This window comes from Hypanus sabinus, chromosome 7 (assembly GCF_030144855.1).
Source record: "Hypanus sabinus isolate sHypSab1 chromosome 7, sHypSab1.hap1, whole genome shotgun sequence".
NCBI classification, from domain to species: domain Eukaryota; kingdom Metazoa; phylum Chordata; class Chondrichthyes; order Myliobatiformes; family Dasyatidae; genus Hypanus; species Hypanus sabinus.
The window spans coordinates 128,166-200,254 of NC_082712.1; the positions used below are offsets into that span (position 1 = coordinate 128,166).

A 72,089-nucleotide genomic window follows, 5' to 3' on the forward strand; every position below is an offset into this window, starting at 1 on the left:
TACCTATAGGAAAGATGTAAATAAGTTTGAAAGAATACAGAGAAATTTTACAAAGGCGTTGCTGAAACTGGAGGGCCAGAGTTATAAGAAAAAATGGAATAGGTTAGAACTATATTTACTTGAACTTAGAACTAAAACTTAGAAGAATGTGGGTAGAGTTGAGGGAGGTATACAACTAGGGGTATAATTGGGTAAATGCAAACAGGTTTCTCTTTCCACTGAGGTTGCGTTAGGCTACTAGACCTCATCGGTTAAATGTGAGAGGTGAACTGTTTAAAGGAAACTGTTATATTTTATAACTTCAAAACATTAAACAAATTAAAATCATGAGATGCTGAAAATCAGGTCTAAATTTGAATTTACACAAAACATGATGGGTTGAGCTGTGTCTATTTTAATACAAGGAGTATTATGAACAAAGTGGATGAGCTTAGAGCGTGGATCAATACTTACAGCTATGATGTTGTGGCCAATAGAGAGATGGATGGCTCAGGGGAAGGAATGGTTACATAGAGTGTCAGGCTTTAGATGTTTCAGAAAGGACAGGGAGGGAGGTAAAAAAGTTGATCAGAGTTAGTGTTGCAGCTGCAGAAAAGGAGGAAGTCATGGAGGGATAGTCTACAGAGTCTCTGTGGGTGGAAGTTAGGAACAGAAAGGTGTCACACAAACGATATCACCTGCAAATATACTGGGTATATTTTATAGGCCACCCAATAGTAACAGGGGCTTCGAGGGGCAGATGGGGAGACAGATTCTAGAAAGGTGGAACAATAACAGGGTTGTCGTGCTGGGAGATTTTAATTTCCCAAATATTGATTGGCATATCCATAAAGCAAGAGGATTCAATGATGTTAGGTGTGTTCAGAAAAGTTTCTTGACACAATATGTAAATAAAAATACATGAGGAGAGTCTGTACTTGATCAGGTACTGGGAAATGAACCTGGTCAGGTGTCAACATAAGAGATAGGAGCAGGAGTAGGCCAATTGGCCCCTCAAGCCTGTCAGATCTCTCAGTGAGAGAGATTTTTGGAGGTAGTGATCACAATTCTATCTCCTATCTCATTGGAGAGGGACAGGAACAGATAAGTTAGGAAAGTGTTTAATTGGAGTAAGGGGAAATATGAAGCTATTAGGCAGGAACTTCAAAGCATAAATTGGGAACAGATGCTCTCAGGGAAATGCATAACAGAAAATTAAAAGGTGCAAAAGGTGCAGCTCCTGACAAACCATGTTAGGGAATGGGAGCTGGAGCTGGATGAACTTCGGATCATTTGGGAGGCAGAGGCAGAAATAGACAGGAGTTACAGGGAGATAGTCACCCCTAAGAGTCAGGAGACAGGTAGCTGGGTGACTGTCAGGAGAGGGAAGGGGAATAGACAGAATGAGCAGACCACCTCTGTGCCCGTTCCCATCAATAACAAGTATATCATTTTGGATACTGTTGATGGGGACGACCTACCAGTGACAAGTTGCAGTGGTTGCATCTCTGGCACTGAGTCTGGAACCTCAGCTCAGAAGGGAAGGAGGGAAAAGAGGGAGCAGTAGTGATAGGGGATTCGATAGTGAAGGGGATAGATAGGAAGTTCTGTGGAAGAGATGGAGAATCCCGGATGGTCTGTTGCCTCCCTGGTGCCAGGGTCCGCGATATCTTGGATCGAGTTCTCAGTATTCTCAAGAGGGAGGGTGAGCAGCCGGATGTCGTGGTCCATGTAGGGACCAATGACGTGAGTAGGAAGAGTGAGGAGGTCCTGAAAGGTGAGTTTAGGGAGTTCGGTGCCAAGTTAAAGTACAGGACCTCCAGGATAGCAATCTCAGGATTACTACCAGTACCACGCGCAGCCGGGTTTAGAAATAGTAAGATAGAGCAGATCACCATGTGCCTGAAGACATGGTGCAGGAGGGAGGACTTCAGATTAATAGCTAATTGGGCAGTTTTCCAGGGAAGGTAGGACCTGTTCTGGCAGGACAGTGTACATCTGAACTGGAGGGGGACAAATATTCTTGCAGGTAGGTTTGCTAGAGAGGCTCCAGTGGATTTAAACTAGATACAAGGGGGAGGGGAACCAAAGTGTAGGAACAGATGTATGGGAGAAGGAAAAAAATAAGATAGTAAAGTTGTTTGCACTGTTAGAGATAAACAGAGAGGAAGAGGTGGTGAATTTCTTAAATGCATTTATTTTAATGTGAAGAGCGTTGTAAGAAAGGTGGATGAGCTTAGAGCATGGATTGATACTGGAAATATGATGTTGTAGCTATTAGTGAAACATGGTTGCAAGACAGGTGTGATTGGCTAGTAACACTTATAGGGGTGTATTATAGACCAACTAATGGGGAGCAAGAATTACAGGAGCAAATTTGTAAGGAAATAGCAGATAATTGTAGTAACCACAGGGTTATGATTGTGGGAGATTTTAATTTTCCACACATAGACTGGGAAGCCCATATTGTAAAAGGGCTGGATGGCTTGGAGTTTGTAAAATGTGTGCAGGATAGTTTTTTGCAGAAAATGCATAGAGGTACCAACTAGAGAAGGGGCAGTATTGGATCTCCTGTTAGGGAATGAGATAGGTCAGGTGACAGAGGTATGTGTTGGTGAGCACCTTGGGTCCAGCAATCACAATGCCATTAGTTTCAATATAATTATGGAGAAGGATAGGACTGGACCCAGCGTTTTGATTGGAGAAGGCTAACTTTGAGGAGATGCGAAAGGATTTAGAAGGAGTGGATTGGGACAATTTGTTTTATGGGAAGGATGTAATAGAGAAAAGGAGGTAATTTAAAGGAGAAATTTTGAGTGTACAAAATCTTTAGGTTCCTGTTAGGTTGAAAGGAAAGGTTAAAAGTTTGAGAGAGCCACGGTTTTCAAGGGATATTGGAAACTTAGTTAGGAAAAAGAGAGTTATCTACAATAAATATAGGAGTAAATGAGGTGCTCGAGAAATATAAAGAATGTAAAAAGAATCCTAAGAAAGAAATTAGAAAAACTAAAAGAAGATACAAGATTGCTTTAGCAAGTAAGGTGAAAATAAATCTGAAGGGTTTCTACAGCTATATTAATAGCAAAAGGATAATGATGGATAAAATTGGTCCCTTAGAGAATCAGAGTGGACAGCTATGTGTGGAGCCAAAAGAGATGGGGAAGATTTTGAACAATTTCTTTTCTTCGGTATTCACTAAGGAATAGGATATTGATTTGTGTAAGGTAAGGGAAACAAGTAGGGAAGTTATGCAAACTATGATGATTAAAGAAGATGAAGTACTGGCGCTTTTAAGGAATATAAAAGTGGATAAATCTCTGGGTCCTGACAGGATTATCCCTAGGACCTTGAGGGAAGTTAGTGTTGTTACGTACCCGTGACAGTGGTGTACTTGTCACATGACAGGTGTTGAAGCTATACTGGACTTGAGGTAATGGTCTTGTGATGGTGGAGTGACGTCATTTTCCCGCCAATAGAGGTTAAGTGACAGGTTTTTTTTTACAGGGTATAAAAGGAGGACCCCTCCCTGTGAGGAGGGGCAGTTCGTGGCTGGATTTGTCATGTTGACTTCATGCCACTGCGTGAGTTAATGTTATGACACAGTTTAGTTGAAAGATGGAGTTTTATTTAATGCCTAAAGTTTAAAAGGTTATTGCCAGCAGTTTCTTTATAACACTGCTAGTTAAAAATCAGTGGAGAGTGAAGATCGGAGTTCAGGAGTTAAAAGATCGAGGAAAGTCGATTTTGATGGTGAAACAGGTTTGATCTTGTTTGATCCTCATTCGGAAGGAATTCGTTGACTGTCCCCGTGTTAATCCCTGTGAATAGCAGAAAGGATTGGGGTACAGTTTTGTAAAGGAAAGGTCAGTGCCTTTAAGCCGGTCATTTTTTATCTTCGTAAATTCTTCATGGGAAAAGTAGTTCGACAGGGAATCGCAGCAACACGACGTGAAAGAGAATTTAAATCATCTTAAAAAGTCTCTCCCTTAAACGGACTGTAAACATTTTGAACTTCTGCAATACTACTTTGAAGAACTGTTTTTGCAACATCGCTTTAAAAACTATTTAAGCTTCATTGCTTTAAGAACTGTTTAAGCTGCCGCACAGCAGCTGATTTCTGGTTATGTGAGTGGTTTGCTTACTTCTGTTATTTGTTATAAAAACCCCTGCCTCACTCATATATTTATTGTTGCTGAATCCATAACAGTGTCGAAATAGCAGGGGCTCTGACAGAAATATTTCAAATGTCATTAGAAATGGGATGGTGCCGGAGGACTGGCATATTGCTCATGTGGTTCCATTGTTTAAAAAGGATTCTACAAGTAAACCTAGCAATTATAGGCCTGTCAGTTTGATGTCAGTGGTGAGTAAATTAATGGAAAGTATTCTCAGAGATGGTATATATAATTATCTGGATAAACAGGGTCTGATTAGGAACAGTCAACATGGTTTTATACGTGGAAGGTCATGTTTTTGTCAAATCTTATTGAATTTTTTGAAGAGGTTACTAGGAAAGTTGACAAGGGTGAAGCAGTGGATGCTATCTATATGGACTTCAGTAAGGTCTTTGACAAGGTTCCACATGGAAGGTTAGTTAGGAAGGTTCAATCATTAGGTATTAATATTGAAGAAGTAAAATGGATTCAACAGTGGCTGGATGGGAGATGCCAGAGAGTAGTGGTGGATAACTGTTTGTCAGGTTGGAGGCCGGTTACTAGTGGTGTGCCTCTACTGTACTGTACTGGGTCCAATGTTGTTTATCATATACATTAATGATCTGGATGATGGGGTGGTAAATTGGATTAGTAAGTATGCAGATGATACTAAGGTAGGTGGCGTTGTGGATAATGATTTAAGTTTTCAAAGCTTATATAACTATATAACAATTTCAGCACGGAAACAGGCCATCTCGGCCCTTTTAGTCTGTGCTGAACGCTTACTCTCACCTAGTCCCACTGACCCGCACTCAGTCCATAACCCTCCATTCTTTTCCTGTCCATATACCTATCCAATTTTACTTTAAATGACAATACCGGACCTGCCTCTACCACTTCTACTGGAAGCTCGTTCCACACAGCTACCACTCTCTGAGTAAAGAAATTCCCCCTCGTGTTACCCTTAAACTTTTGCCCCCTAACTCTCAACACATGTCCTCTTGTTTGAATCTCCCCTAATCTCAATGGAAAAAGCCTATCCACATCAACTCTATCTATCCCCCTCATAATTTTAAATACCTCTATCAAGTCCCCCTCAACAATCTAGCTCCAAAGAATAAAGGCCTAACTTGTTCAACCTTTCTCTGTAACTTAGGTGCTGAAACCCAGGTAACATTCTAGTAAATCTCCTCTGTACTCTCTCTATTTTGTTGACACCTTTCCTATAATTTGGTGACCAGACTGTACACAATACTCTAAATTTGGCCTTACCAATGCCTTGTACAATTTTAACATTACATCCTAACTCCTATACTCAATGCTCTGATTTATAAAGACCAGCATACCAAAAGCTTTCTTCACCACCCTATCCACATGAGATTCCACCTTCAGGGAACTATGCACCATTATTCCTAGATCACTCTGTTCTACTGCATTCTTCAATGCCCTACCATTTACCATGTATGTCCTATTTGGATTATTCCTACCAAAATGTAGCACCTCACACTTATCAGCATTAAACTCCATCTGCCATCATTCAGCCCACTCTTCTAACTGGCCTAAATCTCTCTGCAAGCTTTGAAAACCTACTTCATTACTTTGAAAACCTACTTCATCAGGTCCCTGGGACCTGATGGTCTGCATCCCAGGGTACTTGAAGAGGTGGCTCGAGAAATCATGGACGCATTGGTAATCATTTTCCAATGTTCTATTGATTCAGGAACAGTTCCTGCTGACTGGAGGGTGGCTAATGTTGTCCCACTTTTCAAGAAAGGAGGGAGAGAAAAAACAGGGAATTATAGACCGGTTAGCCTGACGTCAGTGGTGGGAAAGATGCTGGAGTCAATTATAAAAGAGGAAATTATGACACATTTGGATAGCAGTAGAAGGATCAGTCCAAGTCAGCATGGATTTATGAAGGGAAAATCATGCTTGACTAATCTTCTGGAGTTTTTTGAGGATATTACTATGAAAATGGACAAGGGAGTGCCAGTGGATGTAGTGTACCTGGACTTTCAGAAAGCTTTTGATAAAATCCCACATTGAAGATTAGTGGGCAAAATTAGGGCACATGGTATTGGGGGCAGAGTACTGACATGGATTGAAAATTGGCTGGCTGACAGGAAACAAAGAGTTGTGATTAACAGGTCCCTTTCGGCATGGCAGGCTGTGACCAGTGGGGTACCGCAAGGTTCGGTGCTGGGACCGCAGCTGTTTACAATATACATTAATGATTTAGATGAAGGGATTAAAAGTAACATTAGCAAATTTGATGATGGCACAAAGCTGGGTGGCAGTGTGAAATGTCAGGAGGATGTTATGAGAACGCAGGGTGACTTGGACAGGTTGGGTGAGTGGGCAAATGTATGGCAGGTGCAGTTTAATGTGGATAAATGTGAGGTTATCTACTTTGGTGGCAAGAACAGGAAAGCAGATTACTATCTAAATTGAGTCAAGTTAGGAAAAGGGGAAGTACAACGAGATCTAGGTGTTCTTGTACATCAGTCAATGAAAGCAAGCATGTAGGTACAGCAGGCAGTGAAGTAATCTAATGGCATGCTGGCTTTTATAACAAGAGGAATTGAGTACAGGAGTAAAGAGGTCCTTCTGCAGCTGTACAGGGCCCTGGTGAGACCACACCTGGAGTATTATGTGCAGTTTTGGTCTCCAAATTTGAAGAAGGACATTCTTGTTATTGAGCGAGTGCAGCGTAGGTTCACAAGGTTAATTCCCAGAATGGCAGGACTGTCATATGTTGAACGATTGCAGCGACTAGGCTTGTATACACTGGAATTTAGGATGAGAGGGGATCTGATTGAAACATATAAGATTATTAAGGGATTGGACACACTGGAGGCAGGAAGCATGTTCCCGCTGATGGGTGAGTCCAGAACTAGAGGCAGTTTAAGAATAAGGGGTAGGACATTTAGAACAGAGATGCGGAAAAACCTTTTCACCCAGACAGTGGTGGATATGTGGAATGCTCTGCCCCAGAAGTTAGTGGAGGCCAAGTCTCTGGATGCATTCAAGAGAGAGTTAGATAGAGCTCTTATAGATAGCGGGGTCAAGGGATATGGGGAGAGGGCAGGAATGGGGTACTGATTGTGTATGATCAGCCATGATCACAGTGAATGGCGGTGCTGGATAGAAGGGCCGAATGGCCTACTCCTGCACCTACTGTCTATTGTCTATTGTCTATTATCCACAACACCACCTACTTTAGTATCATCTGCATACTTACTAATCCAATTTACCACCCCATCATCCAGATCATTAATGTAAATGACAAACAACATTGGACCCAGTACAGATCCCTGATGCACACCACTAGTCACCGGCCTCCAACCTGACAAACAGTTATCCACCACTGCTCTCTGGCATCTCCCATCCAGCCACTGTTGAATCCATTTTCTACTTCAATATTAATACCTAATGATTGAACCTTCCTAACTAACCTTCCATGTGGAACCTTGTCAAAGGCCTTACTGAAGTCCATACAGACAACATCCACTGCTTTACCCTCGTCAACTTTCCTCGTAACCGCTTCAAAAAATTCAATAAGATTTGTCAAACATGACCTTCCACACACAAATCCCTGTTGACTGTTCCTAATCAGACCCTGTCTATCCGGATAATTATATATACCATCGCTAAGAATACGTTCCATTAATTTACCCACCACTGACGTCAAACTGACCTCCCTATAATTGCTAGGTTTACCCTTTTTAAACAATGGAACCACGTGAGCAATACACCAATCCTGCAGCAATATGTGATAAAAACTCCAGATCGTAGAAAACCAACACAAATTAGCCACATAAATATGATAAAAACATATGATGAGAAACAGTCTGCAACTGTGACTGTTGTGGTCAATAATAATGGGTCTGATCTCACTAGGAACATAATGCATGATTCATCTGAATCTTATTCTAAACCCAACATTGTTTCTGTCAGATTACCAAACTCAACCATTCTGGAAAATATTGATAGCACCTTTACAGCCAGAGCAGTAACATCAAATGAAGCAATTAATTTTTAAGTATAAGGATGTATTTCCATACGTTCCTAGAATAACCACAGTAGCTTCACATGATGTAGATGTTGGAGATGCCAAACCCATAAAGCAACATCCATAGAGGATGAACATGGAAAAATGTGAACTTGCTGAGAAAGAAGATAAGTATATGTTAGAGATTAATATTATTCAACCTTCTAACACGAATTGGAGTTCACCTTGTCTTATGTTGCCCAAGTCAGACGGTGGTATTCGGTTTTGTACAGACTACAGGAAGGCGAATGCTGTGACGAAAACAGATGCATATCCAATTCCTAGTGTAGATGATTGTGTAGATAGAGTTGGAAAAGCAAAGTTCCTTACAAAGAGTGATTTATTGAAAGGGTATTGGTCTGTTCCATCAAAAGATAGAGGTAGAGAGATTTCTGCATTTGTAATTTCATCTGGTTTATATGAATATAATGCTCTTCCATTTGGAATGAAGAATGCCCCAGGTACTTTCCAGTGGATGATTAATTCTGTGATTCAGGGATTGAAAGGTACAAATGCTTATATTGAGGATTTAGTTACAGGAAATGATACTGGGGAAGCACACATTACTGCAGTGGAGAAATTATTTGAAAGGCTTTCAAAAGCTAACTTAACTATTAACTTAGCTAAAAGTGAATTTGGACATGCCACTGTGACTTACCTTCATTATGTTGTGGGTCAAGGTAAGGTAGCCCCTGTTCAGGCAAAAGTTCGGGCAATTTTAGAGATCCCCACTGCCACTGGGAAAAAACTCTCAGAAAACTCCTGGGAATGATAGGATATTACCGAACATTTTGTAAGAATTTTGCTAATATTGCTCTTCCATTAACTAACCTCTTGAAGAAGATTGAAAAGTTTGTGTGGACAGTGCTTTGTCAGGAAGCATTTGAAAAATTGAAAATTATGATATGTCATCAACCTGTGCTCAAGGTACCTGACTTTAAAAACCCTTTTTCATTAGCTGTAGATGCTAGTGATGAGGCTGCAAGAGCAGTATTACCGTAAAAGAATGAGAGTGATTAGGTTGATCATCCGGTAGCTTACTTTTCTAAGAAATTTAATAAGCATCAGAGAAACTATTCGACAATAGAAAAGGAATTGTTATCTCTTGTTTTGGCCTTAGAACATTTTGATGTGTATATTGGTGCAACTCAAAAGCCACTCATAGTCTACACTGATCATAATCCGTTAGTGTTTCTGAGTAAGATGAAAAACAAAAATAAAAAGTTATTAGGTTGGAGTTTAATGTTACAGGAGTATAATATTTTGATAACTTATATTAAAGGGAAAGATAATGTATTTGCTGATTGTTTATCTCAATGTTAATTGTACAATGCAATTTTTTTATTCTGTGGAGTGATATTTTAACATTTGTAACACTCCTGTGTAGTAAGTTGTAAGATGCTGTATGATAATACTATGTATACTGTATGTGTTGTAAATTTTATACATTTGTATTTTTTTCTTTTGTAAATAATTGTTAAAATTTTGTTCATGACAGATCAATTTTTTTTGGAGGGAGGTGTTATATACCTGTCGGTATCTTGTGCCTGTCACATGACCATGATGTAATTGAGGCTCTGCTGGGCATGATGTAATGGTCTTGTGTTGGTAGAGTGACGTAATTTTCCTGCCAGTGAGAGGTCATGTGATAGTTTTTTTTCAACAGGGTATAAAAGGAGAACCCCTCCCCTTGACGCAGGTCAGTTTCGTGGCTTAAGTCGTCAGTGACTCCGTTCTGTTGAGTATTTGATTTTATGATGCAGTTTTGTTTCAAAAGTGGAGTTTTAATTTCTACTGTGAGAATCGTTGTGCCAGCAGTTCTGAAAATCACTGCAAGTTAAAGTCTAGTCAGAGAGTGAAGAATTATTAAAGTTTGGGAAGCTGAAGGATCGAGGAAAGTTGATGTTGTCGGCAGTAAAACAGGTTCAACCTTATTTAACCTTCATATAAGGAGTTAGTAACCTGTGTCCAAGATAACTACTGCTTTGCTAAAAGAACAGAAAGAGTTGGATGCAGTGTTTCACCAAAGAAAGTTCAGTGCCTTTAAACTGTTTTATTTCCTACATCATAAATCCTTTGGGACAATAGATACTTTGTCTGGGATCAGTACTAACGTCACGAAAGAGGATTTATTACTTCAAGGGAAGTATCTCCTAACTGACTGTGTAAATCATTTTGGACTTTTTGCAATACTACTTTAAAGAACTGAGTTCGCATTTCTTGCTTTAAGAACTGTTCGAGCTGCCATATAGCAGTCCACTTCTGATTAAGTTAGTCGTTTGTTTATTTTTGGGGTTTTTTAGCAGTGTTTAATAAATGTTTTATTTGTTATAAAAAACCCTGTCTCAATTATATATTCATTGTTGCTGGAGCATTACAGGAGGAAAAGAGGGATCTTGGGGTCCGAGTCCATGGGACTCTCAAAGCTGCTGTGCAGGTTGACTCTGTGGTTAGGAAGGCGTATGGCCTTCATCAACCATGAGATTGAATTTAAGAGCAGGGAGGTATTATACAGCTATATAGGACCCTGATCAGACCCCACTTGGAGTACTGTGCTCAGTTCTAGTCACCTCACTACAGGAAGGATGTGGAGGCCATAGGAGAGGAGATTTACAAGAATGTTGCCTGTTAACAAGAATGTTAATCCCAAAGCTAAAGTAGTGACAAATGGTCAAATTTCAACATCATTTCAGTTAACAAGATCAACTCGGCAAGGTTGCCCACTATCACCTGCTTTGTTTGTGTTGGCAATAGAACCACTAGCTGAATTAATCAGAATGGACCCAGATATTAAGGGTTTCAGAGTTAATCAGGAAGAATACAAGATTAACTTATTTGCTGATGATGTTCTAATTTATTTAACAGATCCATTACATTCACTACGCAAATTATCTTATAGACTAGAAGAATATGGGAAAATATCGGGTTATAAAATAAATTGGGATAAAAGTGAAATTTTACCTCTTACTAAAGGAGATTATAATCAATGTCGATTAATAACTCAATTTAGATGGCCAGCAAATGGTATAAAATATTTAGGTATAAGAGTTGATAATGATATAAAAAACTTATACAAATTAAATTACTTACCACTTTTGAAAAAAATTCAGGAAGATCTTGAAAAATGGATGGCATTATCAATAACATTAGTAGGTAGAGTAAATACTATAAAAATGAATATATTCCCTAGATTACAATATTTATTTCAATCATTACCAATACAATTACCCCAGAAGTTTTTTCAAGAGTTAAACAAATATGTGAGGAAATTCCTCTGGAAAGGTAAGATGTCAAGAATATCGTTGGAAAAATTGACATGGAAATTTGATCTAGGAGGATTACAACTTCCAAATTTTAAGAATTATTATAAAGCAAATCAACTTAGATTTATTGCATCTTTTTTCGAGAAAGATAAACCGGCATGGATTAGAATAGAATTAGATAAAATAGGAGAAAATGTACCAGAAGATTTTATATACAAATGGGAATCTAAATGGATACGGGAAAAGAAAGAATCTCCTATATTAAAACATTTGATTGATTTATGGAATAAGATAAATGTTGATGATGAGATAAAAAAATCTTTATTAGCAAAGAGATCTTTAATTCAAAATAGACTTATTCCTTTCACAATGGACAACCAACTTTTATATAATTGGATTCAAAATGGGATTAGATATATAGGGAATTGTTTTGAAGGAGGTATATTAATGTCATTTGAACAATTAAAGAATAAATATAAAATATCAAACAACACTTTATTTTGTTACTTTCAATTAAGGGCTTATTTAAGAGAAAAATTAGGTCAAACAATGTTATTGCCGAAATCTAATGAAATAGAAATTTTAATTCAAAAAGGAAATATCAAAAAATTTATATCTTGCATGTATAATTTGATTCAAAGACAGGTAATTAAGCAAGGAGTCCATAAGTCAAGACAAAAATGGGAAAGTGATTTGAATATCAAAATTGAAGAAACAAATTGGTCAAGACTATGTCTTGACAGTATGACAAATACAATAAATGTTCGGTTAAGATTAGTGCAGTATAATTTTCTACATCAATTATATATTACACCACAAAAAATAAAAAAATTTAATCCAAATTTATCGGATCAGTGTTTCCGATGTAACCAGGAAACTGGTACTTTTTTACATTCGACATGGTCTTGCTCTAAAATTCAACCTTTTTGGACAAATTTAAGACTTTTACTGGAACAAATTACAGGAACACAATTTCCTCATAATCCAATATTATTTTTACTAGGTGATATTGAAGGGATAAAACCGAAACTCAAACTAAATAAGTATCAGAAAGAATTTATAAAAATTGCACTGGCAGTAGCCAAAAAAGCTATTGCAGTTACTTGGAAATCGGATACACATTTAAGTATAGATTCTTGGAAGAAAGAAATCTATGGTTGTATTCCATTAGAAAAAATTACTTATAATTTAAGAGATAAATATGAAACATTTTTGAAAATTTGGAGCCCTTATTTACAAAAGACAGGATTAAATATATAGATGCTTTGAAGATGAAACAATTGGTTATTAGGGGAAAGAAATAAATATACATATTAAAATTATTACGAATTCCATGGAGCATGTGGAGATCTTCCAACCACCAGGCACTCTTTCTTTCTTTCTTTCTTTCTTTTTTTTTCTATAGGGCAGTTAGGGGGGAGGGGTTAAGGGGAGGGGGTATGGGTTATATACATTGTTTTTTCATACTTTGTAATCATTTAAAAATGCAATAAAAAATTATTTAAAAAAAAAAAGAATGTTGCCTGGATTGGGGAGCATCCCTTATGAGAATAGGTTGAGTGAACTCGGCCTTTTCCCCTTGGAGTGATGGAGCATGAGTGCTGACCTGATAGAGTTGTATAAGATGGAAGGCTACTCAAATGGTACTTGTTAATATGATAAAGTCTCATTATAACTCAGAGACAGCACCTGTGAATACTGTTATGAAAATAAGTGGAGTCGTGGAGACTGGTAACGAGGTACCAGATAATTTTAATAAGCTAAGTACAGTCTCAACAAGGCTCAAGGATTCCGTTATTTTGGAAAACATTAACAATAAAGTTTATCATTTGGAGCCTGACCAGCAAAATCAATTGAAGGGATTAATTAGCAAGTATGAGGATTTATTCCCTGACATTCTCAAACAAAGTGCAGCTACCATGCATGAAGTAATTGTAGATCAAGTTGACCCAATTAAGCAACATCCTTGTGGAATGAATTTAGAAAAAAGTAAAATGGCTGAACAAGAAATTGGATACATGCTGGCAAATGGTATCATTAGGCCACCTACCTCAGACTGAGTGTCACCCTGCGTTTTTGTGCCTAAGCCAGAGATTCTGTACTGATTACAGGAAAGTTAATGCAATAACCAAGACAGAGGCTTATCCTATCCTGACAATAGAGGACTGTATTGATAAGGCGGGAAAGGCTAAATACCTTACAAAGATTGATCTGTTAAAAGGATACTGGTGTGTTCCCTTGACAGAAAGGGCTAGAGAAATATCTGCAGTTGTAACACCATCTGGACTGTATGAGTATAATGTTTTACCCTTCAGAATGAAAATGCTCCAGGGACATTCCAAAGAATGATTAATTCTGTGATTTGAGGTTTAGAAAATATAGGAGCTTATATTGATGATTTGGTTGTACAGAATGACAGGTGGCAAGAGCATATCTGTGCAGGCCAAGGTTTAGGCTATTGCTGAGGTTCATGTTCCGATGGGCAAGAAAGCTTTAAAAAGGTTTTTAGGAATGGTTGGGTATTACCGTAAGTTTATGGCTCTCCCCATAATGAAACTACTAGTGAAGAGTGAAAGATTTGTATGGAGTGAGCTGTGCCAGGAGGTATTTGAATGCCTGAAAACTATTCTGTGTTATCAACCTGTGCTCAAAGCACCTGATTTTACCAAACCATTTTCTATAGTGGTAGATGCTAGTGATGAAGTTGCTAGGGCAGTATTGTTACAAAAGGGTGGTGATGACATTGAACATCCTGTAGCTTATTTCTCAAAGAAATTTAAAGAACATCAGAAAAATTATTCCACCATTGAAAAGAAGTTGCTATCACTCATTTTAGCCTTGCAACATTTTGATGTTTATGTATGTCCAGCGCAGAAACCACTTGTGGTTTACAATGACCATAATCCATTAGTGTTTTCGAGTAAAATGAAGGATAAGAATAGAAGGTTACTAAACTGGAGTTTGATTTTGTAAGAATATGACATGGAAATAAGACATGTCGAAGGTACAACATTATATCAGATTGTTTGTCCAGGTGTTAAGTTAAAATAAGTAAGTAAATAAATAAAATTATCCTTAAGTCAGAGGGATCTTGGGGTTTGAGTCCATAGGATGCTCAAAACAGCTGCACAGGTTGACTCTGTGGCTAAGAAGGCGTATGGTATATTGGCCTTCATCAATCGTGGAATTGAATTTAGGAGTCGAGAGGTAATGTTGCAGCTATATAGGACCCTGGTCAGACCCCACTTGGAGTACTCTGCTCAGTTCTGGTTGCCTCACTACAAGAAGGATTTGGAAACCATAGAAAAGGTGCAGAGGAGATTCACAAGGATGTTGCCTGGATTGGGGAGCATGCCTTATGTGAATATGTTGAGTGAACTCGGAGCAACGGAGGATGAGAGGTGACCTGATAGAGGTGTACAAGATGATGAGAGGCATTGATCGTGTGGATAGTCAGAGGCTTTTTCCCAGGGCTGAAATGGTTGCAACAAGAGGACACAGGTTTAAGATGCTGGGAATATGTACAGAGGAGAAGTCAGGGGTAAGTTTTTTACTCAGAGAGTGGTGAGTGCGTGGAATGGGCTGCCGGCAATGATGGTGGAGGCGGATAAGATAGGGTCTTTTAAGAGGCTTTTAGATAGGTACATAGAGCTTATTAAAATAGAGGGCTATGGGTAAGCTTATTAATTTCTAAGGTAGGGACGTGTTCGACACAAATTTGTGGGCCAAAGGGCCTGTATTGTGCTGTAGGTTTCCTATGTTTCTGTGTTTCTAAAATTTGTATATGTTTTTGTTATGTTACCTGATAATTACACATTCTATAGTGAGACAAAAATTTTACTCCTTGATCAAAATTTTTCCCAAAAGGAGGGAGGTGTGATGAGATCCTAATGTTTATTCATTATGGACTGTGCCTTTAAAAAGGAGAGAGAGTGTGCACCACTGATTCAGGGAGAAAGGCACTGAGCAGCTCGTGAGTCACTATGGTGATGGAACGGCAAAGTTATAGAACATAGAAAAGTACAGCACAGTACAGGCCCTTCAGCCCACAATGTTGTGCCAACCCTTAAATTCTGCCTCCCATACAACTCCCCACCTTAATTTCCTCCATATACCTGTCTAGTAGTCTCTTAAATTTCTGCCCCCACCACTGACTCAGACAGTGAATTCCACGTACCAACCACTCTCTGAGTAAAAAACCTTCCTGTAATATCCCCCTTGAACTTTCTACTGCTTACCTTGAAGCTATGTCCTCTTGTATTGAGCAGTGGTTCCCTGGGGAAGAGGCACTGGCTGTCCACTCTATCTATTCATCTTAATATCGTGTATACCTCAATCATGTCTCTGCCTCCTTCTCATCTAGATAGGTCCGCATAACTTCAGGGACACAACCTTTGAACTGCTCAATCAGCATTAGCTGTAGCAGTTTGTCATAATCTCCAATGACCCCTTTCAAGGTGCACCAATGCTCACAATACATTTGCATTTCACAGGCAAACTCTAAATAAGTGCGGTCCCACAGCTTTCTCAAATTCCAGAACTTCTGCCGGTATGCCTCTGGAACCAACTCGTAACTCCTCAGTATAGCCCTTTTTACTTCATCATAATCTTTAGCCTCCTCCATAGACAATGCCGAATAGGCTTGCTGAGCCTTCCCCCTAAACACACTCCGTAACAGAACAGCCCACTTCTCCTTAGGCCAGTCCTGATTCATAGCAACTTTCTCGAAATGGAGGAAGTACCTATCGACATCCATCTCCTTGAATGTGGGTATCAACTTAATCTCCTGACCAATCTTGAACCCCTTGTTTGGGTCCGCTTCCTGGCACTCTCCCTTCGATGCCCTTACCCTTTCTTTTTCCAGCTCAAACTGCCTCTCTCTCTCCCTTTCCTCTCTCTGCTTTTCAGCTTCTTCCCACTCCAGCTTCCTTATCCTGAGCTCATGCTCCCTTTTCTTATCCTCCTCAGCCAACCTTAATTTTTCTAACCGTAGCTGAAGCTCACTGTCAGTTGGTTTACTCTCAGGGAACAGCTCTAATACCTCCGACGGGAACACCTCCCGGGATACATAATACATAGCTATTGCTCTCTGTGTCTCCAACTTTCTTACCACCGGTTTCACTGCAGAGAGATTCAACTGTCTCGCAATACTCAACAATTCACCTTTCTGGCATCCTCTAATGCCCCTGAAGTTGGTTCCTTTAAAAATCTGTCAGTCTCCATCTCTGCTGGTTTCCCTTCTGGTTTTCCACGCACCCAGATCAGATAACGGAATTCTATCCTGATTCACTGGCCCCCCAATTTGGTAATCAAATCCCGGAGACGAGGTCCCAATTTGTTACGTACCCCGTAACTGGGTTAACAGACCAGCAGAAATGGAAGGATACGTTGGAGTCTGGTGGTACTATAACTAAAGGTATTTATTAGTAAACTAAGCAATATAGTATCAAAAATGCAAATATACATATAGAACAGGTTAGCAGTAATAAACAAAGAAGTGTAGGAATAATAATCAACAATAATAAACAAGCTCTATCAATGTCTAGGGGTAAATGAATTGTCATAAGAGAATATAGAGTTCAGTTCAGTTCATGCTGAGGTAGTTGGTTGTTGTGTTGCAATATTGGAGAGAGAGAGAGAGAGAGAGAGAGAGATGTAACAGCTGCAGCAGGCAAAGCTTCCGTTGTCTTCTTATTCCGTTGTACCATTGTGATCATTCGGTTATGACCCCTCCGTTCTTGGCTAGACCGTTCTTCCGTGGTGGGCTCATCACTCTGGCATGAGTGGACACACACACAAGCCCCCAACGGTCCTGCCATCACACTGTGAGCTTTGTGACCGATCTCCTGGTTCGGTCTCCAAAGCCCCCACCTTCCTGTGGGTGCACAACACTCTTTCAGTGTCCACTGGTGTGTCTGAGGGTGTCTCCCCAGACCTGTCTTTTATCCCCATTGATGGAGTATCAGCCATCCCTCAACTCAATATGTCCATGTCCATCAAACTATGCCACTCCTACTGTCTCCTCAGTAATGTTAACGAGCAAAGAAACGTCCTTGTAGCGAAAGGTAAATAATCAGTGAAGAGCCATAACACATAAATCAACCATCTCCCTCTCTCTTACCTGTAGCAGATGTCTCTACCTCTGTTCTTCATCTCTCTCTCTCATTAGCAGCATAGTTCCTAAGGAGGGGATTAACTCTGGACGCCATTTCTATCAGGTCTGTTCAGCACTCATAACAGTTGTTTCAGTTAGGCTTAATCACAGACACATAATTTTCATATTGGGGCTGGAATATAAGTGGCCCTGGGTTTGAGTGTGGTTGCGAGTTCGTCTTGTTGGTATCCTGTCCTTGCCTCTGTGGACCTGGCCTGAAGCCCTGCTGGCATCCTTGCCTGTATCGCTGTCAAGTTCAGCCACCGGAGTGAGACTGGAGCCTTGCCGTGCCAACAGAAGGAACTATCTATTGTTGAGCTTGGAACTGTCTCTTTGTGTCCCTGTTTTTAGTGTCTGTGTATGAGTCCTGGCCTAAGTCCTGTCCCCAAGGAGGGGTCCCAACTCTGTGTAAAGCCCCAGCCCTATGTCCTGTTCCCAAGGAGGGGTCCAGACTCTGTGTTCCATGTATGAGTCCCAGCCCTATATCATGTCCCCAAGGAGAGGTCCTGACCCTGAGTAAAGCTCTGGCCCTACATCCTGTTCCCAGGCTCTGTGTCCTGTATTCCTGTGCTCATGTCCAAGGCTCCGAGGAGGTTCCAGTCTGTGTCCAAGGCTCTGAGGAGGTTCCAGTCCGTGTCCAAGGCTCTGAGGAGGTTCCAATCCATGTCCAAGGCTCCGAGGAGGTTCCGGTCCGTGTCCAAGGCTCCGAGGAGGTTCCGGTCCGTGTCCAAGGCTCTGAGGAAGTTCCAGTCTGTGTCCAAGGCTCTGAGGAAGTTCCAGTCTGTGTCCAAGGCTCCGAGGAGGTTCCAGTCAGTGTCCAAGGCTCCGAGGAGGTTGCAGTCAGTGTCCAAGGCTCCGAGGAGGTTCCGGTCTGTGTCCAAGGCTCTGAGGAGGTTCCAGTCTGTGTCCAAGGCTCTGAGGAGGTTCTAGTCTGTGTCCAAGGCTCCAAGGAGGTTCCATTCCATGTCCAACGCTCCGAGGAGGTTGCAGTCAGTGTCCAAGGCTCCGAGGAGATTCCAGTCCGTGTCCAAGGCTGTGAGGAGGTTCCGGTCTGTGTCCAAGGCTCTGAGGAGGTTCCAGTCTGTGTCCAAGGCTCCGAGGAGGTTCCGGTCTGTGTCCAAGGCTCTGAGGAGGTTCCAGTCCGTGTCCAAGGCTCCGAGGAGGTTCCATTCCATGTCCAAGGCTCTGAGGAGGTTCCAGTCCGTGTCCAAGGCTCTGAGGAGGTTCCGGTCCGTGTCCAAGGCTCCGAGGAGGTTCCAGTCCGTGTCCAAGGCTCTGAGGAGGTTCCGGTCCGTGTCCAAGGCTCCGAGGAGGTTCCAGTCTGTGTCCAAGGCTCCGAGGAGGTTCCAGTCTGTGTCCAAGGCTCCGAGGAGGTTCCAGTCCGTGTCCAAGTTATCATAATATCAATAATTTTCTGAAAGAAACCAGTATCACTTCCCAGGGGTGCGTATATATTCAATAGAGTAACTGAATTTCCATCTATATTCCCCCTTACCAGAATATATCTGCCCTCTTTATCTCCCATTTCGAATACTTTTTCAAAATTTAGCTTACTTGAGATAAGAATAGCAACTCCTGTCCTATGTCCTGATTTATATGAGGAGAAAAATAGATTAGTGAAGCCCATTCTCTTTAGTTTTTTATGCTCATTATCACTTAAATGAGTTTCCTGTAAATATACTACATGGGCTCGTTCTTTTCTCATTTTGGATAAAATTCTCTTACATTTGATTCGATTTAATAGCCCATTGACATTAAAAGAAATTAATTTTACCTTGTCCTTAGCCATCTGTATTTATCCGTCAATGTATCATTGAAATTAGAATAAAACTTAATTGATCTACTCCCTGAACAAATAAGAACCAAGAAACGCAAATAATAACAAAAATGGCAACGAATGTGTGATTCCAAGGCTGAGGTCTCTAGTAGGTGATCCTGCGTTGAGCTAAAGGAAATGTCTAGCTGTAGGGGATAACTCCTCCTACTTGTGAGTTAAGGGCCCCCATTGCAGTATTCATAAAAATCAGTGAACAAATCCATTACACAGAAAAGATTTCCCTGCATACTCCTCCTATATATATATATATGTGTGTGTGTGTGTGTAGCGGCGTGCTACACACAGCGCTGGAATAACGACACACAGACGGTGTGTTGCAGTTGAGTAAAAGATCTATTCAAACTTCTCAGCCTCGCTTTTAAACCTTCCCGTTTCCGCCCTCCCTGGGCGGGAATGTTATAGGGGGCGCATATTCACAGTTCCTTCCCACACGCGGGCTTTTCCCCTTGTTGGTGAAGAAGGCCTGGCACCCTTTTTGGGGCTGGCCTCTTTGCCGGCACGCGCCATTTTGTGAGCTGGTTCGAGTGCGCTGGAAAGTGGGTCACCACATATCCCCTCTCAGAACCGGCGATACACCCTCCCAATGTCCACAGTCTGAGTCGGCCTCTGTTTGGGAGATCTGCCTCTGCGCCGTGATGCCTGAGCTCTGACCGGCTGTGCCAAGTCCACATGGGCCCGTTTGAGTCGGTCCACTGTGAAAACCTTCTCTTTCCCCCCAACATCCAGCACAAACGTGGACCCGTTGTTTCTGATCACCTTAAATGGCTCCTCGTAGGGCCGCTGTAGCGGTGCCCGATGTCCGCCCCGTCGTACAAAAACAAACTTACAGTGCTGCAGGTCTTTGGGTATGCAGGTCAGGCTCTGTCCATGCTGTGAAGTGGGTATGGGGGCCAGGTTACCGAGCCTCTCACGTAGTCTGCCCAGGACTGCTGCCCCCTTGGGGCTGGTATGATCTCTCCTGGGATGACCAGGGGTGCGCCGTACACCAACTCGGCTGATGAGGTGTGCAGATCTTCTTTGGGCACCGTGCGGATTCCGAGCAGGACCCAGGGAAGCTCGTCCACCCAGTTAGGTCCTCTCAGGCGGGCCATGAGAGCCGACTTCAGGTGACGGTGGAAACGCTCCACTAGTCCGTTCGACTGTGGGTGGTAGGCAGTTGTGTGGTGCAGCTGTGTCCCCAAAAGGTTGGCCATAGCTGACCACAGGCTGGAGGTGAACTGGGCGCCTCTGTCGGAGGTAATGTGGGCCGGTACACTAAAGCGAGATACCCAGGTTGCAATCAGTGCTCGGGCGCAAGATTCGGAGGTGGTGTCGGTGAGCGGGACTGCCTCTGGCCATCTTGTGAACCGGTCTACGATAGTCAGGAGGTGCCGCGCTCCTCGTGACACTGGCAGGGGGCCCATGATATCCACATGAATGTGGTCAGAACGCCGGTGGGTGGGGTGGAACTGCTGCGGCAGGGCTTTGGTGTGCCGCTGCACCATGGCTGTTTGGCACTGCATGCACATTTTGCCTATTCACTGACCTGCTTGCGGAGTCCGTGCCAAACGAACCTGTTGGAGACCATCCGGACGGTTGTCCTGATGGAGGGGTGCGCTGTTGTGAATGGAGTCGAAAACTCACCGCCGCCAGGCTGCCGGAACAATGGGGTGAGGTTGGCTGGTAGCTACATCACACAGTAGGGTCCTCTCACCTGGGCCTATGGGGAAGTCTTGGAGCTGCAAACCGGAGACTGCAGTCTGTAACTAAGGAGCTCATTATCTGCCTGCTGTGCCTCCGCCAGTGCTGCATAGTCCACCCCTTGGGACAGGGCCTGGATGGAAGGTCTGGATAGTACTTCCACCATGACATTGTCCTTTCCCGAGACATGTTGGATGTCCGTCATGTATTCAGAGATGTAGGACAGATGTCGCTGCTGATGAGACGACCAGGGATCGGACGCCTTCGTGAACGCAAAGGTAAGCGGTTTGTGGTCTGTGAACGCGGTGAAGGGCCTACCTTCCAAGAAGTACCTGAAATGCTGGATTACCAGGTCAAGTGCCAACAGCTCCCGGTCAAAAGCACTGTATTTGAGTTCGGGTGGCCGCAGGTGTTTGCTAAAGAACGCCAGGGTTGCCAGCGACCATTGATTAGTTGTTCCAGTACTCCACCCACTGCTGTGTTGGATGCATCCACTGTGAGGGCGGTAGGGATGTCTGTTCTGGGGTGCACTAGCATCGCGGCATTTGCCAAGGCCTCTCTGGTTTTAACAAAAGCGGCTGCGGCCTCTTCGTCCCAGGTAATGTCCTTGCCCTTACCCGACATCAGGGTGAACAGGGGGTGCATGATTCGGGCTGCTGAGGGGAGGAAGCGGTGCGAGAAATTCACCATACCCACGAATTCCTGCAGGCCTTTGAGTGTGTTTGGTCGGGGGAAGTGGCGGACCGCGTCTACCTTGGCGGGCAGAGGGGTTGCCCCATCTTTAGTAATCCTGTGGCCCAGGAAGTCGATGGTGTCGAGTCCAAACTGGCATTTGGCCGTGTTGATTGTTAGGCTGTATTCACTCAGTCGGGCGTAGAGTTGACGGAGGTGGGACAGATGGACGACTACTGCTGGCTATGAGGATGTCATCCAAATAGATGAATGCAAAGTCCAGGTCACATTCCTCCGTGTACATGAGCCGCTGGAACGTCTGAGCGGCTTTCTTTAGGTTGAATGGCATATGGAGGAATTCAAAAAGGCCAAACGGAGTGATGAGTGCTGTTTTGGGGATGTCGTCCAGATGCATTGGGATTTGATGGTATCCCCGGATGAGGTCTATCTCGGAAAAGATCCTTGTGCTGTGCAGGTTTGCTGCAAAGTCCTGAATGTGCGGCACAGGGTAGCAGTCCGGTGTTGTAGCCTCATTCAGTCTGCGGTAGTCGCCACATGGTCTCCAGCCCCCTGTTGCTTTGGGCACCATGTGCAGGGGGGGAGGCCCATGGGCTGTCGGACCGCCGTCTGATCCCCAATTCCTCCATCTTCTTGAACTCCTCCTTCACCAGTCAGAGCTTGTCCGGGGGAAGCCTTCGAGCACAGGTGTGGAGGGGTGGTCTCTGGGTCGGGATGTGGTGCTGCACTCCACGTCTGGGCATGGCTGCTGTGAACTGCGGTGCCAGAACTGATGGGAAGTCCGCCAGGACTCTGGTGAATTTGTTGTCGGACAGTGTGATGGAGTCCAGGTGTGGGGCTGGCAACTTGGCTTCACCCAGCGGAACGTTTGAAAAGTCTTGGCATGGACTAGTCTCTTTCCTTACAGGTCGACCAGCAGGCTGTGAGCTTTCAAAAAATCCGCCCCCAGGAGTGGTTGGGCCACGGCCGCCAGTGTGAAGTCCAATGTGAACTGGCTGGAGCCAAACTGTAGCCACACCGTACGGGTGCCATAGGTCCATATTGTGCTGCTATTTGCGGCCCTCAGGGTGGGTCCCAGTTCTCTGTTGTGGGTGTCGTAACTCGTCAGAGGTAAGACGCTGGTCTCTGCTCCAGTGTCGACCAAAAAGCAGCATCCCGACTGTTTGTCCCAGACATACAGGAGGCTATCCTGATGGCCAGCCACTGTAGCCATCAGCGGCGGCTGGCCATGGTGTTTCCTGGGAAGTTGCAGGGCGGGTTACAGTGGCGGGCTTCTGTGCCCCACTGCTGGTGGTAGAAGCACCATTGTTCATTGGCTTCCACACTCCTGCCTCTGGGATTTGTGAGCTCTGCTGCCGGGCCTGGTCTGGTCTGCTGTTGGGCATGCAGCTTGGCGATCTGTGCGACGGACGCCCCACTCTCCTTCTTGGCTTTCCACAGCACATCTGCCTGGGCCACCACCTTCCGGGGGTCGCTGAAATCCGCATCAGACAGCAGCAGGCGTATGTCCTCGGGCAGCTGCTCTAAGAACGCCTGCTCAAACATGAGGCAGGGCTTATGTCCTTCAGCCAGGGCCAGCATCTCGTTCATTAATACTGACGGCGGCCTGTCTCCCAAACCATCCAGGTGCAGTAAGCGGGCAGCTTACTCACGCCGTGAGAGTCCAAAAGTCCTTATGAGCAGGGCTTTGAATGCTGTGTATTTGCCATCTGTGGTAAAATATGTGTATACCTGTCTGGACACACCCTTCTGCTGACTGCTCCTGTGGCTCCTCCCACAGACCCCTGTATAAAGGTGATTGGAGGCACTGCTCCTCCCTCAGTCTCCAAGATGTTGTGGTCACTTTTGCTGCTAATAAAAGCCTATCATTCGCCTCCCGTCTCCGAGAATTATTGATGGTGTATCAATTTTATTAGCAGCAGTTTTAAAACATGGAGAGCATTTTACAACCAGACAGGTTGGATATTGACCCTCAATCTCTGGAAGCCAGCATCACTTTTGAACTCTGGCTTGCATGCTTCCAATCGTACCTGGAGGAGATTCGTGTGACCGAGCTTGCAACGATGCACAAAATTCTCCTCTCCAGGGTCAGTCCGCGGGTCTACCCCCTGATCAGGGACCTGCCGACCTACCAAGGGGCACTGGACGCCCTCAAAAGACAATACCTGCGACTGGTGAACAGTGTCTACTCAAGACATCGCTTAATGACACGGAGCAGTCACGGCCGGAGAGTCGAGCGTTGAGTTTGTCCGGGCCCTACAGACACTCGTGCAGGCCTATGACTGCAGGGGACTGACGCCTTCGTTATGGGGATCAGGTCAGTGTACGTGCGCCAGCAACTGCTGGAACACACCGATCTTACCTTACATTCGGTGATCGAGCTGTCCGACATGCTGGAGGTCACTCTGCACGATGCTGATGCACTCCAGGCGCGCGATCTCCCGCCGGCCCCGTGGACACTGCAGACCCCGCAACTCGCCGGCAAATCGACCTTGGCTGCTGCCAGTCACAAGTCTGCGCAGTGTTACTTCTGCAGACTCAAAATGCACCCCCGAAAATGCTGCCCGGCCTGAGAAGCTACCTGCTCCAGCTGCGGAAAGAAGGGCCACTTCACCAAGGCCCTGCAAGTCCAAACCACCAGCAGGGTCAAGCAGCGCCGCGTGCGAGGCATGGGAGCCGCCATCTTGCCCTGCCTCCAACCCTTGGGTGCTTACCGGGCACCAAGACGGCAAAGCAACTCTGGCCTCCGTGACCCTTGACCAAAGCGCTCCACACAAGCTCGCAAGGTCAATAATAGACATCCTGGTGGAGGGGCACAGGACTAGCTGCCTGTTTGACACGGGCAGCACTGAGAGTTTTATTCACCCAGACACAGTGCAACGCTGCGGACTTGTGACACAGCCGGTAAGGCAGAAGGTCACCATGGCTTCTGGATCGCATTCCACAGACATCCGGGCGGGTTGTGTAGCGACACTGGCGGTGCAGGGCACAGAATATTGGGACTTTGTGTTACTGGTCATGCCTCAACTGTGTGCCCCTGTGCTATTGGGGCTCGACTTCCAGAACCACCTGAAAAGTGTGACAATGGAGTATGAAGGACCCCTCCCACCAATCACTGTCAGAAATCCTCAGTTTTGTGGGACTTCATCATATACCCCGCTACTGACCACACACACACACACACACACACCGACCCGCACATCCCACCCAACACCATGCCAACAGCCACGCTACTGACACCACTTGCAGCCTCTCCACCCTCAAGATCCCTCCCCCACCGCTATTCGCCAACCTGACACCCGACGTTAAACCTGTGGCAACTAAAAGCAGGAGGTACAGCGCGGGGGACCGGGCCTTCATTCAGTCAGAGGTGCAGCGGCTGCTCAGGGAGGGGATCATTGAGCCAAGCACAAGCCCTTGGAGGGCCCAGGTGGTCGTTGTTCGGACCAGGCAGAAAAATAGGATGGTCGTGGACTACAGCCAGACCATCAATAGGTTCACTCAGCTTGACGCGTACCCCCTACCCCACGTCACGGATATGGTCAATCAGATAGCTCAGTACAAGGTGTACTCGACCATAGACCTGAAATCCGCTTACCATCAGCTCCCCGACCGCCCGGAGGACCGCCCCTACACCGCCTTCGAGGCGGGCGGCAGGCTCTATCGCTTTCTGCACGTCCCCTTCGGTGTCATGAATGGTGTCTCTGTCTTCCAGAGGGAAATGGACCGGATGGTGGACCAGTGCCAACTGAAGGCCACTTTCCCATATTTGGATAACATCACCATCTGCGGTCACGACTGGCAGGGTCACGACACCAACATCCAACAATTTTTCCAAGTGGCCAAAGCTCTTAACCTCACCTATAACAGGGACAAGTGTGTGTTCGGAACCACCCGACTTGCTATCCTTGGGTATGTCGTGGAGAACGGGGTCATTGGCCCTGACCCCAACCGTATGCGCCCCCTGTTGGAACCCCCTCTTCCCACCACCCTCAGAGCCCTCAAACGGTGCCTGGGCTTCTTTTCCTGTTACGCCCAATGGGTCCCTCACTATGCAGACAAGGCCCGCCCCCTGGTCAAGTCCACTGCATTTCCCCTCTCAGCCAAGGCCTGCGCGGCCTTCAACCACATTAAAAGGGACATTGCCAAAGCAACGATGCATGCGGTGGTAGAGACCATTCCCTTCCAAGTAGAGAGTGACGCCTCCGACTTCACGCTGGCTGCTACCCTCAATCAGGCAGGAAGGCCGGTAGCATTCTTCTCTCGTACCCTTCGGGGCCCTGAAATTCAGCACTCCGCAGTGGAGAAAGAAGCCCAGGCCATACTGGAAGCTATTAGGCACTGGAGGCACTATCTCACCGGCAAAAGGTTCACCTTGCTGACCGACCAGCGCTCAGTTACGTTCATGTTCAGCAACCAACAGCGGGGCAAAATCAAAAATGATAAAATTTTGAGGTGGAGAATCAGACTCTCAACCTACAACTATGACATCCTGTACCAGCCTGGAAGGCTCAATGAGTCCCCTGATGCCCTATCATGGGGAGCGTGTGCCAGCGCACAGCTCGACCGGCTATACGCCCTCCATGCAGATCTTTGCCACCCAGGGGTCACCCGACTTTACCATTTTGTGAAAGCCCGGAACCTGCCTTACTCCCTTGAGGAAATCAGGACGATGACCAGGGACTGTCAAATCTGCGCTGAGTGTAAACCACATCTCTACCATCTTGAACAGGTACAACTTATCAAGGCAACTGAGTGTCGACTTTAAGGGCCCCCTTCCCTCCACCGACCATAATGTGTACTTTCTCAACATAATCGACGAGTACTCACGGTTCCCCTTTGCCATCCCCTGCCCCGACACCACTGCCACATCCATCATAAAAGCCCTGCGCCAGCTCTTCACTCTGTTCGGATATCCCTGCTATATCCACAGTGATAGAGGGTCCTTGTTTATGAGTGATGGGCTGCGCCAGTACCTGCTGGCTAGGGGCATTGCTACTAGTAGGACCACGAGCTATAATCCCCGGGAAATGGACAGGTGCAGTGGGAGAATGCCACTGTGTGGAAGGCCACACTCTTAGCGCTTAGGTCAAAGGGATTGCTGGTCTCTCGCTGGCAGGAGGTCCTCCCCGAGGCACACCACTCCATCCGCTCCCTGTTATGCACGTCCACCAATGCCACCCCTCATGAACGACTCTTTTCTTTTCCCAGGAAGTCTGCCACTGGGACCACCCTACTGGCTTGGCTGACGTCCCCAGGGCCAGTGCTGCTCCGGAAACATGCGAGGAGCAATAAATACTCCCCGATGGTCGTGAGGGTTCACCTACTTCATGCGAACCCCCAGTATGCCTACGTGGTCTTACCTGATGGGCGTGAGGACACAGTCTCTGTCCGTGACCTGGCGACCGTAGGAGCACCAGACCCCTACCCTGAACACTCCACGGTGACTATGAACCCCGTACCCACTGATGTGGGTATACCCACGAGACCCCGCGCACACCAAGCCCTACACAGACTCCTCACGACACTCCCATACCGAGCGCCATGCACACGCCTCAGGGATTACTTACGCCTAACGGGCTGGCAACTCCAGTCAGGCCAGAGCCAGCACAACCACCGTCACCGGTGCTACGTAGATCACAGCGACAGACTCAACCACCTGATAGACTTAACCTGTAAATATACTTGTGAGAAACTTTGCCCCGTGGGGACTCTCTTTTAAAACAAAGGGGGGTGAATGTGGTAAACTATGTGTATACCTGTCTGGACATGCCCCTCTGCTGACTGCTCCTGTGGCTCCTCCCACAGACCCCTGTATAAAGGCGATTGGAGGCACTGCTCCTCCCTCAGTCTCCAAGAAGTTGTGGTCACTTTTGCTGTGAATAAAAGCCTATCGTTCGCCTCCCATCTCCGAGAGTTATTGATGGTGTATCACCGTCCTCTGGGGTCAACTGCATGAACTCCTCAACCTGGGCAGCTGTCTCCTGGTTGAGGGAGCTCACCACGTAGTAGTAACGTGTGGAATCTGAGGTTATCTGCCGAATGTGGAATTGGGCTTCTGTTTGTTGGAACCATAGGTGAGGTCGCAGCGTCCAGAAGCTTGGCAGTTTTAATGAAACTGCATGAACAGATGCGGCGTCGTTCATCTTCAGTCCAAATATCGTTTGGGCCGTCGGGGTTACCAATTGTAGCGCTGTGCTGGAATAACGACACGCAGATAGTGAGTTGCAGTTGCGTAAAAGATTTATTCAAACTTCGCGGCCTCGCTTTTAAGCCTTCCCGTTTCCGCCCTCCCCAGGCGGGATTGCTGTAGGGGGCGCATATTCACAGTCCCTTCCCACGTGCGGGCTTTTCCCTTGCTGGTGAAGAAGGCCTGGCCCGCTTATGCTGGCGCGCGCCATTTTGAGAGCCGGTTCAAGTGCGTTGTAAAGTGGGTCACCACACGCACACGCACACACACACACACACATATATTACATACATACACATATATACTCATTTTGGTGGGGAAAAAGGAGTAAGTGAGCGAATAAAGAATAACAACTAAGTAATATAAAATCCACATTATAAGTATTTCTCGAGATAGGTATATCACCGTGTACTTTTGCTTCCATTTAGCTTCTCAACATTTTTAAAGTTAGCCAAACCTTATGGCTCTTCTGAAGGGGGTGAGGACTGTCTTTGGGAAACTCCCGGTCTCTTCCTGATATATTTCTCTCGGCCTCCTCCCGTCTCCTGCAATTCTCGATTCTCGCACTATTTCCCAAGCGGAGCAGAATAGTTCCTCAGCCAGGTTTTCCTGCGTTTTGGTCACGCTGACGAGCGACCCTCTGGCCTTCATGTCTGTAGTCGCCTCTTCCACTGTCTGGTACAACCGCGTCTTATTGTCATAAAACACTCGGTTTAGCAGGGTACGGAGTTTGAAATCTAATCTTTTTTTGCTTTAGTACTCCCTTTACTTCAGAGTATTCTTTGAGTTTCTGCAGGACCGCGGGGGGGGGGGTAATCTTGGTTGAAATATATTAATTCATCATCGAAAAACATTCTCTTCTTACCCCAGGTCCTTCGTTGAATCTCCGCCTTGGTGCCGTAAGGAAGGAATTTAATTATTGAGTGTGGCTTTCTATCCTGGGTAGGTTTCGGGTCGAGCGTGCGGTGGGTTCTTTCAACTTCCAGCTCCATATCCGAGGGAAGATCCAGCGCGTCCCGCGGTAACTTTCTGACAAACTCCGTCATAAATGAGCCCTCCGCTCCTTCGAAACGTTGTAGATTCTGATATTTTTCCGCCGTGATCTTCCCTCCAGGTCAAGCAGTTTACCTTCTTCATGTAATATTTTTATTGTCTTACTCAGTATCTGTTCCACGTTTTGAACACGATCTTCCACCTTCTCAATTCAAGTCTCTGCCACCACTATTTTTTGTTTGACGCTGGCGAGCTCTGACTTAATATCATGAAGCTGCTGTTTTATATCTTTCTGGACCTCCATTATTTCTTTCAGGATTTTGAACATATTCGCCGCTTCACCTGAACGAGGCCCAATGTCTGCCTCGCTAGCACGCGGTCGGGTACGAGAGACGCTCGCTGCACTCCTCTCGGACTCAGGCTCCGCAGTGTCGCTTTTTTTTAATTTCCATTCCTTTTCCCCATTCTTGCCCCTCTTTTCAGTTCAAATATTTTTCAAAAATATTATATTTGATGGGTTAACGGGGCGTTTTTCCGGAGGAGCTGGTGACTTAAGCTGCCATTCTCGATGATGACATCATCGGAAACCTGTGCTGTAGTTTTCTAAGACTCTATGACATGTTTGAAGTACATCCAAAAGCCATGGTTTCTGTAATGCATTTAATAATCTACAGCACTTTGTAGAAATGTCAGGAAATAAAATTTCTCTGTAAGCATGGTCATTGAACATTGAACAGTAGAACATTGCAGCATAGTACAGGCCCTTCAGCCCATGATGTTGGGCCAACCTTTTAACCTACTCTAAGATCAATCTAATGATTCCATCCACACAGTCCTCAACAATAAAGGCCAAGAACCATTTGCCTTCTTAATAACCCTATCAACGTGCTGCAACTTGGAGGATCTATGGACATGAACCCCTAGAACCACATTGTTAAGAATCCCACCATTCATCCTGCATTCTGCCTTCAAATTTGACTTTCTAAAGTGAATAATTTCACTTTTTTTTGGGGTTGAACTTCATCTGTCACTTCTCCACCCTGCATCCTATCAATGTCTCATTGTAACCAACAACCACCTTCACACAATCCACACCATCACCAACCTTCATGTCATCTGCAGACTTTCTAACCCACCATTCCATATTAATAGTAAGATTCTTTTGGCAGTGTGGATGATCAAAGGGACCTTGGGGTCTGAGTCCAGAGGACATTCAAGGCTGCTGCAGTTTGACTCTGTGGTTAAGAAAGCATACGGTGTATTGGCCTTTATCAAACATGGAATTGAATTTAGGAGCTGAGAGGTAATGTTGCAGCTATATAGGACCCTGGTCAGACCCCACTTGGAGCACTGTGCTAAGTTCTGGTGGCCTCAGTACAGAAAGGATGTGGAAACCATAGAAAGGGCACAGAGGAGATTTACATGTATGTTGCCTATATTAGGGAGCATGCCATGTGAGAATAGGTTGAGTGAACTCGGTCTTTTCTCCTTGGAGTGACAGAGGAAGAGGTGAATTGATAGAGGTGTATAAGATGATGAGAGGCATTGATCTTGTGGATAGTCAGAGGCTTTTTCCCAGGGCTGAAATGGCTAACACAATAAGGCATAGCTTTAAGGTGCTTGGAAATAGGTGCAGAGGAGAGATTAGGGGTAGGTTTTTTACACAGAGAGCGGTGAGTACATGGAATGGGCTGCCAGCAACAGTGGTGGAGGCGGGTACGATAGGGTATTTTAAGAGACTCCTGGACAGGTATATGGAGCTCAGAAAAATAGAGAGCAAACCCTAGGTAATTTCTCAGGTAAGGCCATGTTCAGTACAGCTTTGTGGGCCAAAGGGCCTGCATTGTACTGTTGGCTTTCTACATTTCTATTCCATTTCCTCACCCATGTCCTTTATAAAAATCACAAAAAAACAAAGGTCCCCACAACAGATCTCTGTTTAGAAGTAGCGAGCACAAGAGGTTTACGGAGGGAATTTCTGACCTAAGACATTTGAGGCCTGCTAATGAAAGCAAAATGGGAGAGCATTCTGAAAGGCTGCATCACTGTCTAGTATGGAGGGGCTACTGCGCAAGACTGAAAGAAGCTGCAGAAGGTTGTAAATCTAGTCAGCTCCATCTTGGACACTACCCTACAAAGTACCCAGGGCATCTTTAGGAAGCGGTGTCTCAGAAAGGCAGCGTCCATTATTAAAGACCTCCAGCACCGAGGGCATGCACTTTTCTCACTGTTACCATCAGGTTTGAGATACAGAAGCCTGAAGGCACACACTCAGTGATTCAGGAACAGCTTCTTCCCCTCTGTCATCCAATTCCGAAATGGGCTTTGAAGCTTTGGACACTACCTCCCTATTTTAATATACGGTATTTCTGTTTTTGCACATTTTTAATCATCTATTTAATATATGTAATTGATTTACTTGTTTATTATTGTTTTATTTTATTTATTATTATTTTCTCTCTCTGCTAGATTATGTATCGCATTGAACTGCTGCTGCTAGGTCAACAAATTTCATGTCACATGCCAGTGATAATAAACCTGATTCTGGTGTTCAAAGTACAATGTCAATTTATCAAAGTACATACAAGTCACCACATTTATAATACCCTGAGGCTCATTTTCTTGTGGGCGTAAATACAAAAATCACAATGGAATCAATGAAAACCGCAAAGATGGACAATTATTCCGCAAAATACAACAAATTATGGAAATTTAAAAAGAAAAAAGGAACATTAATAATTATAAATAAATAAATATTGAGAACACAAGTTGTAGAGTCCTTGAAAGTGAGTCCATAGATTGTGGGCAACACACACAAAATGCTGGAAGAACTTAGCAGGCCAGGCAGAATATATGGATTAAAGTCGATGTTTCGGGCCGAAACCCTTTGGCAGTTAAGTTCGACAACCCACAGGTTGTGGAATTAGTTCAGTGTTGGGTGAATTAAGTTACCAACTCTGGTTCAAGAGCCTGATGGCTGAGGGGTAATAACTGTTACTGAACCTGGAGGAGTGGGACCTAAAGTTCCTGTACCTCCTTCCCAATGGCAGCAGCGAGAAGAAAGTATGGCCTGGTTGGTGACAGTCCTTGACAATGGATGCTGCTTTCCTGCATAGCACCGTTTGTAGATGTGCTCAATGGTGTATTTGGAGATGTAATAAACAAACAAAAGTAGGCACCTCAGACAGAGTTTAAGACAGAACTGATTTATTTGTCACAGATCCAGAATTTTAAACTCCAGTCCCATTTATGGTGAATATCAGAAGGAACTCCTCCCATGCCCAGTGATCAGGGTGCAGAACTGTACATGATGAGCAGCAGCAATAATTGCAGAGTTCAACATTTGAACTCGCCTCTGGTTTCAGCAACTGTTAAGGTTGAACATCCAGCAGGCAGTTTATTCAAACTCTTTCCCCAGTGTGAACTCGGTAGTGCGTCACAAGGTTGGATGACTGACTGAATCCCTTCCCACATTCTGAGCAGGTAAATGGCCTCTCCCCAGTGTGAACTCGCTGATGTACCTTCAGTTGAAATGACCGAGTGAATCCCTTCCCACAATCTGAGCAGGTAAATGGCATCTCCCCAGTGTGAACTGACTGATGTGTCTGCAGTCTGGATAACCAAGTGAATCCCTTACCACAATCTGAGCAGGTGAACGGCATCTCACCAGTGTGAACTGACTGGTGTGCCAGAAGGTCAGATGATCGAGTGAATCTCTTCCCACAGTCTGAGCAGGTGAATGGCCTCTCCCCAGTGTGAACTCTCTGGTGTATCTGCAGACTGGATGATTGAGTAAATCCCTTCCCACAGTCTGAGCAGGTGAACGGTCTTTCCCCAGTATGAACTGACTGGTGTGCCTGTAGGTTGCTTAACTGAGTGAATCCCTTCCCACACACTGAACAGGTAAATGGCCTCTCTCCCGTATGAACCAGCTGGTGTCTCTGTAGGTTGGATGACAGAGTGAATCCCTTCCCACATTCAGAGCAGGTGAACGGCCTCTCTCCAGTGTGAACTCGCTGATGTACCTTCAGTTGAGATGAATGAATGAATCCCTTCCCACAATCTGAGCAGGTGAACGGCATCTCTCCAGTGTGAACTGACTGGTGTGTCTGTAGATAGGATGACTGAATTAATTCTTTCCCAGTTTGAGCAAATGTATAGCCTCTCCCCAGCGTGAACTCCCTCCTGTGTAAGCAGATCAGATTACCAAGTGAATCTCTTCACAGACACAGACCAGTTGAGTGCTCTCTTTCCCTGGTGAGTCTCACTTGGAGTCTGCAGGTGGGCTAAGTGAGTGAATCTCTTCCCAAACATGCACAGGTGGGAATTTTCAGATGTATCTTCAGCTTGGATGGCAAATGAATCACTTCCTGCAGTCAGAATTGGTCAACCATCTCAATATGGTCTGCACTTGCTGATTTATCTTTAGGCTGGATGACAGAGTAAATACCCTCACACAGATGAATGGCCTCTCCCCACGATGAACCCAGTGGTGTGTCTACAGTTCGGGTGACTGAGAGAATCCGTTCCCACATTGAGAGTAGGAGAATGATATCTCCCAGCTATCAATTCATCAAGTCAGCTGTCAGACATACTGAACCTCTCACACAATCGATGCAGTTGCAGAACTGATCTCTGGTGAACGAATGCTGGTGTGTTCTTGGCACACTGCTTCCAGTGGATTTCATACATAAAGCATATTTATGTAACAGCTGGGATGAAATACTTCTCCAAGGATAAACAGCAAATATATTGGTGTTACAAAGGAAATATCTGGTCATTCCTTAAATAGCTGAACAGAGGCAGCAAAATTGACATGTTTGTTGTTTTTGAGATTCCTGTTCACAAATTCTTTGCCGTTTCTAACCTGTAAGAAGATTTAAAAAAGACATCAATGGGTGAAAGACGGCATTTCAAAAAAGTTAATTTTAGCCACTCTATGGTAAGCTCTGGATTCACACTGTTACAGTGGGGATCAACACAAGTTGTGGGATACCGACCCCTGTGGAACACCACTAGTCACTCTCCATCTGTATTATTTCAAGTCCTGGGCATCTCCCACAGTGCTACAAAGAGCACGTGGCTGATCCTGGAGACTCTCTAATTACTCTACACCTCCCTGCAGGTGGTAAATTCATCAATGGTAATATCAATAAATATGAAGGGGAGGGCAGTAGTCTTTCTCATTGGTATGTGGCACTCTTGTGATACGAAAGCTACAAGTCACTTGTTACCCAGGACAAAGGCATTTGATAACATTATGTACCCATGTTCTCATACATAGAAAGGTCCAGAACAAGTGGCAGTAGAACAAATCACAAAGAGGAGAACATCTGCTGATTCTGGAAATCTAGGCAACACACACAAAATGCTGGAGGAACTCAGCAGGCCAGGCAGCATCTATGCAAAAGAGTAAACAGTCAATGTTTTGGGCCGAGACCCTTCTTCAGGACCGTCCATAGCTGCTGCCTGGCCTGCTGTGTTCCTCTAGCATTTTGTGTGTGTTGTTTGGAAGCAGTACAAAGGTGATTTTTTCAAGAACTAAAGCTGATGGAAGGATTTTGTTCATTTTTCCATCTAGCACTAATTAACATTTTCACTGACTGGAATATAGACTCTTCATCTGAAATTACCTTGGAAAAATATATTTGTGCTGTTATAGTGGCACACCGACCTTTACTTTGCTTATGCCAGGTGCCAACTCTCAGACACCTCCTTCCTTGAGCAGGATCCCACTTCGGACCATCAGAAAACTGTCTACAATACACCTCATCAACTGTGGAGAACTGCCACCAAACTCACGATTCCCCAAACCCACACTGCTCACTCTCCCTCCTGACCAAAATCCACAAACCAGACTGTCCACGTAGGCCTATTATCTCTGCCTGCTCTGTCCCACTGAACTTGCATCCTCATACCTTGATTCTATTAAACACCCTCCCCCGTTGGTTCAGTCCCTTCCCACCTACATCCACAACACTTCTTGTGCCCTGGATTTCCTTAGTAACTTTCAATTCCCCGGCTCTGATTTCACCATGGACGTTTAGTCCTTATATAATTCTATCTGCTGTCAAGAAAGCCTCAGAGTTCACTGCTTCCTTCTTGACAAAAGAACCAACCACCCACTCCATCACCACCCTCCTCTATCTGGCAAAATTGGTCCTCACCCTCAACCATTTTTCCTACGGCTCTTCCCACTTTCTCCAAACTCGAAGGGTAATCCTGGGCAGTCAGTCCATGGTCAAAGCTTTCCCCAGTAATATTCCCCAATTCTTCCACTGCTACATTGACAACTGAATTGGTGCTGCTTCATGCACCCACACTAAGCTTGTCAGTTTCATCAATCTTGCCCCTAACTTCTAGCCTGCCTTTAAATTCACTTGGTCCATCTCTGACACTTCTCTCCCCTTTCTTGATCTGTCTTCTCCTCTGGAGGTAAATTATCAACAGATAATTTTGGAAAATTCTTTTGGAAGAGGACAGCGAGGCTTTGAGAGGAAGTGTGGCGGCGGCCATTTTCAAATTGTCCAATTACGTCTCAGATCGGAGTTCTGAGAGGCGGGACTGCGCAGGCGCGTGAGGAGGCCTGGGAAGGAGGGAAGATATAAAAAGAACGCAGCCTTAAGAAGCGGGCAGCTTCGTTTGCGGGCAGCGGAGTGCGCCGGAAGCAGAGTGTAGGGCTTGGGCTCAGGGGGCTTAGGCAGAAGAGGGCACAGTAGGCTTATCTTTTAGTCCTTGTTATTTTTTAGTTTTTCGGGAAGTATGAGTGTGAGGGCAGCTTGTTGTTCTCGGTGTCGGATGTGGGAGGTCCTGGAGTCTCCGAGCCTCCCGGACGTCCACATCTGCGCCAGGTGCTCCGAACTGCAGCTCCTGAGGGACCGAGTTAGGGAACTGGAGCTGCAGCTCGATGACCTTCGCCTGGTCAGGGAGAGTGAGGAGGTGATAGAGAGGAGTTACAGGCAGGTGGTCACTCCGGGGTCATGGGAGGCAGATAGGTGGGTCATGGTCAGGAAGGGGAAGAGGCAGGTACTAGAGAGTACCCCGGTGGCTGTACCCTTTGACAATAAGTACTCATGTTTGAGTACTGTTGGGGGGGAACAGCCTTCCTGGTGGAAGTGACAGTGGCCGGGTCTCCGGCACAGAGGACGGCCCTGTAGCTCAGAAGGGTAGGGATAGAAGAAAGAGGACCATAGTAATAGGGGACTCGATAGTCAGGGGTTCAGACAGGCGGTTCTGTGGAGGTGATTGGGAGTCCCAGATGGTAATTTGCCTCCCTGGTGCCAGGGTTCGGGACGTTTCTGATCGCGTCCAAGATATCCTGAAGTGGGAGGGTGAGGAGCCAGAAGTCGAGGTACATGTAGGTACCAATGACATAGGTAGGAAAGGGGAAGAGGTCCTGAAACGAGAGTATAGGGAGTTAGGAAGGCAGTTAAGAAGAAGGACTGCAAAGGTAGTAATCTCGGGATTACTGCCTGTGCCACGCGACAGTGAGAGTAGGAATAGAATTAGGTGGAAGATGAATGCGTGGCTGTGGGATTGGAGCAGGGGGCAGGGATTCAAGTTTCTGGATCATTGGGACCTCTTCTGAGGCAGGCGTGACCTGTTCAAGAAGGACGGGTTACACTTGAATCCTGGGGGGACCAATATCCTAGCGGGGAGGTTTGCTAGGGCTACAGGGCAGACTTTAAACTAGTAAGATGGGGGGGGCGGGAATCAATTTGAGGAAATCATGGGAGAGGAGGTTAGTTCACCAGTAGAGCAAGTAAATAGACAGTGTGTGAGGGAGGTGATGGAGAAGGGATGCGCTCAGCCCGAAGATGTAGGGGAGAAGAAAGAAAAGGATAATAAATTTGAATGCATTGTTAGGGATGAAAAGAGAGGAGGGGGTGGAGAGTATCTTAAATGTATCTATTTTAATGCTAGGAGCATTGTAAGAAAGGTGGATGAGCTTAAAGCGTGGACTGATACCTGGAATTATGATGTTGTAGCTATTAGTGAAACATGGTTGCAGGAAGGGTGTGATTGGCAACTAAATATTCCTGGATTTAGTTGCTTCAGGTGTGATAGAGTAGGAGGGGCCAGAGGAGGAGGTGTTGCATTGCTTGTCTGAGAAAATCTTATGGCGGTGCTTTGGAAGGATAGATTAGAGAGCTCCTCTAGGGAGGCTATTTGGGTGGAATTGAGGAATGGGAAAGGTGCAGTAACACTGATAGGAGTGTATTATAGGCCACCTAATGGGGCGCGTGAGTTGGAAGAGCAAATGTGTAAGGAGATAGCAGATATTTGTAGTAAACACAAGGTGGTGATTGTGGGAGATTTTAATTTTCCACACGTAGACTGGGAAGCTCATTCTGTAAAAGGGCTGGATGGTTTAGAGTTTGTGAAATGTGTGCAGGATAGTTTTTTGCAACAATACATAGAAGTACCGACTAGAGATGGGGCAGTGTTGGATCTCCTGTTAGGGAATGCGATAGGTCACCTGACAGATGTATGTGTTGGGGAGCACTTCGGGTCCAGTGATCACAATTGCATTAGCTTCAATATAATTATGGAGAAGGACAGGACAGGACCTAGAGTTGAGATTTTTGATTGGAGAAAGGCTAACTTTGAGGAGATGCGAAGGGATTTAGAGAGAGTGGATTGGGCCAAGTTGTTTTATGGGAAGGATGTAATAGAGAAATGGAGGTCATTTAAGGGTGAAATTATGAGGGTACAGAATCTTTATGTTCCTGTTAGGTTGAAAGGAAAGGTTAAAGGTTTGAAAGCACCATGGTTTTCAAGGGATATTAGAAATTTGGATCGGAAAAAAAGGGATGTCTACAATAGATATAGGCAGCGTGGAGTAAAGGAATTGCTCGAGGAATATAAAGAATGTAAAAGGAATCTTAAGAAAGAGATTAGAAAAGCTAAAAGAAGATACGAGGTTGGTTTGGCAAATAAGGTGAAAGTAAATCCGAAAGGTTTCTAGTTATATTAAAAGCAAGAGGATAGTGAGGGATAAAATTGGCCCCTTAGAAAATCAGAGTGGTCAGCTATGTGTGGAGCCGAGGGAGATGGGAGAGATTTTGACTGATTTCTTCTCTTCGGCATTCACTAAGGAGAAGGATATTGAATTGTGTAAGGTGTGGGAAACAAGTAAGGAAGTTATGGAACCTGACAATTAAAGAGGTGGAAGTACTGGCGTTTTTAAGAAATTTAAAAGTGGATACATCTCCGGGTCCTGACAGGATATTCCCCAGGACCTTGAGGGAAGTTTGTGTAGAAATAGCAGGAGCTCTGACGGAGATCTTTAAGATGTCATTAGAAACGGGGATTGTGCCGGAGGATTGGCGTATTGCTCATGTGGTTCCATTGTTTAAAAAGGGTTCTAGAAGTAAGCCTAGCAATTATAGACCTGTCAGTTTGACATCAGTGGTGGGTAAATTAATGGAAAGTATTCTTCGAGATAGTATTAATAATTATCTGGATAGACAGGATCTGATTAGGAGTAGCCAGCATGGATTTGTGGGTGGAAGGTCATGTTTGACAAACCTTATTGAATTTTTTGAAGAAGTTACGAGGAATATTGACGAGGGTAAGGCGGTGGATGTAGTCTATATGGACTTCAGCAAAGCCTTTGACAAAGTTCCACATGGAAGGTTAGTGGTATTAATGCTGGAGTAATAAAATGGATTCAACGGTGGCTAGATGGGAGATGCCAGAGAGTAGTGGTGGATAATTCTTTATCGGGATGGAGGCCGGTGACTAGCGGGGTGCCTCGGGGATCTGTTTTGGGCCCAATGTTGTTTGTAATATACATAAATGATCTGGATGATGGGGTGGTAAATTGGATTAGTAAGTATGCCGATGATACTAAGGTAGGAGGTGTTGTGGTTAATGAGGTGGGTTTTCAAAGCTTGCAGGGAGATTAATGCCGGTTAGAAGAATGGGCTGAACGTTGGCAGATGGAGTTTAATGCAGAGAAGTGTGAGGTTCTACATTTGGCAGGAATAATCCAAATAGAACATACAGGGTAAATGGTAGGGCATTGAGAAATGCAGAGGAACAGAGAGATCTAGGAATAACAGTGCATAGTTCCCTGAAGGTGCAGTCTCATGTAGATAGGGTGGTGAAGAAGGTTTTTGGAACGCTGGCCTTTATAAATTAAAGCATTGAGTACAGAAGTTGGAATGTAATGTTAAAATTGTACAAGGCATTGGTAAGGCCAAATTTAGAATACTGTGTGCAGTTCTGGTCACCGAATTATAGGAAAGATATCAATAAATTAGAGAGAGTGCAGAGACGATTTACTAGGATGTTACCTGGGTTTCAGCACTTAAGTTACAGAGAAAGGTTGAACAAGTTAGGTCTCTATTCATTGGAGCGTAGAAGGTTGAGGGGGGATTTGATTGAGGTATTTAAAATTTTGAGAGGGATAGATAGAGTTGACGTGAATAGGCTGTTTCCATTGAGAGTAGGGGAGATTCAAACGAGAGGACATGAGTTGAGAGTTTGGGGGCAGAAGTTTAAGGGAAACACAAGGGGATATTTCTTTACTCGGAGAGTGATAGCTGTGTGGAATGAGCTTCCTTTGGAAGTAGTAGAGGCCAGTTCAGTTGTGTCATTTAAGGTAAAATTGGATAGGTATATGGACAGGAAAGGAGTGGAGGGTTATGGGCTGAGTGCGGGTAGGTGGGACTAGGTGAGATTAAGAGTTCGGCACGGACTAGGAGGGCCGAGATGGCCTGTTTCCGTGCTGTGATTGTTATATAGACATCTTTTATAAACCTACCAATTCCACAGATATCTTAACTATACCTTTTCCCACCCTACCTCCTGTAAAAATAAGATTCCCTTTCTCAGTTCTTTCACCTTTGCCGCACCAGCTCTCTGGATGTGGTTTTCCATTTCAGGACATCAGGGACGTCCTCCTTTTCCATGATGTTCCTCCTTCCACTATCAGTGCTGCCCTCACCCACATTTCCTCCTTTCCCAAACATTCAAGCTCACCCCATCTTCCTGCAACCTTAACAGTGATAGTGTTCCTCTTGTCCTCACATACCACCCCATGAGTCTCTGCATCCAACACATCATTCCCTGCAACTTCTGCCATCTCCAGAGAGATCTTATCATCCCTTCCCACTAATCTTCCTCCTGGCACTTATCCCAGCAAGTGGCCTAAGTGCTACACCTGCCCATACACCACGTTCTTCATCTCCATTTAGGGTCCCAAACTGTCTTTCCAGGTGATTCAACATTTCATCAGTGAATCTGTTGGGGCAGTCTATCGTGATGCAGCCTCCTCCACACTGGTGAGACCCGTTATAAATTGGGGTCCACCTTGTAGAGCACTTCCACTATATCCATGACAAGCGGAACTTCCCTGTGGCCAATCATCTTCATTCTGATTCACATTCCCATTCCAATATGCCAATCCATGGCCTCCTCTTGTGCTAAGATGAGGACACCCTCAGGGTGGGAAAGCAACACCTTATATTACGTCTAGGTAGCCTCCAAATTGATGGCATGTATAACAATTTAACCTTCCAGTAAAAAATCCTTACTCCTCCCCCTTCCTCACTTGACCTTTTACCTCTTCTTACCTACCTATCACTTCCCCCTGGGTCCCTTCCTCCTTCCCTTTCTCCTATGGTCCACCTCTCCTCTCATAACAGATTCCTTCTTCTCCAGCCCTTGACCTTTCCCATCCACCTGGCTTCCATTTAATCTCCTTCTCCTACCCTCACCTTTTTATTCTGGCGTTTCCCCCTTCCTTCTCTGTCCTGAAGGTTTTTGGCTTAAAATGATGGCCTGCTGAGTTCCTCCGGCACTTTGTGTGTGTTGCTTTGGATTTCCATCATTTGCAGCCTTTCTCGTGTTAACTATATTTTTGATCCGAGTTCTTACTAGATGGCTGGAGCTCGGCAGTGTCTGAGAGGCCCATCCGCCGCATTCCCTCCGCCTGCGCTTTTAAACTCGCCGTACGGACTGGCGAGGAAAGCGCTGTAAGGATCAGCTCTCTGCACCCAGAAAGCCCCCGAAAGAGAAACCCATCTATCCGCCAAGCGCCGCTGAAATCGCGCCAGCACTTTCGCTCATCAGCAGAAAACTCCCTGGGGCCCAGAGCTGGATCGTGAATCTGAGAGGGGAAAACCGGGAATATCCGCGCTTGCGGGGCCATGGTGCGTCCAAAGTTCGCAGCAATTGTCTCCCAGTCGGATCACGGACGCCAGGAGCTGATGAAGTCTGGCTCCTACCTGCCGCCCATCTTCTCTCGCCTCGGAGCCTTTCGTCCACTACGCGCATGCGCGATTTCCAGTCCCGCCTGCAACCCTTACGCCTGCGCATTTGATCGCTGGGTCACCAACACTCAATTCTGAAGTGTGCGGATTTCTGGATAAGCTCGGGGCCATTAAAAGTGTCTGCAACAGTTGTTAGTGTTTTTATGTGGAACACTCAGCAATTGCTTTAACGCAGCAAGCTCCCACAAGCAATATACTCAATGTCAAAGTCCAACCCACTTACAAAAGCAGATATAAATCACAAGTAATTCTGCAGATGCTAGAAACATCGAGCAACACAGACAGAAAAATGTGAGAGGAACTCAGCAGGTGAAGCAGCATCTAAGCAGAGGAATAAACAGTCTAGGCCTGGTGAAACGTCTCTGTTGGAAATGTCAATTGTTTCTCTCCCCAGATGCTGCCTGACAGGCTGAGTTCTTCCAACATTTTTTTAGTCAATCATTTTCCAAATTTTGCAGAACTTTCATCTATAGCCACATCCACCTGGTCTGAATCCCTCCTCCTCCTCTCCCTAAATTCTAGACCCACCTCTTTCTGAAGCCCCAAAGCCTGACTTGTGCCAGCCACTTTTTTGATTTCTAATCCTGCTCTTGTATTTTAGAAGGGAGTGGTATTGAAACAAACAAACTGTGAGGCAGAGCCCTTTGAAATCAGTAAAAATGGCCCAAAATGTTGAGAAGAACAGGGAAGGATGGAGGATGACAGAGCTTAGGAGGATGATGGTGCCTAATGGTGACTCCTCTGCTTGCATTTTTGGAAACAACTCTATTTCTATCTTTAATATTTTTTTCCCTTTTCAGGGTTCTTTTGAAGCCGCTGACCTGGAGTTACATGCTGACTGCAATTCTTTGTAGAAATGGGACCCCCTCACAGGGCCTCACGACCGGCCACTTTTTGATATATCAAGGATGCAGCCTGGAAGACGAGCATGCCTTCGGGGTGTCAGATTTCTGTGACTCTGGAGGCAGGCAGATTCAAGGTCAGTGCCACTGCCCGGTGTATTTTGGGAGACGGAAGATCGAAAGCAACAAGCTGTGTGCCAGAGACTCAAGTTCTTTGGCAACAGAGCTCAGAAAAAGCAACACAACAGACTTTTAACACCACAAATCAGTGAGTTCTTTTGTTATGTCTTCCCTCTCACTGTGAAAAGGAGGAACCTCTTTTTCTTTTATTAGGGTGTCACGTACCCCGTGACCGGGTTACCAAACCAGCAGAAATGGAATGATACGTTGGAGTCTGGTGGTACTGTAACTAAAGGTGTTTATTAGTAAACTAAGTAATACAGTATCAAAAATGCAAATATACATATAAAACAGGTTAGCAATGATAAATACAGAAGTGTAGGAATAAGAATCAAAACCAAGCTCTATCATAGCCTAGGGGTAAATGAATAGTCTTAAGATAATGCAGAGTTCAGTTCAGTTCAGTTTGGGTTGAGGTAGTGGCTGTTGTGACATTGAAGAGAGAGAGAGAGAGAGAGAGATGAGCAGCTGCTGCAGGCAGTTGTCTTCTTGTTCAGTTGTACTGTTGTGGTCATCGATTATGACCCTTCCATTCCCAGCCAGACCGTTCTTCAGTTGTGGACTTGTCACCCAGGCGAGGATGGACACACACTCACAAGCCCCCACCGGTCTGCCTTCACACACTGTGAGCCTCTGACTGATTCCCCCGAATCGATCCTCCAAGCCCCCACCTTCCTGTGGGTGCACAGTGCTCGTTCAGTGTCCAGTGGCATGTCTGCTGGAACTCGTCTTTTATCTCCCCTGCCGGGGTACCAGCCATCCATCAACTGACCATGTCCATCAAACTGGGCCACTCCTTGTTGTCTCAGCAGGCAGCTGGCACCCACTATGCTCTGTCAGCAGGGATTCACACAAGCAGGCAAAGTGGCAAAGTCCTTGGAAGTAAAGTCAACAATCAGTGAAGAAGCCATAATTTTAAATCCTTGTGTCTCTCTCATTATCAGCATGTGCAGCATGGCGCCTCTCCCCCTCTTTATCACTCTCTATCGTTAGCAGCATAGTTCACAGGGGGCCAACTCTGTACCCCATCTCCCCATGGTTTTCTCATCACCCATAACAAGGGAGAGAGAGAGCCTGTGCTATTTCAAATTACCGGATGAATGAGTAGTCTTTGGGGTACTGCAAGTCTGTGTCTTTATACACGCTTGAGAGCTCGGTGGAGGGTGTCAATGCTTTTTTGCTGGTGGGGGACGGGGGGGGGGTTATTGCTTTGCTGCTGCTTATGCATATGAGGGGGAGTTGGGGGTCTTTGGGGTTCTATCATTTAACTGCCATTCATTCTTTGGGCACACCTCTGTTTTAATGGATGTTTGTGAAGGAAAAGAATTTCAAGGTGTATATCGTATACATTTCTCTGACATTAAATGTAGCTATTGAAATATTGAAGAAGGCATTTAACCACCCACAATATTCATCTTTGGCCCAGAGCCACAAGGAATGAGGAATCTCTAGAACAAAAACGCAGCTAGATTATTGCCTTATCCAGTCTGCAGAAAGTCAGGCAAGAAGTTCAAGGGAAACCTCTTCACCCACAGGATGGTGAACAGTTACTACCTGTCATCAGAAGCAGAGGGAGAGGTGAACAGCAGGGATGGATTTAAAATACTGATATGGAGCAGGAACAAGAGCCAGGACCAGATGGACTGAGTGGCCTCTCTACTTTATATTGGGCATATGACAGAGACAATAAGGAATTGAAATATAACTGATTTATTTGTCAGATCCAAAATATTAAACTATCACAAGGGGGCATATTTTTAAGGTGCTTGGAAATAGGTAACGAGGGGATGTCAGGGGTAAGATTTTCGCACAGAAGGTGGTGGGTGCGTGGAATGCACTGCCGGTGGCAGGGGTGGAAGTGGATGCAATAAGCGTCTTTTAAGAGCCTCTTAGATAGGTACACGGAGCTTAGGAAAATAGAGGGCTATGCACTAGGGAAATTCTAGGCAGTCTCTAGAGTAGGTTACATGGTTGGCACGACATTGTGGGCTGAAGGGCCTGTAATGTGCTGTAAGTTTCTATGTTCTAAATGTTAGTATAATTTAGGGTGAATATGAGCAAAACCCTTCCAGTGCTTGGTGACTCCGGTTCAGATCTGGGTATGATGAGCAGTCACAATATTTGCTGAATCTCATATTAACAATCAGTTGGGAACTTGCAACTGGACTTAGCCACCGTGATGGTTAAAATTTTAACATATAGCTCATTTGAACCTCTTCCCTGATGTGAAGTTGCCATCGTTTCAGCAGATGGGATGATTGAGTAAATCTCTTTGCTCACTCAGGACAGAAGTGTGGTCTCCACTTATTGTTGGCTTGCTGGAGCCTCACAAGATGGGTTAATTGAATGAATTCCTACCCACACTCAAAACAGGTGTGCAGCTACTCCCCTGCATGAACTGGCTGGTGTTTCAGTAGCTCAAGTGACTGAAACATACAAAACCTACAGCTCAATACAGGCCCTTTGGCCCTCAAAGCTGTGCCAAACATGTCCCTACCTTAGAACTACCTAGGCTTTACCCATAGCCCTCTATTTTTCTAAGCTCCATGTATCCATCCAGGAGTCTTTTAAAAGACCCTATTGTATCACCACCATCACCGGCAGCCCATTACACACACTCACCACTCTCTGCGTGAAAAACCTACGTCTGACATCTCCTCTGTACCTACTTCCAAGCACCTTAAAACTGTGCCCTCTCATGCTAGCCATTTCAGCCCTGGGGAAAAGCCTCTGACTATCCACACAATCAATGCCTCTCATTACTCTCATTATCTTGTACACCTGTATCAGGTCACCTCTCATTGAATGAATCCCTTTGCACACTTGGAATAAATGAGTGGGGGTTTCTCCCCATTGTGAACACTCTCATGTTTCTGCATATTGGAAGTTCAGATGAATCCTTTCCCACACAAGGAACAGGTGAATGGCCTCTCCCCAGTGTGAACTTGCTGTTGTATCTGCGAATCCCACCCAAACTGAGAGCTACTGAATGATATCTCACTGCTATCAATGCTCTGGCAAATTACCAGGTCAGATCATGGATGTATGCAGGTACAGGGCTTGCCTTACTGGGACTGGTGTGCTGTCTTCTCACGTATCTCCTTCTCCACATTCAAGGACAGGTGACATTCAAGTGATGGTGAATTGACAGACACAGGAGAACTGATGTGCTTGAGATTCCCAGGCACAAAATCCTTTGCCTTTTCTACACCGTAAAAAGATTGCAAAGACCATAAGACATTGGAGCAGAATTAGGCTATCTGGCCCATTGAGTCTGTTCCACCATTCGATCATAGCTGATCCTTTCCTTTATCTCTTCCTCAACCCCAGTTCCCGGCCTTCTCCCCGTAACCTTTTCTGCCATGTCCAATCAAGAATCTATCAATCTCTGCCTTAAATACACCCAACAACCTGGCCTCCACAGCTGCAATGTGGTAACAAATTGCACAAATTCGCCACCCTTTGGCTAAAGAATTTCTCGACATCTCTGTCTTGAAAGGACGCCCCAGTATCCTGACTCTTGTCCAAGACTCTTCCACATCTGCTCTGAACCGTCCTTTCCACATCTGCTCTGTCTAGGCCTTTCAACATTCAAAAGGTTTCAATGTGAACCCCCCCCCCCATCCTTCTGAATTTCAGTGAGTACAGACCTAGAGCCATCAAATATTCTTCATATGATAATCCTTTCATTCCTGGAATCATCCTTGTGAACCTCCTCTGGACCCTCTCCAGTGCCAGCACATCTTTTCTAAGATGAGGAGCCCAAACCTGTAACAATACTCAAGGTGAGGCCTCACCAGTGCCTTATAAAGCCTCAGCATCACATCCCTGCTCTTGTATTCTAGACCTCTTGAAATGAATGCTAACATGGCACTTGCCTTCCTCACCGCTGCCTCGACCTGCAAGTTAACCTTTAGGGTGTTCTGCACAAGGACTCATAAGTCCCTTTGCATCTCAGATTTTTGGATTTTCTCCCCATTTAGAAAATAGTCCGCACATTTATTTCTGCTACCAAAGTGCACAGCTATGCATTTTCCAACATTGTATTTAATTTGCCACTTTCTTGCCCATTCTCCTAAACTGTCTCAGTCCTTCTGCATCCTACCTGTTTCCTGAACATTACCTGCCCCTCCACCAATCTTCGTATCATCTGAAAACTTGACAACAAAGCCTTCTATTCCATCATCTAAATGGTATACAGCAGAAAAAGAAGTGGTCTCAACACCAAGCCATGCGGAACACCACAGGTCACAGGCAGCCATCCAGAAAGCCATCCTTTTATTCTCAGTCGCTTCCTCCTAAATCACCCTACCACAACCACGGATTCAGCAGCGCAGCAGATATGGCAATTGTGCTCATGAATATGCACGTGTCAGCTAATTATTTCATTGTGATAGTATTTAACTCCATTCATTCCATCATAGTATTTGTCAAGATGTGAACACAGCAATACTTCACTGCCCATTTGCTTTCTGCCTTGCCTGAGAAATTGGACTGTTGGGACTTCCGGTTAAGATGGTGGTAGCTTAAGTCACTAAAACTATTGCTCCGCTCCATTTCATATACCTGCATTTATTTCTTACTCTTCCTCCCACTATTGAAGTTGCTGGCTGCACAATGAGTGTATCTAAGCCTACTAAATTGGCAAAAAAAGACACTCCATCGGGAGCAACCTCGAGTGAAATTGTGTCGCTGTTAGAACAAACCTGACAAGATATGTTTTCTCAATTTAGTTCGTTGGAACTGAAACTGGATGAAATCAACTCTACACTGGAGAATCACGTTCAATGTTTATCACATGTTGAAGAAGTCATGGAGAAACTAGACCATCATTGTAAAGACCTGGAAAGAGTTTGCTCTACCCTAAAGGAGCATAATAGCAAGTTAACTCTTAAAGTTATGGACCTTGAAAGCAGGAGTAGACGCCAAAATCTTCGAATTCTCAGCTTGCCTGAGAGTGTTGAAGGGGGATCTCCTGTTGAATTTTTCTCAAACTTTCTATGTGAGATTTTTGGAAGCGAAATACTTTCCAGTCCTCCGGAGATTGATCGAGCGCACCGTATCTTTACATCTCGCTCAGTGGATGGCCAGAGACCACATCCAGTGATAATTCACCTCCATCGTTACCAAATCAAGGATTTACTAATTAAAGAAGCTCACTGACATAAAACGCTTCAATATAAAGGTCATGCTATCCGTTTATGCACCTCAAGTTATGAGTCAACGTGCTGAATACAGAGGAGCAATGAAAGTTCTCTACGATTGTGGACTTCATCCGTCTCTCGCCTATCCAGCCCGGCTCCGAATCAAGCTCAGGAACGGCAATTTTAAATGTTTTGTTATGAATGAGGGAGCAAAGTCGCCCCCCCCCCTTTGAGAATCGCAAAATCGCTATTATTTCGGGTCTGATACCCAGGAAATGAGAGAGATACACAGCATGTCAGTAATGAGAGAGGCACAGGATAACAGCAAAGGCAGTTGTTATAGACAACGTAGAATACACAAGGTTTGGAATGTCTCCTAACAAAAGCGGAATGGAACCACTGATTACTGCTATTGTCTCTTGGAGAAGGAATTGTGTATTGAGTACTGTACTATTCATTGAAACCCCTCAGGGGACAACCAGAGTGGTCTGGTTAAGGGATTGCATCATCCCAACCTGATTGACATCTGAGACCCCGTGAATGAGGATAAAAGTCGGGTCTGGGGAACACCACTCAGATGCACCAGGAGAAACGCTAGAAGTCCAGTGACAGCGTTTTATAGCGAAAGCCAGTGAGAGCTCGTGTGTGTCCTCCCTTGCCTGGGTGGCGGGCTCATCATGGAAGTACGTAAGGAGAGGTCATACTTGAACAGCCACAACAATGAGACTCCAACGGATTGAAATCATAAAGGAATGTTGGCAAAAACAATAGCGGTAACTGTTCCCATTCTTCTATCTCTCTCTCTCTCTCTCTCTCTCCAACAATTGCAACACAGCGACAAACAAACACCGCAGCCTTCTCCCTCTGGTTTTCAGCTCTTTCCTTCTCCTTTTCAGCTGAAATGAACTTTATATTTCCATCGGACAATTCATTATCCCCTAGACAACGATAGAGCTTATTTCTTATTGATTATTATTATACCAGCACTTTTAAGTTTAGTATTGACGACGTATATTATCTGTATATTTGCATTGATATTATGTTTGTGTATTTTTACTAATAAATATTGTTAAAAATAGTATCACCAGACTCCAACGGACACCTCTGTCTTTGCTGGTAAGTAACCCAGTTACGGGGTTCGTAACAACTTGGGGGCTCGTCTGGGATTTGATACCAAATTGGGGGGCCAGTAAATTGGGCTTTTAAGTCCAGACTTGGATCTGGTTGTGCGGGTAGCCAGACTGGAAACCAGCAAAGATGGACATAGACAAATTTATAAAAAAAACAACTCTGGAGGCGCTAGAGGCTGCCACAAAGTCGGACTTGATAAATATTGCGAAAGGACTAAATCTCGCAGAGGTGAGGTTGTCAATGAAAAAGTGGGAGATGCAGAGGGCCATAATTCAGCATTATATTGAGAAGAATGTGTTTTTGGCTGAGGTAGTGGAACAGATCCCTGAAAAGGTACCAGCAAGTGGGACGGCTCAGTTAGAGTTGGAAAAATTAAAGTTGGAACATGAAATTAAGTTAAAACAGCTGGAAGCAGCGAAAAGGAGAAGGAAAGAGCTGAAAAGCAGAAGGAGCATGAAATTGAGTTAAAACAGCTGGAAGCAGCTGAAAAGGAGAAGGAAAGAGCTGAAAAGCAGAGGGAGAAGGAGAAACAGAGGAAACATGAGCTGGACATGGAAAAGTTAAGGCAAGAGTGCTCCAGGGGCAGAGCAAGAGGAGAGATTTAATGTTAGTAGGGAGTTTAGGTTAGTACCTCCGTTCGAGGAGACAGATTGTAACGTTCTCCTTCGCGTGTACTAATAACGCCGAATTCAACGTCGAGATAAACCAGTCAATGAAACCAGATTGCAGTAAGATTAACCATTTACTGTTCACTCTTCACATTAACATATGGTGAAAACTGTTGATAAAACAATACAAGATTGATACAGTATTTGTTCCTTAATATCACATTTCAATTGTAAATACTTGCAAAGGTGACTATAACTACATTACACTAAGGTGCAGTATACAGGCAGAGTTTACCTGCTCCATTGACTACTTTAAATACACTTCAATGCAAACTATCCGCAACTCTTTAACTAACGAAAGCATAAACATTATCGACCGTCGTTACTTTTAACAGGATCGGCATTAACATCTTAGTTCAATATATCGATTATCTATTAACTTACAGCGTTGCTCTCACTGTGATTTCTAATGCCTGCAAAACAACTTCTGCTCAGGTGTGCCTCGTGGTGAGCCCCCACCCTCGCGTTAATTTCAAACCGGTACTTTCCCACAAGACGCGGCGAAACCGGATGTGACGTCATCGCATGCCGATATATTTTACATGCAATGAATATACTTTAAACACTTCTAATTCTAACTAGAAAATACTATTGAATGAATTACTAAGCGAAAATATTATAAACTAAATAACTGTCGTAAAGACAGCACACTCCCCACTTGACCTTCGTAAGGTCACAATGAGCAGAGTACAAAACTTAGTCTCTTAATCAGTCATTGGGTAGAAGTAGAATAACTTCTGTAACTGGCCCTTGGTAAATTTTCACATCGCCTTGGTCGGTAGTCTTCAATTCGATCTTCCTGACATGTCCATCCCCGCTAGGGAATGTAGCAGTGATTCTGGCCGTTGGCCAGCTGTTGCGGGCGATTTGCTTGTCCCTGAGCAGGACTAAGTCTCCAACTTGAAGATTCCTGTGGGGTTCTGTCCACTTTTGTCTCTGTTGCAACAAAGGTAGATATTTTTGTCTCCAGCGAGACCAGAACTGATTTGCCAGAGCCTGGACTTGTCTCCATTGCTTTGTGTACAAATCCTCGTCTGAGAAGTCTCCTGGTGGAGGAGGTGCTCCTGCCTTCTGTGTAAGGAGCATTGATGGCGAAAGTATGAAGGGGTTTTCTGGGTCAGAGGACACAGGTAGGAGTGATTGTGCGTTTATAATGGCTGTGACCTCTGCCATTAGGGTGCACAGTACCTCGTGGGTCAATCGGGTGCGTTGCTGCATCTCAGGTTTCCTTTTCCGGGTTTTCCGTAAGGACGTGAACCGTTTGACTGCCTGCTCTTTGTTATCTGGTGAGCGCTGGCGTGGTTCTCTGAAAGGCAATGGGGCAACCCCATTATTTGCTTCATCTCTGAAGACCTTGGTGTCCATCATTTTTAAGAAGAAGACGTCTTGAGCTGATGGAGCAAGTTTATTGTCATACTTCGTTTGAGCGAAGACTGACTGGCCCAGCGACTCGTCGCTTGCCTCGTGCTTGTTAACGCCTTGTTGTGCTTCCTTGATATACATGGAACTTGTGAAGGGTTGAAAAATTGAATGGCGGCCACTCTCTGGCACATTGGTCTTGAGTGTGTCAACCGTCGGTTTGTGTACGTCACCGAGACACACCTCTCCTATCACCACCCAGCCCAGATCCAGACGTTGCGCGAAGGGGGCATCGAGTGGTCCATTGACCTGCTGCCTAACCTTGTGTACCTGGATAACATCTCTTCCTAATAGCAGGAGTATTTCCGCTTTTGGATCCAGTTCTGGGATGTGTTTGGTGATGTGGTGGAGATGTGGCTGGTGTAGCACCGCACTTGGTGTCGGGATCTCAGTGCGGTTATTCATGATTTCATTGCACTCTAAGAGCGGAGGGAGACAGATGATGACTTTACTATCCAGGGACTCGATCTGGATGCCTTCTGCCTTCCTTCCTTGGGTTTCCATGTTGCCTGAGCAAGTTTTGAGGTAGTATGGGAACTGCTCACTCTCAATGTTGAACAATTTAAAGAACTCTGGACTGACTAGTGAGCGATTGCTCTGATTGTCCAGAATCACGTAGGTTTTGATGGCCTTGTCTTTGGCTCCTTTAGGGTACACCTTAGTGAGGCAGATCTTGGAACAAGAACGGCTTGACTGAGCTTGACCGCAAACTTCTGTACAGTTCGTGCTGACAACTGTTGACCTAGAGTGAGCCTCTCCCTCCCCGCCGTCCTGTTGTGGGGGTGAAGTTGCGTTGTCGGTTTGCGGTGACAGGCCGGAATGCATGGCCCTGACGTGATCCGTGCTATCACATTCCGGACACTTCACGGCAATCGTACACTCTCTGGCGAGGTGAGAGGTTGAGGAACAGCATCTAAAACATATTCTTTTCTCCTTGAGAAGGGCCGTCCTCTCTTCAAGGGGTTTTTCCCTAAACATTCTGCATCCTTTGAGGGGGTGAGGTTTGTTATGCAATGGACAATACTTGCTAGGGTCGTTGCTAGTTGTAAGGGCTTCAGTCTTGAGCACTGAGACGGGTTTATCAATGTTGAAAACATTCAAAGAGGATCTACTTGGCTTGGTGTAAATCGTACTGCTTCCTGGACCCACGAGGCTAGGGTCGTTTCGCTTCTTAGCCTCCCTGCACACAAACCTAGTGAGGAGCTCAAAGGGAGGTGGTTGATCATCGTGCTCTTCCTTGTAATCTAAAGCAACGGACAGCCACCTGTCCTGCAGCCCAAAAGGAAGTTTGTCCACGACTTGCCTAATCCCGAATGGAGTATCTAGGTATACTAGACCAGCTGAGTAGCCATCTTCTTTGGCGCCTTGGATCTCCATGAGTAAATCTCCGAATTCTCTTAACTTAATGTGATCTTTGGCTGACACCTTAGGAAAGTTTTCCAGACGTCGATATAGCGCCGCTTCAATAGCTTCGGGGGACCCATAGTCCTCCCGAATTCTCTCCCACGCTTTGCTTAAGGCTAGTTCGGGTTTGTTGATGTACACTGAACGTATGCGTCTCACCTGGTCGCGTGATTCTTTCCCCAGCCATTTCGCCATAAGGTCCAACCTTTGGGTTGCACTGAGCTGGACTCCGTCGATCGCGTTGGTGAATGTCGAGTACCATGCACGGTAATTTTCAGGTTTATCGTCAAACTGGTACAGTCCCGAAGTGACGAGATCCCGTCGTGCTAAATACTGCATCGTGGGATTGGCTGTAAGCGGCATGCGGGCTGGAGAAGTACGTTGGTGCCTATATGACTGAGAGCGCACGTTTCTCATGGAATTTGCCGTCCTGGATTCGACCTCCGCATCTCTTCGCATCAAACTTTGTAAGTTTGGTGTCGAGAAGTATCGGTTGTTAGCTCTTTCATTCTTGACTTCATCATGGAGTCGCGAGGGTAAATTTTCTTCCTCGTATGGATGTGATGCAATCGTGACTCTCTGAGGTTCCTCGTAGCTGGGGAAGTTATCGAATACGTATGGAGAGGGGAGACGAGCCTGCCTGTCTATTTGATATTGTACATAGTCGCTTGTGCGTTCCAGTCTGGTCCTTTCTAAAGTAGATCTTACTTTGGTCAGATCACGCGACCCTTCAGCTTCTTCTATGTACTCTGCTTCCGCCATGGCAGCTTCTTCTTCTCTTTCTAACTGCAGCACTTGCAACTCTGTCGATATTTTTGCCATTTCCAACTGGGTTTCGGCTTCTCTGGTGGCCGCTTCACTTTGTCTGGCAGCCCTTTCCTTCTGGATTTTGGCTTCTCTGGTGGCCTGTTCCATTTTCAAAACTGCTTCTTGTCTGGCGTAACGCAGTCGCACCTTGGTGGCTTCTGCCTTGGCTCTTGCCTGGGTGGACTTACTTGATGTCGCCCTACTGCCCTTGTCGCTGGGCGCCATCGACTTGATCCCGGATCGAGCTGACATTGCAGCACTTGAAACACCTGATAATGCCGCTTTTGCACTGTAACGTTCTCCTTCGCGTGTACTAATAACGCCGAATTCAACGTCGAGATAAACCAGTCATTGAAACCAGATCGCAGTAAGATTAACCATTTACTGTTCACTCTTCACATTAACATATGGTGAAAACTGTTGATAAAACAGTACCAAGATTGATACAGTATTTGTTCCTTCCTTAATATCACATTTTAATTGTAAATACTTGCAAAGGGGACTATAACTACATTACACTAAGGTGCAGTATACAGGCAGAGTTTACCTGCTCCATTGACTACTTTAAATACACTTCAATGCAAACTATCCGCAACTCTTTAACTAACGAAAGCATAAACATTATCGACCGTCGTTACTTTTAACAGGATCGGCATTAACATCTTAGTTCAATATATCGATTATCTATTAACTTACAGCGTTGCTCTCACTGTGATTTCTAATGCCTGCAAAACAACTTCTGCTCAGGTGTGCCTCGTGGTGAGCCCCCACCCTCGCGTTAATTTCAAACCGGTACTTTCCCACAAGACGCAGCAAAACCGGATGTGACGTCATCGCATGCCGATATATTTTACATGCAATGAATATACTTTAAACACTTCTAATTCTAACTAGAAAATACTATCGAATGAATTACTAAGCGAAAATATTATAAACTAAATAACTGTCGTAAAGACAGCACACAGATGTTGATAGTTATTTCTTGCATTTTGAAAAGGTGGCAGTGAGTCAGAAGTGGCCCAGAGATCAGCGGGTGGCGTTGTTAAAAAGTGTGTTAAAAGGGAAGGCACAACGAGCATATGTGGCATTGTCTGTGGAAGAGGAGGAGTATGAGAATTACGAGGAAGTAAAACAGGCCATTCTTCGGGCTTACGAATTGGTACCTGAGGCCTATAGACAAAAGTTCAGAAATTTAAAGAAAGTGTGGAATCAGACATATGCAGAGTTTGCCTATGAGAAGGGTGTGCTCTTGGATCGTTGGTGTGTAGCAGAAATGGTGGAAGAAGATTTTTGGTGTTTAAGGGAGTTAATTCTAATTGAGGAATTTAAAGGTTATGTTTTGGATGATATCTGGATGTATTTGAACGAGAAGCCGAATAAGTCCATATCCGAATTTGCCAGGTTCGCAGATGAATATGCCCTAACCCACAAGACAAAGTTTTCCTCGAATAAGAGTTACCAGAAAGACCGTGGGAACAGTAGAGAAAGCCCGCCGGCTGAGGCAGAAATTAAGTCGGGAGCTAGTGGTAAAAATAAGGAGGAAAAAAGGCAAGATGGCAGAAGGGGTCCTGGCTTGACCTGTTTTAATTGTGGAAAGATGGGTCATATTGCATCTAAGGGCTTTGCTCCGAGGAAGGAGACAGGAAAAGGGAAAGCAACAGTCCCTACAGGGTGTATTGTATTGATCAGTAAATCGACAAGAAAGTCCCAAGAAGATAGAATATGAGAGGGGCGTGAGAAATTTATTTCAGAAGGGACCATGTCTGTGAAAGAGGGAGAAACACCAGTTCCAGTGCGGATCTGGAGAGATACTGGAGCTGAGCAGTCATTGATTTGCAGTAAGGTACTAGATTTTGGTCCTGAGATGAGAGAGGTAGCTTTGAGAGGCATAGGAAAAGGGACAGAAGCTGTGCCTTTGCATAGGATCATTATAAATTGTGAGCTGATATCTGGACCAGTTGAAATAGGGGTGCAATCAGAAATTCCGAGAGCTGACGTGGACGTCCTTCTTGGTAACGATTTAGCTGGTGGTGAGGTTTGGTCAGCAATGAAGCTGACAAGCCAGCCTGTAAGTGTTGAGGACCCGCCCCTAGATTCCAAGGTCTACCCCGCATGTGCAATCACTTGCAGCATGTCAAGAAAGGCAGCTGAGAATGAGAGCAGTTTAAATCAGGCCAGTATCGATATGCGTCTCAGTGCTTTGCTCCAAGGAGGGAAACGGGAAAAGGGAAAGCAGCAGTCCCTATCGGATGTGCCATGGTAATCAGTAAATCAACAAGAGAGCCCTGGGTAGACAGAGTACGAGAAGGGTCTGAGACTTATCTGTCACACGGAACCGTGTCTTTGAGGAAGGGGGACCCACCAATTCCCGTACGAATCTGGAGAGACACAGGGGCTGAGCTGTCGTTGATCAGCAGTAAGGTACTAGAGTTTGGTCGAAAGACGAGAATGGTAGCTGCAAAGGGAATAAGTAAAAGGATAGAAATGGTGCCTTTACATGAGGTCATTATGGATTGTGAGCTGGTGTCTGGACCCGTTGAAATAGGGGTGCCATCAGAATTCCCGAGAACTGACGCGGACGTCCTCCTCGGTAACGATTTAGCAGGTGGTAAGGTTTGGGCAGCCATGACGAGGACCGGCCGGCCGGTGAGTGTTGAGGCTCTGCCCCTAGAGTCCCAGATCTATCCCGCATGCGCGGTCACTCGCAGCATGTCGAGAAAGGCAGCTGAGAATGAGAGCAGTTTAAATCAGGCCAGTATCGATTTGGCCGAGACGTTTTTACCGACCCTGTACCAAGAGGGGTTAGAGGGTGGTAAAACAGAGAATAGGGAGGTGAAAGAGAGTAAAGGCGAGGAGGAAGACCTGCCCTTAGCCAGGAGGAAATTTATAGAGGCACGGAGTAAAAATGAGAAACAGATAAGGCTGTTAGAAGGTCCAGGGTTGGACATGGATGATCTGTCTGGCTTGACAGAACTGTTTGAAGAAGCTGAAAATTTTAAAGGTGTTCCCGATAATGAAATGAGGGCAGTCCTAGATGAAAAGGATGCCATTACCTTGAAGGAGTCTGCTGGGTTGGCAGATGAGGTTGTTTCAGCCCGCAGGGTTGAGTTTACTCCGGAAGGGAGTTGCCCAGAGAGTAACTGGGAGGATCAGGGGAACTTAGAATTTGAAAAGGGGATGGGTATTGAAAGCCTGGAAGAGACAGATGTCCCATTTGAGTATGTTCAAGATGTGGATGCACGTAGTATTGAACCTAGTAATGGAACTCAGGAAAAGTCTGAAGTATCTGATTCAGTTAAAAAGGAATGCAGTCCTTGTGGGTCAGATGGACTTGGTTCAGTGAAGAAAGGGTTAACCATGGTACTAGTGGGAAGTGAGAATTCCCAGTTGTTTGTGTTCGAAGGTGTGTTAAAAGTTAGTGAGGAGATAAAAGGTGGTGAGGTGAATATTATTATTGAAGGAGAAGGGAAAAGTGTAGTTCCTAAATTGAATGAAGAAAATTTAAAGTCTGGATTGGTGTCAGAAGCAGTTGTTATGAATGTACCACAGCTCTGAGGGGCTGAAGGGTGCGGGGTAGCCCCCTCCTTTGTGAGAATCACAAGAGCATTGTTGGGTTGGGTCAGAGGACCCAGGAAATGAGAGAGAGAGAGCCATGGCCATTGTCTCCTGGAGACAACCTTTGTGGATTGGGGGCTATGCTACGTGCAAGCCCTCGGGCAAAGTGGGCTGGTTGAGAGAGAGATTGCATCACCCCAACCTGATTGACATCTACTACCCCATGAGGAAGTATAAAAGAGGGTCTGGGGAACAACCCCTTCAGACGCACCAGAAGAAACGCTAGCGATCCCGTAATAGCGGGAAGCCATTTGAAGGAAGCCACGTGCATTCGGTTCCCTTGCTTGGGGGCTGGTGGCTGGTACCACGGAAAACGACTTGGAACTAACAACGGGGAACTAACTCCCCCGACTCAATGGATTGGCCTCATAAAAGACCCGGGCAAGTTTAAAACCGTCCCTCTTAAACCCAAAGAGCTGCAGCTTGAAAGGACAGTGACTTTTATCTTTCCATCGGACAATACAATATCCCCTAGACAAAATGATAGAGCTATTGCTTAATTGATGATTATTATTATACCCGCATTTTTAGATTGAGTATTGACGACGTATATTATCTGATTGCCTGTATTAATCTTATCTTTGTGCCCCTTTATAAATAAAGACTTTTAAAAATAGTACCATCAGACTTCAACGGACCTCTCTATCTTTGCTGGTAAGTGATCCAGTTACGGGAATTTCGTAACAGTTGGGGTTCTCGTCTCGAGATTTGAAACCAAATTGGGGAGCCAGTGAATCGGGCTTGTAAGTCCAAACTTGGATCTGGTATGCGGGTAGCCAGACGGAAAACCAGCAAAGATGGACGTGGATGAATTTATAGAAAACCTGACTCTGGAGGCACTAGAGGCGGCCACCAAATCAGACTTGGTAAATTTGGCGGAGGGGTTAAACCTCACAGGGGTGAGGTTGTCAATGAAAAAGACGGGAGGTGCGAAGGGCCATAACTCAGTATTACATCGAGAAGAATGTGTTTGCAGCTGAGGTATTGGAAAATATCCCTGAAAAGGTACCAGCTAGTGGGACGGCTCAGTTAGAGTTGGAGAAATTAAAGTTGGAACATGCAATTAAGTTAAAGCAGCTGGAAGCAGCCGAGAAAGAGAGAGAGAGAGAGAGAGAGAGAAAGAGCCGAGAAAGAGAGAGAGAGAGAAAGGGCTGACAAACAAAGGGAGCTTGCGCGCCAGCTAAATGAGTTAGAGGTGAAACGGGATCAGGAGCTCCAGCTAAGGGCGTTAGAGGTGAAAAAGGAGCAGGAAAGAGCTGAGAAGCAAAGAGAGCATGAACTTCAGTTAAAAAAGCTGGAAGCAGCTGAGAAGGAGAAGGAAAGGGCTGAGAAGGAGAGGGAGGCAGAGAGACAGAGGAAACATGACTTGGAGTTGGAGAAGTTAAAGCAAGAGCAACGCGGTCAGGGGTCAGACTGAGAGGAGCGGTTTGATGTTAGCCGGGCGTTGAGGTTAGTACCCCCATTCGAGGAAACGGACGTCGATAGTTACTTCTTGCTTTTTGAAAAGTTGGCAGTGAATCAGAAGTGGCCCAAAGGTCAGTGGGTGGCGTTGTTACAAAGTGTGTTAAAGGGGAAGGCACAGCGGGCATATACGGCGTTGGCCATGGAGGAGGGAGAGGAGGAGAGTTATGACAAAGTAAAGGCGGCCATTCTCCAGGGTTACGAGCTAGTACCTGAAGCATATAGACAAAAGTTCAGAAATTTATGGAAAGGGTAGAAGCAGACGTATACCGAGTTTGCCCATGAGAAGGGTGTGCTCTTGGACAGGTGGTGCACCGCAGAGAGAGTGGGAGAAGATTATGGGCGTCTCAGGGAGTTAATTCTGATTGAGGAGTTTAAAGGGTATGTTTCGGAGGATATCTGGACGTATCTGAATGAGAAGCCGGATAAGTCCATCTCCGAATTTGCTAGGTTCGCAGATGAATATGCCCTAACCCACAAGGCAAAGTTTTCCTCGAATAAAAGTACCCAGAGAGACCATGGGAACGATCGAGAAAGTCCGCCGGCTGAGGCAGAGGTCGCCCCGGGAGCTAGTGGTAAGGTCGAGGGGAGAAGGCCAAACGGCCAGAGATTTCAGGGCTTGACCTGTTTTAATTGTGGGAAGAGCGGGCATGTTGTGTCTCAGTGCTTTGCTCCGAGGAGGGAAACGGGAAAAGGGAAAGCAGCAGTCCCTATCGGATGTGCCGTGGTAATCAGTAAATCGACAAGAGAGCCCCGGGTAGACAGAGTACGAGAAGGGTCTGAGACTTATCTATCACACGGAACCGTGTCTTTGAGGAAGGGGGACCCACCAATTCCCGTACGAATCTGGAGAGACACAGGGGCTGAGCTGTCATTGATCAGCAGTAAGGTACTAGAGTTTGGTCGAAAGACGAGAATGGTAGCTGCAAAGGGAATAAGTAAAAGGATAGAAATGGTGCCTTTACATGAGGTCATTATGGATTGTGAGCTGGTGTCTGGACCCGTTGAAATAGGGGTGCCATCAGAATTCCCGAGAACTGACGCGGACGTCCTCCTCGGTAACAATTTAGCAGGTGGTAAGGTTTGGGCAGCCATGACGAGGACCGGCCGGCTGGTGAGTGTTGAGGCTCTGCCCCTAGAGTCCCAGATCTATCCCACATGCGCGGTCACTCGCAGCATGTTGAGACAGGCAGCTAGAACGAGAGCAGTTTAAATCTGGCCAGTTTTGATTTGGCCGAGACGTTTCTACCGACCCTGTACCACGAGGGTTTAGAGGGTGGTAAAACGAAGAGTAGTAAAGTAAAAGAGGGTAAGAAAGCGGAGGTAGATCTGCCCTTAGTGAGGAGAAAGGTCCTAGAGGCAGAAAATAAAGATGAGGAACCGATAGAGCGGTTAAGAGGTCCAGAGTTGGACAGGGATGATCTGTCTGGTTTGGCAGAACTGTTTGAAGAAGTTGAAAATTTTAAAGGTGTTCCCGATAATGAAATGAGGGCAGTCCTAGATGAAAAGGGTGCCCTTACCTCGAAGAAGTCTGCTGGGTTGGCAGATGAGGTTGTTTCAGCCCGCGGGGTTGAGTTTACTCCGGAAGGGAGTTGCCCAGAGAGTACCTGGGAGGATCGGGGGAACTTAGAATTTGAAAAGGGTATGGGTATTGAAAGCCTGGAAGAGGCCAATGTCCCGTTTGAGTGTGTCCAAGATGAGGATGCACATGGTACTGAACCTAGTAATGGAGCTCAGAAAAAGTCTGAGGTATTTGATTCAGTGGAACGGGACGGCTGTCCTTGTGGGTCAGATAGACTTGGTTCAGTGAAAAAGGGGTTAACCTTGGTAACAGTGGGAAGTGAGAGTTCCCAGGTGTTTGTGCTCGAAGGTGTGTTCAATCTTAATGCGGAGCTCAGGAATGGGAAGATAAATATCATTATTGAAGGAAACAGAAAGTCTGTAGTTCCCAAGTCGAATGAAGAAATTTTAAACCCGGCAGATCGCTTACAGAGTGAGCCGGGAGATAGCCGGGGCCCCCTGGCTATTGTTATGCCAGGATGTGGCGTGAAGAGGCCGAATTTGAAATGCTGCTTGAACAAAGAGTTCGAATTAAAAACCAATAGTCTGAAGGGGATATCTGATAATTGGCATTTCTTTCATCCATATGAAAGAGATTAGTCCTTTTTCTCACAAGTTCACCGTACATTTACTAGAATCGACTATTTTTTAATTGATAATCAATTGATCCCATCCATCCGTTCTTGTGACTATAAGAGTATATCGATTTCAGACCATGCCCCACTTACATTGTCCATAGTTCTCCCTGGCCTCCCTCAAGTAAATAAACACTGGCATTTTAATCTGATCTTGTGGTCAGATAACGACTTTGTAAAATTTATGGAGGATCAGATAAGTTTCTTTTTAAATACCAATGCACTACCTGAAACTTCTAGTCAGGTGGTTTGGGACGCAATGAAAGCATATCTAAGAGGTCAAGTAATTTCCTACACAGTAAATTTGAAAAGAAAGACTCACAAAGGAAGTTTATAACTGATCAATCAGATTAAAGCTATAGACCAATTACACACCCAGATCAAGGATCCGGAGTTATATAAGAAAAGAATGGAACTTCAAACTAAATTTAATCTTATTTCTACTTATCCGATTGAATGCCAACTTTTGGGCAGTCGGAGTAAGTTCTATATTCATGGGGATAAATCTGGTAAGTCCTTAGTTAACCAACTTAGACGCTCTAAAGCAAAACAACACATCACTAAAATTCAAATGAGTAATGGGAATATTAGTGTGGACCAGTCTGAAATTAATGATACATTCAGGAATTTTTACTCTCAGCTTTACACCTCTGAATCCTTTAATGGTAAGACTACTGTTATGCAATTTTTAGATAGTTTAAATATTCCTAAACTTTCTTCTGATCTTAAACATAAATTGAACGAGCCATTATCCGTAGAAGTAATATCCTCTGCTATTTCTGCTGGTCTCCTGGTCCTGATGGGTTCTCTACAGAATTTTATAAATCATTTTTCTCATTGCTCTTATCCCAACTTAGTTTAGTTTTTTCTGATTCTTTTAAACAAAGTAAATTGCTGAGACTTATATCATTTGATGAGACGTATCATTCTTTTAGTGAAAAAAGGTAAGGATCCATTAGAATGTGCTTCATACAGGCCGATTTCTCTAATAAATGTAGATGCTAAAATTTTAACTAAAGTTTTGGCCCATAGGCTGTTGACTATTTTACCCTTAATTATCTCTGAGGATCAGTCTGGCTTTATTAAAAATTGCCTTCCCTTTTTCAACATTAGACGTCTTTTTAATATTCTATATTCATCTTCATCAGGGACCCCGGAATGTGTTATCTCTCTTGTTGCCGAAAAGGCGTTTGATTGGGTGGAGTGGCACTATTTATTTGCGGTTTTAGGAAAATTTGATTTTGGATATAATTTTATTAAGTGGATGAAGGTACTATATTCCCATCCAAGTGCATCAGTTTTGACTAATTCCCAGCAATCCCAACCATTTGATCTTAAACGGGATCAAACAGGGATGCCCTTTAAGCCCTCTGTTATTTGATCTGGCTATCGAGCCATTGGCAATTGCGTTTCGCAATTGTACTGAACTGGCTGGGATCTGGAGGGGTGGTTTTGAGCACAAAGTCTCTCTATACGCCAATGATTTGTTACTTTTTATATCAAACCCAACCACCTCCTTACCTTTGTTGTTTTCACTTCTCAATAAATTTAGTCAGCTATCCGGATACAAACTTAATCTACATAAGAGTGAACTTTTTCCGATAAATAAGGAAGCACAAAAATTAGAATTTCACAGTCTCCCTTTTAAAGTAGTAAACAATTGTTTTACTTATCTTGGTATTATCGTAACAATGAACTATAACCAACTGTTCGATGAGAATTTCAATAATCTTTTAAATTTTACAAAACAAAGATTAGCACAGTGGTCACCTCTGTCCATGTCTTTAATTGAGCGAATTAATGTAATTACAATGTATATTCTCCCTAAATTTTTATACTGATTTCGATCTTTACCTATATATATTCCTAAAGTTTTTTTTTTGATTCTTTAGATTCTATTATCTCGTCATACCTATGGAAGGGTAAACAGCCCAGACTCAATAAAGCTCATCTCCAAAAGCCTAAAGGAGAAGGTGGCTTGGCGTTGCCTAATTTTCATTCATATTATTGGGCAGCCAATATTCGTAATATTATCTTTTGGTCCTACTTTTATAATCAGTCTGTTTGTCCAAAATGGGTGGCAATGGAATTAAACGCTTATAAGAAATTATCTATTCCAGCTCTACTTGGGTTTGTTCTTCCTTGCCAATTGCCAAAATCTATTATTAATCCTGTAATCAGGCATACTTTGAGAATATGGGCTCAATTTAGAAAATACCATGGTCTTTATAGTTTTTCCCTCTCTAGTCCTATTCTATACAATCATTTATTTCAACCGTCTATGCAGGATTCCACATTCCAAGACTGGTGTAGGAGAGGTATCAGGTGTTTTGAAGATCTTTTTATAGACAATCGGTTTGCGTCTTTTGAACAGTTGTCTATAAAGTTTAATTTACCGAATACTCATTTTTTTAGATATCTTCAAATTAGACATTTTATTAGCCCTTTAATACCACATTTTCCTGAACAACCTGATAAAAATGTTGTAGACTTGTTTCTTCAAATTAACCCCTTGGGCAAAGGTGTAATTTCTACTATTCATGTTAAATTTATGACTCTCAGATGAGCCCCTTGTGATAAAATTAAAACTGCTTGGGAGCATGACTTGGGTTTTTCTATGTCCGACAAGGTTTGGGATTCAATTCTTAAATCCGTCAATTCAATCTCTTTATGTGCTCGTCATTGTCTCCTGCAGTTTAAAGTCGTCCACAGGGCTCATATGTCCAAAACCAAATTGGCGAAGTTCTATCCTGATATTAGTCCCTGGTGTGACAAATGCAAAGGAGGTGAGGCCTCCCTTTTCCATTTGTATTGGGCCTGTCTTACTCTGGAAAAATTTTGGAAAGATGTTTTTTTTTAACTTTATCTTCTATATTAAATTGTCATTTGGAACCTGATCCTTTGATCGCTATTTTTGATATTCTTCGAGACCCTGACAAGCATTTGACCCTGGCTAAACAACAAATATTGTCTTTTGCCTCTCTTCTAGCCAGATGAGCAGTACTCCTTAAATGGGGAGATGTAGTTCCCCCTACCCATGCTCAATGGTTCAGGGATATTAATGTCTTGTTTAGATCTTGAAAAGATTCACTACTCACTTTCTAATGCAGACATAAAGTTCCATTGGGTGTGGGGATCTTTTCTCGAATATTTTCATAACTCTCACCTAGATTGACAGGTGTTTGTACTTTTTTCCCTTGATAATCAGACCCTACATTTCCAGCTTTTTTTTTTACTTTTTTTTTCTGCTCAGGTAGCAGGCTGCCCCCCCCCCTTTTTTACAATATGTGGTTCTGGGGTAATAAAAGTGTATCTCATATAATGGTTGGCTTGGAGTTGGATCGGTGATGGATTGGGTGCTTTTCCTTCTTTTCTCTTTTTTTTCCTGTTTTACTATGGGTGACTTGCTCATTTGTTAAGACATGTATTATTGTTATTTTTGTTTATATGGCAATGATCCTTCTATATATATTATTGATTTTCTTTTCTTTGTTGTAGTTTGTAGAAAATTATAAATAAAATATTTTTTTAAAAAGAAATTGGACTGTTGAGTAAACTGATTCTGAAGACTAGTGGTATTCGTTTTATTCTTAGTTGTTCTTTTTCAGCCACAGTGTCGACTTCATTTTCCATTTGAGAGATTTTAGTTAACGGCCCTGTTGGCCTAGTGTTTATTGTTTTCTTTTCCCTTTAACACTGTTCGCATTAAAGTCCGTGAACTATTGATCTGCTTCAGTGTCTCTCACTCCACCTTGGACCATGTCCGAAGCTGATAACACAGCCAATGCTCTAACGATGTTAGTAACTTTCCTGTAATAGCATGGGCTCTTAACTTGGTAAGCAGCCTCAAGTGTCAAAGGCCTTCTGAAAGTCCAAATATACAACATCCACTGCATCCCCTTTATCTATCCTACTTGTTATCTTCTCAAAAAATCCTAACAGGTTTGTCAGGCAGGATTTTCCCGGAAGGAAACCATGCTGACTTTGACCTATCTTGTCCTGTGTCACCAAGTACTCCATCACCTCATCCTCAACAATTGACTCTAACATCTTCCCAACCACTAAGGTCAGGCTAACTGGTCTATAATTTCCTTTCTGCTGCCTTCCTCCTTTCTTAAAGAGTGGAGTAACAATTGAAATTTTCCGGTCCTCTGGCACCATACCAGAGTCCAATAAATTTTGAAAGATCTTTACTTGCTTTCATGTTTCATCTATTCTCTTCAAATGATATTTTTAGTTGCTCTCTGTAACAAATTTTCCCAATCCTCTATCTTCCCACTAATTTTTGCTTTGTTGTATGCCCTTTCGTTTGCTTTTACAATAGATTTGACTTCCCTTGTCAAAACTGTTGTTTGTACTATTTTACCATTTGAGCATTTCTTCATATTTGGAACACACATGTCCTGCACCTTCCTCATTTTTCCCAGAAACGTACGCCATTGCTGTTCTGCTGACATCCCTGCCAGCAGCTCCTTCCAATTTACTTTGGACAACTCCTGTCTCATACCACTGTAATTTCCCTTACTCCACTGAAATACTGCTACATCAGACTTTACCTTCTCCCTATCAAATTTCAAGTTGAACACAGTCATATTGTGATCACTGGTTCCTAAGGGTTCTTTTACATTAAGCTCCCTAATCGTCTCCGGTTCATTACATAACACCCAATCCAGTGTATTTGATCCCCCAGTAGGCTTAATGACAAACTGCTCTAAAAAACCATCTCGTAGGCAATCAACAAACTCACTCTCATGAGATCCATTACCAACCTGATTTTTCCAATCAATCTGCATGTTAAAATCTCCCATGACTACCATAACATTGCCCTTTTGACATGCCTTTTCTATTTCCTGTTGTAACCTGTGGTCCACATCCCACTCTTGGGAGGCCTGTATTCAACTGCCATCAACGTCCTTTTATCCTTGCAGTTTCTTAACTCGACCCACAAGGATTCAACATCTTCTGATCCTATGTCACATCTTTCTACTGATTTGATATCATTCTTTACCAGCAGAGACACACCGCCCCTTTGCCTACCTTCCTATCCCTCCGATATAACGTGTAACCTTGGACATTCAGCTCCCAACTACAACCATCCTTCAGCCACGATTCAGTGATGGCCACAACATCACACCTGGCAATCTGTAATATTGTAACAAGATCATCCACCTTATTTCTTATACTACACACATTTAGATACAACTCCTTGAGTACTGTATTTGTTATCCTTTCTGATTCTGCATCCCAAATGACTTGATGATCAGCCTGTTGGCTGCAACTAAGTCGCATCACCTACCTGCCCTTCCTGACAATCTGACTGCACGCTATCTTTACTTTCTTACCATCCGTCCTATCCTGGGTCCCTTCACTCTGGTTCTCACTCCCTGCCAAGTTAGTTTAAACCCTCCCCAACAGCTCTGACAAACCTGCTGATGAGAATATTGGTCCCGTTTGGGTTCAGGTTCAACACCTCACCTTTGAACATGTCGCACCTCCCCCAGAAGTGATCCCAATTAGACAAGAACCTGAAGCCCTGCCCTCTGCACCAGCTTCTCAGCCAAATCATCCTGTTTCTACCTTCACTGGCACATGACATAGGCAGCAATCCAGAAATTACTACCCCGGAGGTCCTGCTTCTCAGCTTTCTACCTAGCTCTCCAAATTCTCTTTTCAGGACTCATTGTTTTTCCTTCCTATGTCATTGGTACCAATATGCACCAAGATATCTGGATGCTCTCCCTCCCTCTATGATCGGAGACATCCCTGACCCTGGCACCTAGGAAGCAACATACCATCCAGGTGTCCCATTCATGTCCACAGAATCTCCTGACTGTTCCCCTCATTATCGAGTCCCGTATCACTCCCGCTCCTTTCTTTTCTCTCTCTTACCCTTCTGCACCACAGACCCATGCTCAGTTCCTGTTACCCAATCATCATGGTAGTCTCCCAGGTCATCCCCCACAAAAGTATCCAAAGTGGTACACTTGTTTTTGAGGGGAATGGACGCAGGTGTGCTAAGCTGTAACTGCATATTTCCATTTGTCCTGATAGTCACCCAGCTACTCGCCTTCAGCAACTTCAGGGTGACGACCTCCCTGTAACTTTTGTAGCCCCCGGCTCGCCTCAGGCTCACTCAGCTCGCTTCTGTCTAGGGGGAGCAGCCTTTGGCCCCGCCAGACTGGGTAATCAGCCTGTGTAGACACTGTGTGATGCCCGCACCCCGCCAAATAACAGACAGTGCATCATACGTGATTAAATGATTACACTTTATAAATCTTACTGGAGCTATGTACTTAATAGAGATACAATATAATAGGAAAAGTGAAAGGCGCCAAACTTATCAAAGTCCAACCACTTTGTGCACAACCATTGGAGCTGAGTTAACGAAGTCTTCTTGCCACCATTCAATCCCCTCCGACCCCCTTGACCCACCACCTGGGACCAACAACAGAGGTCAACCAGACGCTCCACATGAATCTGTCCTCGACTTCTCTTCTCACTAAAAACCCTGGGCCTCAGACCCCCTCTCGGGGGCCGTTCTGTCGCCCAGCTTACAACATCGCGTCTTCTCCCTCTAACCCCCTCGTGCCGTCTCGTCCAAAGCCCCACGCAATACTAGCTTACAGATCCACAAGAAAGAATAACATCTATTCCAATTGGTTAGCAAATGAATACAATTCTCGTTTTCAGTAATTATAACCAAAACAAGCTGCGGGAGAAAGCACTCTCTCACCAGTTAGCATAACAAAGAAGCATTTTTGATTAACATATGCAGCAACATATAAAAAAGAAACCCCTTACACTCTCCCCCCACCAAATTTAGTCATGTCCTCATGACTGCTAAATAACTCACCAACCCTTCCTGCAGACACAAAAACCCAATCCAGGTACAAACAGTGACATTGCTCTCCAAACAGTAGACCTCATGCCCTGTTCTTCAGGTGCTACATAGGCCAACCTATCTGGGAGTTTCCTAACTCTCCAAGACCTCTGTACCCCCTCACCTAAGCCCTTCAGGCTCGGACACAAATGGGGATACCTCGAGTCTGCTTGTCAACTCCTCTCTCAATCTCTCACTCATGCCCCCCACTGCAACTCGGAGCCCCCTGTCCTGGGTCCAGGACCCTGCTGTAACCCAGGCTGCCCACAGCTAGCCCTCCCACTACACCTGACTCAGTGGGAGAAGGGCCAAAGGTCTCTTCCTCAATCAAGGGGAAGTTAACAAAAGGCAGCATGTACCACACATTCAGCATATCATCCTTCGAATCCGTATTCTTCCTCATTTCTGTGATTGGTAGCTGCTGTTTGATTCTCTCCAAACGGAAGCACTTAGCCTGGACTGCTCCTTCAGCCTCTTCATCCTCCTGCAATCGAGCCATCAGCTTCTTCTCTGGCTCCTCCAACTCTCGCCACAGTCTCAGCAGTTCTGACTCATGCTTAAAGTTCATCTCCATCTGGGATGCAGTTACTCCACCAGCTTCTTTCAGACCTGAAAAGCAGCCATTAAAGATTGGTCAGCCTCCAGTTTAGTGTTCATTGAACTTTTCTACAGCTTTTTCTTCCTAATGACTTCTTCCAGATCAACTTTCAGGTTTTCCACTTCCTTATGTCTTTGTTGCCCAGGCTCCGGCACTCGCCTCACATCATAGCCCCCCAAGGCAAATCCAAACCGTAGACGATCATCCACATACGCCAAAACTCCAAACACCTCCACATACCCCATGGTCTTCCCCATGCCCCGCAGAAAGTTTGCAAGGGCTCAGGATATGCCCTCTGGCATCTTTTCCAGACCGGAAAACTCCTAGGGAACTTATAACAGCCGTCTTCTCTTTATCGGCCCCACTCATTGGGATCTGGCAACATCCACTCCTCAGATCCAGCACCTTAAACCACTTCACACCACTCAGACAGGCCATTGCCTCTTTGGCCCTCAGGGCCATATTCTGGTCACTGACAGTGCGCCTCTTCAGAGCAATATAATCCACACACATGCTGTCTACGTCTTCCATGGCTGCAGGGGCCAGTCGCCATGACCTCTCTCACCAAGGTGTATTCAGCGGTCAACTCCCCTCCCTTGTGGTATTTCGGAGTGTCCACTAAGAGGGTCTCACCCTCAGATACTTCCATCAGGCCGTACTACCACCGGCTCTCATTTGAATTTGGTACCGGCCCAATGCTGCTACACACGTCCGTACAAGCAGCTCCAAACACTGGGTGCACAGACAATGCCTCCAAACAGCTCTCACCCACCTCCTCCTGGCAGGCCTCCATATGCCTCCTCACTAGCAGAGTGTTGGTCCTCTCCAGAATCGAAATGCTGCCCATCTCAACAGTGTCCAGACACGTCAGCATTAATGATTCACAAACCTCAGTCACCCCCACATTGGCCTCCAAGAACTCCAGTTTCACTGACCAATAACCATCATCTGGATAATCACCAGCACTGGTACCCCAACTCTCCAGTGCCCTCAATGTCGTCAAGGGTAAATGCTTCAAATACTAGTTGTAAAGTGAACTGTACAGCAACTTGACCTGTCCCCCGGTGTCGAGGATGGTTTTAGCGTGGCTCCCATCCATCCGTAAAGACACCCAAGTGCATGGTCCCTCTAAGCCTTCAGGAATAGGTCTGTTCCTTTCGGGAGTTCCTTGGTACATTACCAGGAACGTGCTCCCCCAGAGAACCCAAGCTGTTCCCCCACTGGGCCTCCTCTAAGTTTCCCTACACCTCTCAGATCAGCTGAACAACTAAGGGAGGGGCTGATCCCCTTGACTGATCCTCCTGGCACCACAAACAATGTATCTGCCCCCCAGCCAAAGAAGGTACCCTGAAAACTTTCCACCAATCTCCTGCCACAGATATGGTAAGCCCCCCAGCTGCGGCATTTGACTTCCAGTCGAACCAAACGCATTTTCCCCCGCTTTCTGATAACTGGCTGCTGTCACTTTGAGGTAATGGGACCAGACAGTTCTAACAATGTCACCAGCCTGCCTACTCAAACTTCCAACCAATCCCTATCGCTTTCCCTTAGCCAAGCACTGCCACGCACCCTAACCCTAACCCTAACCCTAACCCTAACCTAACAACTGAAAGATCCGCTCTGCCCATGCCTCCGCCCCCTTAGGGCTGGACACTATTCCAACAACCTGGTGGAGCCTACCATAACTGGAACATTCTGACCAGTCTTTCCTAACAGTAAGGACAGCCCATGGTCCCACCACCATTTTGTCAGTGCTAGTCTGAACTCGAACAACGACCTCCGAGGTACCAACAGCCACCCCACCCAACAGGCATGCAGTGATAACCACAAAGACACACTAGCTCTCCATCCCCACAGTATGCATAATTTAAAGAGGGCAATCACACCAGCTTCCACTGAATCCAATCCCAGACAAGCCCCCACAATGTAGTTCCCTGGGTCGCCTCAGGCTCGCTCAGCTCGCTTCCATCTAGGGGGATGATGCACAATCAATAACTCACTCTGAGACGTAAAGACGAGATATCGGCTTTTATTGACTGGAAGAAGGAACAAGCAGTGAGTGACCACCATACTACATCCTGGAGACTGAGAGGCTGGGCACAGGCCTCGATATCCTTTATACAGGGGCCTGTGGGAGGAGCCACAGGAGCAGTCAGCAGGGGACGTGTCCAGACAGGTAAATGTAGTTCACCACAGGGGAGCAGCCTTCAGCCCTGCCAAACTGAGTAATCAGCTTGTGTAGATGCTGTGTGATGTCCCCACCCTGCCAAATAACAGGCAGTACATCATGCACATTTAAATGATTACACTTTATAGATCTTACTGGAACTATGTACTTAATAGAGATACAATATAATAGGAAAAGTGAAAGGCACCAAACTTATCAAAGTCCAACCACTTTGTGCACAACCATTGGAGCTGAGTTAACGAAGTCTCCTTGCCACCATTCAATCCCCTCCGACCCCCTTGACCCACTACCTGGGACCAACAACAGAGGTCAACCAGACGCTCCACATGAATCTGTCCTCGTCTTCTCTTCTCACCAAAAACCCTGGGCCTCGGACCCCCTCTCGGGGGCCGTTCTGTCGCCCAGCTTACAACATCGCGTCTTCTCCCTCTAACCCCCTCACGCCGTCTCCTCCAAAGCCCTGTGCAACACTAGCTTACAGACCCACAAGAAAGAATAACATCTATCCCAATTGGTTAACAAAAGAATACAATTCTCGCTATCAGTAATTATAACCAAAACAAGCTGCGAGAGAAAGCACTCTCACCAGTTAGCATAAAAAAGAAGCATTTTTGATTAACGTACACAGTAACCTAAAAAAAGAAACCCCTTACACTTCGATCAATTATTTCCTCGCTCTCCTGTATGAGCCAAAGGTCATCCAGTTGCTGCTCCAGATCCCTAACACAAGTCTTCAAGGAGCTGCAGCCGGATGCACTTCATGCAGATGTATTTTCCTGGGAGACTCTGGGTCTCCCAGTTCTCCAACATCCTGCATGAAGAACACACCACAGCCATTTAAATGGTGTAGTGAGAAGAAAAAATGATAAAAAGGAAACCTTAACAGACACTTTACACAGAGCCAATGCCTCTTCCAAGCTGAAGCCTGCTTTGAGCCAAAGCCTGTCACTTCTACTCTCGCCACTAGCCTACTCCCAACAATGGCTGCTCCGCTTATCCCTTCTGTACTTTTATTTAGTTTGTAGAGCTCTGTTGAAGCCACTGATAGACTACGTACTTATGGAGTACTTGGTGACACAGGACAAGATAGGACAAAGCCACCATGGTTTCCCTAATGGAAAATCTTGCCTGACAAATTCTTTGAGGAGATTGTAAGTAGGATAGACAAAGGAGATGTAGTAGATGTTGTATATTTGGACTTTCAGACGAACTTTGACAAGGTGCCACACATGAGGCTGCTGACCAAGTTAAGAGCCCATTGTATTACAGGAAAGTCACTAACATGGTTAGAGTATTGGCTGATTGGTAGGAGACAGTGAATGGGAATAAAAGGATCCTTTTCTGGTTGACTGCAGTGACCAGCGGTGCTCCGCAGGGGTCGGTGTGGGACCACTTCTTTTTATGCTGTATATCAATGATTTAAATAATGGACTAGATGCTTTGTTGCCAAGATTGCAGATGATACAAAGACTGGTAGAGGGGCAGGTAATGTTGAGGAAACAGGTAGGATGTAGAAGGACTTAGACAGATTCAGAAAATGGGCAAGAGAGTGGCAAATGAAATACAATGTTGGAAAATGCATTGTCGTGCACTTTGGTAGTAGAAATAAATGTACAGACTTTTTTCTAAATTGGAAGAAAATCAAGATTCTGAGATGCAAAGGGACTTGGGAGTCCTTGTGCTGAGCACCCTAATAGTTAACTTGCAGGTAGAGTCAGTGGTGAGGAAGGCAAGTGTCATTTCAAGAGGTCTAGAATATAAGATCAAGGATGTGATGCTGAGGCTCTATAAGGCACTGGTGAGGCCTCACCTTGAGTATTGTGAACAGTTTTTGAGCCCTCATCTTAGAAGAGATGTGCTGGCATTGGAGGGTGTCCAGAGGAGGTTCACAAGGATGATTCCAGGAATGAAAGGGTTATTATACGAGGAACATTGGATGGCTCTGGGTCTGTACTCACTGGAATTCAGAAGGGTGAGGGGGGAATCTCACTGAAACCTTTTGAACATTTAGAGGCCTAGACAGTGTAATGTGGAAAGGATGTTTTCCATGGTGGGAGAGTCTTGGACAAGAGACCACAGCCTCAGTTTAGAAGGGCATCCATTTAAAACAGATGTGGAGAAATTTCTTTAGCCAGAGGGTAGTGAATTTGTGGAATTTATTACCACAGGCAGCTGTGGAGGCCAGGTTGTTGAATGTATATAAGGCAGAGATTGACAAGGTTCTTGTCTGGGCATGGCATCAAGGTTATGGGGAGAAGGCTGGGGAATGGGGTTGAGGAGGGGAA

The 72,089-nt window shown here is 44.9% G+C and overlaps 1 protein-coding gene across 2 annotated transcripts; it reads right to left on the reverse strand.

Moving 5' to 3' along the window:
• Nucleotides 1-32,181: 32,181 nt before the first annotated feature.
• LOC132396485 (zinc finger protein 214-like) lies at nucleotides 32,182-41,295 on the reverse strand. Of its 2 annotated transcripts, none has more exons than XM_059974025.1 (2): nucleotides 41,228-41,295; nucleotides 32,182-33,858 (listed from the first exon to the last, which is right to left on the reverse strand). In XM_059974025.1, exon 2 carries the CDS (start codon nucleotides 33,071-33,073, stop codon nucleotides 32,393-32,395), a length of 681 nt encoding a protein of 226 aa, XP_059830008.1. In that variant the 5' UTR covers nucleotides 33,074-33,858; nucleotides 41,228-41,295; the 3' UTR covers nucleotides 32,182-32,392. The 2 variants fall into 2 exon arrangements, with proteins under 2 accessions (XP_059830008.1, XP_059830009.1); XM_059974026.1 differs by lacking the exon at nucleotides 41,228-41,295 and adding an exon at nucleotides 40,878-41,176.
• Nucleotides 41,296-72,089: the final 30,794 nt, after the last annotated feature.

Bases quoted from the DNA above. Each gene is read 5' to 3' on its own strand.
- LOC132396485 (XM_059974025.1), bottom strand. From the start codon at position 33,073: ATGCCGTTCACCTGCTCAGATTGTGGGAAGGGATTCATTCATTCATCT.